The 70,111-nt window shown below is 33.1% G+C and overlaps 1 protein-coding gene and 2 long non-coding RNA genes across 14 annotated transcripts in view; all 3 read left to right on the top strand.

Moving 5' to 3' along the window:
* The first annotated feature begins 15,131 nt into the window (after positions 1-15,131).
* Positions 15,132-19,964, top strand: LOC110008071 (uncharacterized). 8 transcript variants are annotated; one of them, XR_016051305.1, is made up of 3 exons: positions 15,546-16,142; positions 18,646-18,702; positions 19,221-19,964. It is a non-coding gene; the product is annotated as an uncharacterized LOC110008071 (long non-coding RNA). The 8 variants fall into 8 exon arrangements; XR_016051303.1 differs by having other exon boundaries at positions 18,638-18,702; XR_016051302.1 differs by having other exon boundaries at positions 15,553-16,142; positions 19,417-19,964.
* A 10,035-nt stretch (positions 19,965-29,999) lies between these two features.
* Positions 30,000-50,606, top strand: LOC105421392 (uncharacterized). 3 transcript variants are annotated; one of them, XR_016051299.1, is made up of 5 exons: positions 30,000-30,999; positions 34,178-34,274; positions 34,443-34,647; positions 47,712-47,779; positions 50,262-50,606. It is a non-coding gene; the product is annotated as an uncharacterized LOC105421392 (long non-coding RNA). The 3 variants fall into 3 exon arrangements; XR_016051300.1 differs by lacking the exon at positions 50,262-50,606 and having other exon boundaries at positions 34,499-34,647; positions 47,712-48,036; XR_002282542.2 differs by lacking the exon at positions 50,262-50,606 and having other exon boundaries at positions 47,712-48,036.
* A 16,663-nt stretch (positions 50,607-67,269) lies between these two features.
* Positions 67,270-70,111, top strand: part of LOC18443934 (putative polyamine transporter At1g31830) — a 3,128-nt gene continuing 286 nt past the window's right edge. The window contains exons 1-2 of one of the 3 annotated variants that reach the window (XM_088860884.1): positions 67,270-68,958; positions 70,007-70,111. The exon at positions 70,007-70,111 is cut by the window's right edge and continues 286 nt beyond it. In XM_088860884.1, coding sequence (XP_088717010.1) covers positions 67,528-68,940 — 1,413 coding nt within the window. In that variant the 5' untranslated portion in view covers positions 67,270-67,527 and the 3' untranslated portion in view covers positions 68,941-68,958; positions 70,007-70,111. Of the gene's footprint in view, positions 68,959-69,896 lie in introns of all 3 variants that reach the window. The other 2 variants (XM_020673266.2, XM_006854114.4) reach the window with 2 other exon arrangements.

The following is a 70,111-nucleotide window of genomic DNA, read 5'->3' as shown; positions in this document are numbered from 1 at the left end:
CGGTGTTAGGGTCAAACTATTTGGCACTGGGAGGATGTAGTATGACAATATCTTACTCACGGTCCGGTGTTATGGAGCTTCTCCCCGGTGATTTTGTTACTGGAGACATAAGTCCGGCATTTCATGGTCTTGGTCAGGTGTTTTAGATACACGAGTAGGGTGGTTCGACGTTAGTAATCTACAGTCTGGCGTATCATTGTCTAAATAAGTAGTCCAGTGTTGTAGAAATGTAGTCCAACATATGTCATAAGTTTGACAAATAATACCCTGCAGTACGGGGAAAGTATTATTGGGGTCAGTCCAAATGATTTGTTTGCACATTGAAGGTACGGAAAGGGGTAGTTTTGTCAAAAAAGATGTAACTTTTTTAGTTGGGGGGTATTAGTTAAAAAATATGGTTTTTGAGAAAAATAAGTGAGGAAAGTTTATAATGGGGGTAGGGTGCCTAGAAAACATATTTTTGGGGGTTTTCAGCAATTTCCCAAAATATAGATTAGTAACTCACATGGGGGACCCCAAAAACTGATATGAATTGGTAAATCGGCGGTCTGGATCGCCATTTTACTGTGCAAAAAAAAATAGTGAATCAGCAAAAAACTGGTCCGAATCGGTGAATTGACAATCCAAATTGTTGTTTTACAATGCAAAATTTTCAGCTCCTTTCAAAACTCGGTTGTTATCCTTTATATACGCAAAACCGAAATAGGGTGACCAATTATTGAGTCAGAGAGGGCGATTCTGTGACAACCCAACATTTTTTAAATCATTGGTGCAAGTCCATACTTTGATTGGGCTAAATGGACCTTGAACTAGGCAGGGCCCTAACTCGTATTAGGGATAGGACAAGCTGGGCCAGGCCAAACAGAATCAAAATAAAAGAGAAACTAAAGAAAAATGGGGTTGGGCTAGGCTTTCAGGGCGTGATTGTCTTGCCCTTGTGCTACAATTTATTGCCTAGGCCCTAATTTTTTAGGGCCGAGATGATGAGAGCCATGACATTGAACCCATTGCGACCCCGGCTTTCCCTTGTTAAAATCGTATTGGATGTGGTTTCTATAAGGTTGCACTTTAAACAATCCAATTAAGGCATACTTCCAAAATTTATCGTAATATGTAATTTTGGTATACAAATTTTTAAGATTGTCTCAAAATCTATTTTCACATCCCATTATAAAATTTTAAACTTTAAAAATAATTAAAATCAAGTAGATCTATAAGCATATAAATTTTTTGAAAATAGGCGGTCTAGATAATGTGTTGCAAGATGCACTATTTATGGGACTCAAAATCTTTTTTTTTTTCATATTTATATATCTCAATGTCCAGATGATGAATTGAAGGGTTTTTCAATATTAAAACAACATTTTATAATGGATTTTTTACGTGCATCTTTAATTTTACATTTTAAGGTGGCAAACTTTCTATAAACTTTTTTCTTTTGAGTTTTGACCCTAACCTAAATAGCAAAGGAACAAGTTTTATATAAGGTTGCACCGTTAAAATGTAGAAATACATATACACCTAAAAAATCTATCGAAGAAGGTTTTTTTAATATTGAAAAACCTTCTAGTTGATCATTTCGGCATAGAGATGTATGAATGTGACCAAAAAAAAAGATTTGAGCCTCGAAAATAGTGCATCTTATAATACATTATCTAGACCATCCATTGTTATATTTATAAATCTATTTGATTTTAACCATTTTTAAAGCTTAAAATTTTATAATTAAATATAAAAATAAATTTTCAGATAATCCTAATAATTTCTTAGACCGGAATTAGATGAGATGTGCACCTTGTTTAAGGTTGAAACCACACCCAATCGTAAATAAAAAACATGGTTAATTTTTGAGGCCTTGTAACCGTGAAAGGTGGAAGGAATCTTACAGGACGAAGAGTATCTTGGTCCAAGCGTGCAACGTCGATTAATTTTGGTGGGAAGAGGGGCTCAAGGAAAAGATTGGGGCCAGAATAATGTGTCTCCCGATGCAAATTTTACGATAGATGGAGATCAGTGAAATTGTCAGCAAAAAGGTAAACTGCAGCCATCAATCATTTCTGTCTCACGATCCTTCGTGCGGCTTCACCTCTTTTTCTGACACCCGTTTTATGTTTATTGATTTTAGTGCCGCTTACTGTCAATTTCGCCCGCACAAATTAATGAGTGAGGAGGATATCCAAGTCAGGAGTTAGTGAGGCATTTAGGGCTTGCTTTCCACCTGATCTTTTAGATTTTATTACATAATAAATTAATTTAAAAAGTTTTTAGATTTTATTACATAATAAATTAAGGGTTTAAAAGAGTATAATGAGATATAAAAATTGTAGATTTTGTGTCTTTTAATTTTAAAGTTTGATTTAAACTTTATTTTTTTAAGTCCAATAAATTTTAAACGACGTTACTTTTCTAAAAACCACCTTTCCAAATTTCTCTCCCCATATCTTTTTTTCTCTTTTCTATCTCTCCTCACTCTAACTGAAGAGGGATAAATGATTGCATTATGTAGATGAAAAGTTAACGTGATAAGAGATAAGTTTTTGGAGAAACACGAGATAAAAGAGAGTGACAGACATATGACGAGAGAGAAGTAAATAAATTTGGGAATTATAAATGAAGAAATGAAAGATTTGATTGGATTTTACATAGGTGAGAGGTTATCTGAAAAAGAGTAAAGTGTTTGGATAAATACTAGAGGAGAGAGAGTAAGAGACGCATGATTGGATTTATAGAAAGAATATGTCTCTTTCACATTTGTTTATGTTAAAAAATAGGTTTAAAGTCGTTAGGGACTTACAAGATATGTTTTGAATCTTTAAGTTTAAAACCTAAAAATATGGGATATAAAGATCTTTTTCTTTTTCTTGTTTAATGTTTTTTTGGTGTAAGATATATATATATAGCCATATCTCAATAATACTTGTTGTACAATCCTCATAATCAAGGGATTATGATAGTGCATTGTATGTATATATCCATCGTCTTGGGATTCCTATCAATTTTCTCATGCTTAGGAGCAGAAAAACAAGAGAAAAATAACATATGAATGCCTCGTAAAACAAAAGAAAAAGTATACAATATATTTTTGGTACAAGGCGGTCACAATTAATCTTGACTGTTTTATGTGAAATTGAGTGGATATATTTAATTCAATTTATCGAGCTCAAAGTTTAAAAGAAATATTTTTGAACACTAACACACCCAAGCTATTAGATTTTACATTGCATGGTTACAAGTAATTGTGACATCCTTATGCCAAAGATAAATAGTCACACTGTATACCATCCCAAAATAAAAAGGAAAAATATAGACTGAGACCATTTACCTTTAGTACAAAGTGGTCACATTAATCTTGATCATTGCATATGAAATTGGGTAGCTGTAATTATTCTATTGACTAAGCTCGAATTTCAAATACTTTGTAAAACATGAAAGCTATCAACTTTCATATCATATGATTGTAAGTAATCATGATCACCTTGTATCAAATGTAAATAATCTCATTCCCGATAAAAACATGAGCCCCACTGTCCTATCTAAATAAAAAATATGAGTCTTATAAATCTTAAGGGGGAGAGATGTTATTGTTAGAAATTTTATTTAGGGAGTGTGTGTGAATGAGGATGAAAGGGCGGGAGATGGTTTTATAGATTTGCCAAAAAGATATCATATTCTTGTAGGATCATACTGTGCATTTATTCTCTCAAGTAAAATTCAATCTAGGAGTATTTTTATGACTTTAAGTTTTGCTGATGTAACTTCTTTAATTCATAGACTAACCTCAACATTTTTTATTTTTTATTTTTTCAAATTGCACTGTTTATGGGCTTGTAAAAAATAAATTTTCAAGATTAAATAAAGACCGTCAAATTTTTGAAAGGTGAGATCTAAGTCTTAGAAAACTCAAAATCGAAATTTTTATTAAAAAAATCATCTAATGATAGTTAGGTGGCTCTTAAAATTTATTGAATTTTTCTTTCTTCTAGCTGGGGGAGCAAGTGACAGTATGCTTATGCGGGAGCATAGTATACTTCCCCCGATGGATTTTCTAAAGGTCACATGAAGGGAGAGTGATTTAGAATATATATTTAATAAATAGTGCATATAGCATGCTCCAATAGGAGCATACTATACAACAACTCCCCTCGTGCAAAATAGCTACCTATGAAAAACCATTTATTTGAAACTTTAGGATCCATCTAAATATCACTAGATGATTGTTTTTACTTTATTTATTTTTGGAATTTTGAATTCCTGAACATCTAGATCTTTCCCTCCAAAAATCAAACAGCTCAGGTGCAATCTTGTGATGTTATATTATTTAGGCATATAGAGAGTGTGAGTTTCTTTAATTTTTTTAGCACGATCATTGGGTCCTAAAGATTACATTCCCAATTTTAGGATCTAAAAAATATCTATAGGATAAATTTTGTCCGATGAAGTAGATGGACAATACACTCGCGCGGGAGTAGAAAATCTTTCGGCTTTAACAAGGGTGGGGTCTTATATTATTGAAGTAAATTGCACCTCAAAACTATGTTGAAAGATACAATTTTGGTGTCGGAAAGCTCTACGATGGTATAAAAATCCATTGTCAAATCTAATTAAGAAATTTAAATCTTAGAAAATGATAAACGGTCCAGGTAATGTGTTACAAAATACATTATTTTCATGACTTGAAATCTTTTTTTTATTTTTCCATATGCATACATTGCAATGATTAATTTGAAAGATTTTCAATATTCGTGTGGGATTTTTAAGTATGCTCTACTTGAATAGTATAAAGTTGACATCTTACTTAAATTTTTCGTTATATAAACGTATATTTTGCTTCAAAATACAATTAAAAAGTATCAAGTGGGAGGTTATTACGGTGAAAGTTTAAGGTAAAAAGTAAACGACATTATGCGTAGTACTAGTCGCCATCACCCCTAATTCTTACTATTGACGTTCAAAAGGGTTACTGTCTTATTCAAATTTCGAGGGGTAGGAGAGATAGTGACCATCTTGTAAAAACGAAAAAATTTTGTATTTACACAATCCATTTGATGGCTACGAGTGATGGAGACCATCTTGTGCAGAAGAGAGTAGATCTTATGTTGAAAATGGTTACCCTCAGCTGTCTTATTCAAAGTTCGAGGGGTAGGAGAGATAGTGACCATCTTGTAAAAACGAAAAAAAATTGTATTTACGCGATCCGTTTGATGGCCAAGAGTGATTGGGACCGTCTTGTGTGAAAGAGAGTAGATCTTATATTGAAAATGGTTACCCTTAGCTGTCTTATTCAAAAATCGAGGGGTAGGAGAGATAGTGACCATCTTGTAAAAACGAAAAAAATTTGTATTTACGCGATCCGTTTGATGGCCACGAGTGATTGGGACCGTCCTGTGTAAAAGAGAGTAGAACGTATATTGAAAATGGTTACCCTTAGATGTCTTATTCAAAGTTCGAGGGGTAGGAGAGATAGTGACCATCTTGTAAAAAAGAAAAAAAATTGTATTTACACGATCCATTTGATGGCTACGAGTTGTTGGGGCCATCTTGTGTAAAAGAGAGCAGATCTTATATTGAAAATGGTTACCCTTAGATGTCTTATTAAGTTCAAGGGGTTGGAGAGATAGTGACCATCTTGTAAAAACAAAAAAAAATTGTATTTACACGATCTATTTGATAGCTATGAGTGATTGGGACATTGTGTAAAAGTGAGTAGATCTTATATTAAAAATGGTTTTGATAGGGCTGCAGCCCTATCAAAATAAGTAATGCCTCACTTCATAACTCATCAAAAATTGCAATAAAATTGATCATTGGAAACCCTTAAATCGATTATCTCAGCTTAAATATTATGGTTGTATAAAAAAATTAGGATTTCAAATTCTAAAATAGTGTATATTGCAACAAATCATCTAAATCATCCATTTTCCCCTCAAAATAAGAATTCACATATCTGCAAGATCTGTACCATTTTTTTAGTTTTAAATTTTATTGCCGGTGTTAGAAATTAATTTTAGAGCTATCATTAAGATTTCCAATGCCAAAAGAATTTTCCGAATGAGGATTTGAGATGATGCTTTATTTTGTTTTCATAAAGCTTGGGCCATATAGAACTTTATCCTCTTATATTATAGAAGGAAAATTGTTTCAAGCGGGGTGGACCACATTTCTACATATGTGGTCAAGAAAGTGCAAAGCATCCATTTTAAAGACAGATGCAAGTAGATGGTCCATCTAAAAACAATGAAAACTAGGTCCAAATTTTTTATCTTTAGAATTATTATTTTTAATTTTTAAAATTTATTCATCTTTTCATATCCATGATCTCTATACGTGTCCTTAAAAATTAAGTCTTAAAATCCATCTTAAAACTAGATTTATTAAGAGGCCTACATTTCTACATATGTGGGCTTGGCCACAAAGAAACCGGTTCCATTATAGAATACAAAGTTCAAATTTAAGTATTACAATCATTGAAAGAAAAATCAGGCAGTCTAACCGGTAATTGGCTGGTTAGATCGGAACTGTCATTAGCCGATCCCAGTTTCGGCCGATTTTGGTGACCGGTTGGGTATTTTTAAAAATAATTTTAAAAGATATATAAAATCTGCAAAAATAAGGAGTTTTCTTTGTAATGCATTTTTTAATGTTTTCATCATTATCGCAAAGGTTAGAAATTGTTTGGCTTATTTTTACATTGAAATTTTTTATATAGAGTCGAGGCTCTAAACAATCAAATTAGAGCCCACATCAAAAATTTCACTAAAAGAGGTTGTTTTGATGCCCAAATATCCTCAAATTGATCATCTCGACATCAAGATCTATGGACATGAGAAAAAAAATGGATTTCGAGCTTTGGAAATATTGCATCTTGTAATGCATTTTTGATTTGTTAATTTTCAAGATTTTTAAATTTTTATAGATTTGCTCGATGTACACTATTTTTTAGGCTTTAAATTTTATAATTAAAGATAAAGATATATTTTAAGGCTATCACAAAGATTTTCAGTATTGAAATCACATTTCTTGACACTATTTGAAGGTGTGCTTTATTTTGATTGTTTAGAGCCTCGGCTCTCTATACAAACTTTTTTACATTCTCCCATCTTTTTTTGAAAAAAAATAAAAAATACCCCTCAGCACAAATCGATTTTTTATTACTTTTCAACTTCATTTGGATGTGCTTTGTTTAATCACTCTTTAAATATTATTTTCCTATTTTATTAGGTTTTAATGTATTTTTTTATTTTACACTTCTTTGACCGCCCAGGGCTTGCTCGACTAGAATGGTTGAACCGGCTGATTTATTAGTTATGCTAGTTGAACCGCTTCCAAGCCCATGTACAGTTAACCATTCCAATTCGATTTTTCCTACAATGGTTACAATCTAAACCAAAATCAGTACAAGGCTGAAGTCCTGAACAATCAAAGTAAGGTGCACCTTCAAATAGTATAGAAAGATGTTTCAGTACTAGGAATCTTTGTAATGACCTTATAATTTATTGTCATATCTAATTATAAAATTTAAAGCTTTGAAAATAGTGTAGATCACGCAAATCTATGAACACTTGAAAATCTTGAAAATTGACTGTCTGAAAATTCATTACAAGATGCACTATTTTCAACACTTGAAATCCATTTTTTCTCGTATCCACACATTTTGAGGTCGAGATAATCAATTTGAAAATTATTGGATATCGAAACAATCTCTTCTAGTAGTTTTAGAGGTGCACCTTAATTTGAGTGTTTAGGGCCTCGCCCTCATATAAACTTATTGCTTTATGGATTGGATTTTGAGGTTTGGAGGCCCAAGTAAAATTTCCTTTAGGAAAAATTTTGTATAAAGTTGCGAGCTATACTATTAAAATAAGGTGTACCTCAAAAGTGATTTAGAAGAGAGTACCCTTTCAATTCATCATCTCATCCTTAAGATGTGCTGGATATAATGAAAAAAAAGAATCTCGAGTAAAAATAGAGCATCTTGTAACAAGTTATTTGGATCGTATGTTTCAAAATTTTCAAATATTTATAGATCTGCTTAATCCGTATTGTTTTTAAAATTTTAAATTTTATGACTAGAAATAAAAATAGATTTTCAAGCCATCATGAGGGTTTTGCCACACGAACTACACTTCTCAAAGTAAAATTTAAAGATGAGCCTTATTTTTACAATAAGAAGGATGTCTTATACAAGCATCTTCGTTTCCTTTAAAACTTAACTTAGCAACACGGTGGCCATAGACTCATAGCACATTTGATTTATGGGAAAGCTCTATCTAGAAGAGAACTTTCCTTATGGATCACCACTTTCTCATGTTTGTTCAAGGAGGAAGTCGTACCCCTATGGTGCCAAAAGAGGTCATTAATATATTTTCGTGAGAAAGAGCTGTCAGAGAAAGTGCTTACTCTTGTGGTGGACCTTCCAAAGAGCTTTTTATGGAGAAAAAAAGGTGCCGTGGTTCCGAGAGAGAGAAGAAACCTTTTCCCAACTATGCTTACATTACAGAGAGTGGGTGGAAGGTGCGAGTGAATGTGTGATGGAGCATGAAAGGCGCGCTCCCAAAATCTCAAGGAGTGAGAAAGAGTTCTGTTCATGCTTGAGAAAGATCATCAATTCTATTTTTTAGCACAATAGTGTATAAAATTTGCTATAGTGTGTTTGTCAATGTCCCTTTTAGAACTTCAAAGATAGTGCCATGGAGAAAATAATAATAATAATAATAATAATAATAATAATAATAATAATAATAATAATAATAATAATAATAATAATAATAATAATAATAATAATAATAATAATAATAATAATAATAATAATAATAATAATAATAATAATAATAATAATAGTAATAATAGTAATAGTAGTAATAGTAATAATAGTAACAGTAATAATAGTAATAATAATAGTAATAATAGTAATAATAGTAACAATAGTAATAATAGTAATAATAGTAATAGTAATAATAGTAATAGTAAAAATAGTAACAGTAGTAATAATAGTAATAATAGTAATAATAGTAGTAGTAATAATAGTAATAATAGTAATAATAATAATAGTAATAATAATAATAATAATAATAGTAGTAATAATAAACAGGACCAATACATAGACTGGACACTACAACTCCTAATAGGGAAGCCATAAATTTATTATGTCTATTATCACGAAGGCATAATTGTATAGAATTATTCAAGCCTATTCTAGTTAAGGGTTTAACTGTTAATCCTATGTGCAAATATTTGTATTCCTTAGCCCTATGTTTTTGAATCATTTTTTTTGATAACAACTGAAAACTTTCCTGATTATTATCTATTGATATGCTTTGTTCCATTGTTTTTATGCCATAGCTAATTTTAAATTCAAAAGTGCCTTTCTTATAAATATCTATGATAGGAACTCTTGGTATGTTCCAATTGTGTATTTGTTTATTTATATAATCAATTATTCAGTTTCTCTAATTGATCCAACCTCTTTAAAGTACTTACCCTTAATATGAAAACTTAAGGGTTTGATATGAATCCAGGATCCCAAAATATAGCTTTAATTTATAGAATATGTTATAAAGTTATGAATACTTTAAATCCAAATGTCTTACAAATGGATACCAAAGGACACACATTATTTTTCCAAACAAACATGGAAAAATCCAATACTGTCATTCCAAAATCAGTTAATTGGTGCCAAATAGTTCTCCCATAAAACTGGTCTATCCATAATGAAAATCAACAATACAGAACCCCCGTCAATAATGAACCAGATCAAATAATTGAACATCCAGATGGAAATATCGAAATTCAGTTCAGTTCTAATAGAAGAGTCAGGCTAAATTTTTCAGATGATATAATAAGACTTCCTAGGAGAATGCCTGTACTATCTAGACATTCTACCTCATCTTTACAAGATAAACCCTTAATCCAAGGATTAACGAGAACTAACAGCAATATACATATCCATGTATACAAACCTTGTGATCCTAGTCCATCAGAACGTGAACTCACATTCTCAGACCTTGACTTTCAGGTCCTGATACTTCAAAAAAAAAGAAAAAGTTGATATAGAATATTTAAAAAATGACTATATGTCTGAAAGCAATAGAAAACTAAGAGAATGGTACCTTGCAGAATTCTTGCAAGAATTATGGCTGCCTTTCATAAAAGGAACAATAAATTTATAGAAAGAATAAACAAAATATAGGATTCTTTGATTGGTTAAAATCAACCCTCAAAGAAAACGATATCCCCATCCCTAATTTTGAAATAAATACTTTAGAAAACCAATATCAAACTTTCTATACAACAGACGGTGAGGAAATACAAGGCATACATCCTCCTGAAAAAGGTCTTCAGATAAAAGGAATTTTAAAAGATAAACCCGAAACAAATGCCTCTCCATATAAAATAACCATTAATGAGCGTGGCCATAAGATTGAAATGATCCAACATATAATAGAACAAAATAATTACACTGACCTTTGTTAACAATCCATTGGTAAGGAAACAACTAGAATTGAAAATTTAATAGAAAGCCTCAAAAGAAAATACATGAGGAAAAGAAGGCCGTATTATTCAAACCTCCTCCTGAGATTAATGAAACAATGTTCAATTTGAAAGGAATAAAGAGGAAAGAGGAGAATAAAGAATTGGTGGATGAATTAGTAAAAATATTATCCCACTTAAGTATAAAAGACAAAAAGGGTAAAGGAATAGTTGTCGAATTTGAGGCCATGGTACTTCAAGAAGACTTATCATTAAATAACAATGAAATATCTAAAATAGAGGAAGCCTTCAAAGAAGATAATATTAATAGAATAGATTATGGAAGAAAATTGAGACCTACTGCCCAATCTAGAATGTATCATACTAGGCCAACACCTTTTGATATACAATTTGAAGAGGATTTGATTTCTAGTACTGTATCCTACTCGAGTAGGACAATTGTTGATTTGAATATTGATGATATGTCAGACCATCAAATATTTGATACCATGAAGCATATAACCATGTATGCTACTGCCTGCAAGATAGCAGGAAATCATGACCAAGAAGTGGCCAAAGCCATTGTCTGTGGATTTACAGGATGGTTGAGAGGATGGTGGGATTTCCATATGAGTGAATCCTTAAAACAAAAAATTTTAAATGCTATAAGACACTGGACAATAAAAAATGAATTCAATCAAGACATACCCTATAGTGAAAGTGACGCAGTCAGTACACTTATTTGTACAATAACTCTTCATTTTGTGGGGAGTACTTCCTTGTTAGATATTAGGTCAGAAGATCTACTATCTAATTTAAGGTGTTCAACATTATCCCACTACAAATGGTATAAAGACGTATTTTTCTCACGACTTCTGTCACGAGAAGATAGTAGTGCGGACCATTGGAAAGAAAAATTCATAGCAGGATTTCCATACCTATTTGCTGAAAGGGTAAAAAATAGATTAAAAAATAAGAATGGAGGAATATTTCCATATTCTCTTTATACCCTTGGAGAATTATCTACAGAAATCTGCGCAGAAGCTCTTGCTTTGTGTACTAACCTAAAATTAAAAAGGAGAATGACTGGTAAAAAAGAATTAGGTGATTTATGTGAACAATTTGGTTATAATACTATATCCCCATCTGATAAACTTTATAAAAAGAAAAATAAAAACAAGAAATCCAAATTTGGCCAGAGAAAAGATATTAAGGAAAAATTTACAAAAAAATTTGCCCCAAAAACCAAATTCAAAAAAGGAAAGAGAAAAATCCCAGCATGTTATAATTAGGGGAAAGTAAGACATTATAAAAATAATTGTAGAATTAAAAAGAAATCAATGCCTTACAACTTGAAGAAGAGATAAAAACTCATATATATGATATACTTCAGATAGAAGAAGAATCAGATACTTCAACCTCAGAAACTGAGTCCCTTGTTGGAAGAATAGAGGATGAAAATTTAATATTGAGTAGTTCAGACTCGGATGAAGATATGGAAGATTGTTTCTGTAAGTCTGTTACTACACTTACAAATGAAGAAAATTTAATTATAGATCTAATAGATAAAATAGTTGATCCAGAAGCCAAAAGAGAAGCTTTGACACAATAAATACAAATGGCTAAATAAAAAAAGAAGCTAGCCCGTTTGGTTAAAACCCAGGAAGAGTATAGTATGGCTGAAATACTCAAAAGGATTAATAAAAAAGATATTGTTCATAAAGAACCTTCTATTTCCGAATTAAGACAAGAGATAAACGAGGTAAAATATGAAATTCAGCACCTTAAAAATAGAATAAGGATTTTAGAAATGACTACTGATTTTTCTGAAACTAATTCTGATGATGAGTTAGAATTTGATGATCTTTTAAATTCACACAAAAACATTATTCCTCCCATAGTATCTCCAATAATTGATACTCCAGAGTCATCTGACACAGCAAAAAAGCCTATATCTGATAACAATTATCTTAACTTATTAGATAAAGTGATTACTCAAAAATGGTTTACTCTAATTAGAATAATAGTACATAAAGAATACAGTTTTCAATCTTTAGCATTAATAGACTTAGGAGCTGATCTTAATTGTATAAATGAAGGACTGGTTCCTACGAAATACTTTAGTAAAACAACGCAAATACTTAATATGGCAGATGGTAGCAGATTAATAATTAATTATAAATTGTCCAATACTGCAATATGTAATAATGGAAGTTGCTTTGAAACGCCTTTCATAATGGTAAAAGGATTAAGCTAAGCAGTTATACTTGGCACTCCTTTTTTAAATTTATTATATCCCTTGAAAATAGATAGCACAGTAATTGAATCAAATCTAGAAGGACATAAGGTAAAATTTGATTTTATAGATAAACCAAAAGTGAAAGAAATTAATTATATTAAGCAAAAGATAGAAAATAAAGAAAAATTTCTATGCCAACTAAAAGAAGAAGTAAAATATAAAGTAATAGAAGAAAAAATATCTTTACCAGAAAATAAAGAAAGAATTGAGAATATTAGAAGAACAATAGAATAATGATAATAATAACAACAACAACAACAATCCACCCCAAAAACATCTTATCAAAAGATCAACTTTATTCAACTCTCTTCATTCTCTCATCTCCCTATTTTCTCTTTCATTATCTTCATCACATGAATATCTAGGTATTCAAGATAAAAATCTCTTCCTTTTCATTATCTTCATCACATGAATATCTAGGTATTCAAGATAAAAATCTCTTCCTAGATTGTAAGCGCTGGACATTTTAGATAAGCCTAAATTGTATATCCTGAAAAATGAATATCTACGGATTCAAGATAAATATTTCTTCCTAGATTGTAAGCACAAGACATCTTAGATAAGTCTAAAGTGTATATCCTAAAAATCCAATTATGCCTAACTTATCTCTTTAAAACCAACTAAGAGATAGCTTATCCTAACCCCTAACAAAAACATTCACGCCACACTCACCCAATTCCTAAAGAGATAACCTATTTAAAAATAAATAAAAAAATTAAAGTGATTTTTTGAATTTTCATCTGTCAACTTTGGTTAAAAATGGTATTTGACTTCAACTAGTATTTCAAAATCCAAACAATTTTTTATCCAGATTTCCGATCAGGATTGGCAATCAGTTAGGACCTAACCGATTTTGGGATGGTATGGGTTTTGGCTTGATTTCCCCTGAAAACTCGTTATATATTTTATTTCTTTTATTTGTTATGCTTATTTAGTACTTTTTTAGGTCCCCTTTGTATCACAATAGTGTAACCTCTATTTATTTATTTTTTAGAATTTTTTAGATCACCAATTTAAATTGATCTAAGCAAAATTAGATCACGACACGAATCAATGAGTAGACGATTTACTCCACCGGACCGGTCCGGGCTGAAACATTGACTTCAACTTAGAAAAGTACTTGGATTTACTTTTAGTGGTGCTTAATTTTGGCCGGAATAACATTTGCTCAATCAATGCAAACTCACTCCGAACGTGCCAAAGAGGTCCATATGCATTGTATACTGTCGGACAATAAAGGGGAAACTTTCTATTCACGTGGGCTGTCCTTTCTTAATAGATGTCCCAAAAGCCCATTCAATTGAAGAGTGACAAAACTTTATTTGTCGATAATGATATTTTAACGTTATTATGATTTCAAAAGTACTACTTTTATTAAATTTTTTTGGTTTTTTTTTTGTCTTCTTAGTAGTTCAGCAGGAAACATGCTCTTATTCATGGTAAGAATAAAACTCAATACATCGGTACCCCTTTTCTCGATCTATCATTGCCTCTCTTTTTTTTTTTAACTTCATAAGTCAAGATTTGCTTGAGAAATTCCAAGTCTTGTGGGTTATTGTTAATGCCATAGAAATAGACAAGTTCATCCTCTTTAGTTTTTTCAAATGTGAAAATTAAATGCATCAGCAGGAAACAGAGTCTAGAGTTCTATTATCTCCAAGTCCCCAAGTTAACATTCAAACTAAAGAAAATAGATGCCCTAAGTAATCTATGAGAAGAGAAAAAATTGTGTTATCAATAGTTGTGAGTTTGATTATCGACAGTTCAACACGAAAGAAACATAAATAAAATTTACCACATTTTACATATTTATTGTATAAGAAGTCACGTAGGCTATGCAAATGCAACATCCAAAGAGTGAATAGGTTGAGCCAAGGTTTTAAAAAAAACCAATTCGGATCGAAATCGCCCAATCCAAAATCTCCCCACACTAATCTATTGAAAAGTAATAGCACTAGCCCCCGTTATCCTTTTTACAATGCCCCATATGAGACTAATTTACATCGCACTAACTTTCTCCCTCTTAGAACTTGACTGAGAATAAATTCATTATCAACAAGGAATTATCAATATTGATTGTAGCATATTGCACAGCACATTATAAAAAGTTTTGTATTAGTACAATAATGAAAAAAATAAACTTCATGTTTCGTTTAAATTGCCTAATATTACTAAAAAATATATGAAGGTGAAAAAATAAGCCTAAGCCTTTTCTATAATTTATTGAGTGGGTATATCAGTAACTTATTACATAGCCACCCAATGGGGAGCGTTGGTTTTTTTTTTTATTTTTTTATTTCGTTGGCCAATAAAAGAGAAAGAGGAGTGCCGTTGGTTGATATGATACAAAAAAGATTAATTACTGGATAGAAAGGAAAGAGGACATAGTGCTAAGATTTATTGTGTTATCCATGTTCCATATCAGATAGAAAGAAAAGATGATGTTTCAATATTTATGTATTTTTGTACAAAAATAAAAATATATATTACACTACTTCTAATATTTTTGGAAACTCAAAAAACAGTATTTTTAATAATTTTTTATAGAAACAATTTGGGCCACAACTTGCTGATCCTCCTGATTCTTCAATTAGGATTGCCGATCCACCGATCCAAAACGGTTTTTGTAGTGATCGTTCTGAGTCGATCTATTTTTTAAACTGAACACAATGCGAAAGTTGGAATGTGTAAATGTAGGGAGCGCTTACATTCAGCAAAGTGTGTTGTGAATATAGTTTCCCAAAGGTTTCCGCCGTATCCATATTGGGTCCATGCCACCATCCATGCATATGGATCTCTTATCTAAATACAAAATATACATTTGTGCGTATGCTATATTGAAGGTGTGTATGCTATATTGAAGAAGAAAAAAAATGTGTTTCTAAAATATTTGCAAAATAAGGGCACAGTTTTAATTTGTTTTCTTTTCTTTTCCTGCATCACTTACGAATATTTTAAAAGGAAACAAATGAATTTAGAAGGAAAAAAAAAAATACACCGGAAGAGAGGGACAAGTGGCCATTGAGGAACAACACTTAGTCATTCTGTCTCTACAAGTCTCGCTCTCTCTATTTCCCTTAATGGCTATATATGGGAAATGGTTTGGGGAGGTTTAGGCCTTTTATCGGTCTAAAACCTCTTTATCAGTCTTAAGCTTCCTCGTAAGCTGGGTATATGGACATGCCTCTCATATCTGTGAGAGCCATTCAACATCACGTGATAAGATTACAGCACCGTGTTGCCTCTCAACACTTTCTATTTGGATTATTTCTAACTCTTGTTTTACAGCAAGCTTATCTTCCCTCTCTTACAATATACTCATGGAAAACTCAATCTCAACAACTTTCTCTCTCTAGAAAGGAATAGAACAGGGCTTGTAAGTCTCTACAAATTTGGTGATCTATGATTTTATTTATATTTTATATCCAAAATACCATTTGAAGTTGGGGAAAAGCTGCATGAGCACTGAGAAAACTTTAGGGCATTGTTTTAGGTTAGAATGCTTTGTGTTGGGTTTTAATGTGTATATGCTTGCTACAAATTAGCTTGGGGTTGTGTGGATGAGGTTCACAATACTTGCAATCGAATTTGGGTTTTAATTATTTTGTGCCCGACAAAGTTAGTGACCTTAGTACATCATTTTTAGAGTCCTACATAAATTTATAGCAAGCTATTTGTGATTGTTTTTTTTTTTATAGACATAAGAAAGAGTTGTATATCATGTGTTTGTTGATTTTTCTGGTCAAGTTCAAAACAAAATTTGCATGTTATTATAGCTCTATTTACTCTTGAAAACCAAAATGATCCGCAGTATTTAAGCTAACAATTGGTATCAGAGTGAAAGGGTTTTTAACTTGTATAAAAACTAGCTAATCCTGGAGCTCTATTGATTGATTTAGTAAGGATGGATAAGCTCAACGGTTATAATTTCTCACTTTGGAGGAATAAAGTATCTTATTTACTATATACTATAGATTTGTTTTATGTTATTGAGGAAAAAAAATCGTATGACGATAATTATACACATAGGGCATGTTTGCTAACTGGAAGTTTGGGGAGGAAGATGGAACTTCCCCATTTCTATACAACTTCCATGTTTGATATACAGAAGTGATACAATAAAAAAAAGAGTGATTTACGTATGAACCCTAATTTTTTTCTTCTAAAATACTAAATACTTCATTTATAGGTGAAAATTACAGAGAAAGTAGGACAACTTGTATTTTTTTATTTTCAAAATTGCCCCTCAGTCTGACAATCGTCGCACCGAATTTTAATTTTTTTTTTGCTTTTTCCTTAGACCGAGGAGTAATTTTGAAAATAAATAAATAAATATAAGAGTTGACCTACCTTCTTTGTAATTTTTACCTACGAAGCATTTCATATTGGGTGTGGTTTGTATAAGCTCGCAACCTTAAACAATCCAATTAAGGCGCAACTCTGAATTTTATCATAACATGTAATTTTGGTATAAAAATTTCCTAGAATTATCTTAAATCTACTATTATATTTAATTATAAATTTGAAATTCCAAAAATGGTTAAAATCAAGTAGATATATGAACATATGAAATCTTGAAAATTGACGGTCTAGATAATATGTTGCACGGTGCACCATTTATGTGACTCAAAATTTTTGTTTTCATCATATTCATACATCTTGACATGATGAATTAGAAGGTTTTTCAACAATAAAACAACCTTTTCTGATGGATTTCTGAGGTGCATCTGGAATTCTACATTTTAAGGTTGCGACCTAATGGTCTATAAATCTTATCCTAAACCTTTGATATTTGTTTGGAAGCCCACAAGCCTTTGAGATTTGTTTGGAAGCCTTCCTTGTGGGCTGGGTCAAGCTTAATTTCGATGGGAGTGTCAAGGGCTTAATTGTTGGATATGGGTGCATGACGATCTCGTCTACCTCTGGTCCTCTTCATTCTCGTGAGATCAATGAGGCTGAACTTTGGGTTTTGGAAATAAGGAGCATTTCTTGTGTGATGGTCATTGCTCATGCTACGATGCTCTTCTGTGTGTTGATATTTGGATTAGTATAGTTTTTGCTCTGATGGCTAGTACTGAAAAATAATTATAGGTTTTTGTTTGAATAGCTAAAAAACTTTGAAGGGATTTTTTGATCTCTGTAGTGATACTGAAACAGAGCTCTATTTTCTCATTGTGGAATTATATATAGTTAAACATTTAAATTTTCTACAATCATAATTTTTGGAACAATTTTTTTGTCGAATTTCTTTTAACCTAGAACCCACTTGATTTCTTGAGGCATTTTGTGGCGTATCCAGAGCAAGAAACATCTCTAACCTTGTCTCTAGTCCCCACTGGTAATTCTGTATTTTATCTCTCTAATTTAGGATTGCTTTTGTTCGATATTGCTTTGCATTTTTTAACTGTCTTCTATTTATTCTGTTGTCATTAATTCGCTAAGAAAATGGTTTTCTCCCTCTAATCAGGGACCTTGTATTGATAACTGGTTTGAAATGGATCTTCATTTCTCTGTTTTCACTAATTCATGAATTATTGGTAGGCTTGCTTGTTAGGAAAATGGTTTTCTTTCGGATTTAGGATTGATTTTATTGAATACTGGTATTGTTTTTTGAATTGGGACGTCTTTCTATTCTCTGTTTTGGATAATTCATGAATGCTTCTTAGAAAAAGTGTTTCTGTCTCTAATTTAAGAGTGCTTTTTCTGAGTACTTATATGAAAATTTACATGGGTCTTCTTTCTCTTCTCTATTTTGGTTAATTCATGAATATGAGTGGGCTTGCTTAATAGGAAAATGGTTCTCTCTCTCTGATGCATCCCCTATCCCCTAGAGGGGCCAAAGATATTCCATGGTATGACAATTTTATGCAGTTGTGCAGGGGAGAAGAGGATAACTGCAAGTAGTTGTTCATGCCTACTCACTTATTTGTCCAGAGGTAAATACTTTCTATTATGGATTAGAGGTTTAACATGATACTAAGGTCGAAGTGTAAAATTGTTTTTTCTCCCTTTCTATAAATTTTCATCCACATTGTAGAATCCACAATAAACTTGCTTGCATGATCTTTATGATGTTCATTTTTTATGTTTTAAGAGCCTGGGCTTAATTGGTTAGCGCTTGACGATTTGCAATGCTATGTCCTAAGCTCAATTCCTATCAAAGGTAGAGGCCCTCTCCCCACTGTCTCACTCAAAAAAAGAAGAAGTATATAAGTATCATATATAATACGTCGATGGAAATTTGTTTGGGTGCATCTAGGAACTTCAGATATGCAATGATGGATAGACATGGAAAAATAAACCATTTAATTGATATGCACAAAGAGGCAATGAAATGTTGATCATGACCAATAAAAACATTAGGAACTGCGAATTGTCCAGTAACCATTTCCAACACTTAATAGGCGTGATTTGATTAATACTTGACTATGAGCTTGCTTGCTTGCTAGGACAGTGCAAAAGAGCTGCAAGTTTAAGGAGTTTCTTGGTTTTTAAATACAATGGAGTTTATGCCAAAATACTTTGTGCATAAACAAGAATACATGAACACTTGTCCACTCAATATATGGCCTTATTGGTTTATTAAGCATGAGCGACACACAAGGGGCTAACACTCGGTCATCTGTTTTCCCCGCCCCATGGAAGTCTAGGATGAATCTAGCTCATCCACGTCTGATAAGAGATTATCATCTAGGACAAAGAGGCAATGCTCCCGGACTCCGACATCTCAACATTGCAGAACAAGGCAACCAACCCCCATTGAGGCGATGGTTGTAGCTATGACAAAGATGGCCGAGAGCATGAAGGCGTTAGCGAGTGGCAGCACACCAAACAACAATACTTCAGTCGTGGAAGATGCTTCCAAGGCCAGGAAGGATTGCATTACGCTTGTTGAAGCTATGTAGAAAGAAGGGGAAATTGATGATGAAGTTCTCTTGAAGGCAACTATGATCTTTCAGGATGCCATAAAGGCGGAGATAGTATTAAACCTGACAGAGCGAAGGCATCAAAAGGCTTTCTTGGATATTGAGATGCAATGCCTACAATAGATCTTGGATTGTTTATGTATTACTTTTTAGAACTGTTATTTATGTGGTCAATGACCTTTATTTTGTATTTTGGTTATTGTAATTTTCTTTCATGGTATGGATATTTCTCTATGATACTATATGGATGATTTGTTTTGCTTTTATGGTTTTATCATGGTTAATGTCTTTGATAGAATGATACTCTATGGATGATGTTTTTTTCCTTTATGGATGATGTCTTTATTATTGTTTCTCATCTTTTTCATTTTCATAATTGTATTGCTCAAGACATCTCGTGAACCTGTGAAATCTTGTTTTGGATACTCATTTTGGGTTGTGATTGACATTTTCTAGAGACAATTTGAATTTTGAAGGACAATAAAGTTTATCATGTAACATTGCTTAAATTGTTGTACTTGTGTTTTACAATTTGGGGCATGTTCTTCACTTCTCACTATTACCAAATATCTCTCTCTCTTTGGCCCATTGTCCAGCACCTAAAATCCAAGGCTTTTCTATGATGCTTCTCTCTCTCAATCCCTCTCTCTTTAATTTATTGGGAAAAGTGGGAGAATACACGAAAAATACGGCTTTCTATATACACATCATTTATTAGAACTCTTGTGAATATTACCTATGCACATTTGAATACACAGTTATGTTTTAATTGATATTTTATCCAAACAAATATAGAAAAACTAAAAAACTATATATATATATATATAAATTTACTCTATAGGTCTCTCTAGTTAATCAAGCACAATTACCTAGAACTTCTTCAACACTCTAACATCTTATCCATTTCTTTAGATTTAAGTTCAAAAAGCCGCCTGAGTTAATTACTATGTTAGGTGGTTGGATAAATTTCCCTTATTTTAAAGATTTAAAGATTCATAATAAAAGTTTATGGTACTTAAATATTAGATATTTATATTTTAAAATTTTCAAAAGTATTTACATGAAATATTTATTTTGAAATTATAATTATAATACAAGATTTTAAATATTGGAAAATAAAAAATTGACATTACTTATGAAAATTTTATTAACTAAAAAAGAAGTCATTAGCAATTTTTTAAAGTGTAAAAATCTACTCTTAAAATACATTACCATCATTATCATTATCTGAGACTTATCTCAACTATTTAGAGTTGGTTACATAAATCCTATTCCGCTATTCTGCTCTATCAATGACCATACCCTTATTAAGACAATAAGTCCCTATATTTTTTCTCGCTACTTCCATCTATGTCCATTTGGGTCTTCCCTTTGCACTCACAGAGCCCTCCACTTGCACCAAATTGCACCTTCTAATCGATGTTGTATTGGGCATGTGCTGTACATGAACAACCTATTTAAATCTACTTTTCCCCATCTTGTCACCTATTGGAGTCACTCCTAAGTTCAATCGAATGTATTCATTCCGAATTCTATCATTTCTTATTTTGCCACTCATCCATCTCAACATTCTCGTCTCAGCTACACTCATCGTATGGGTATGTTGTTTAATGACCATCTAGCATTCTGTTCCATAAAGAGAAACTGGTCTTACAAATGTCTTATAGGCTCTCCCTTGAGCTTCATTAGTACGTGGCTTTCACATAAAACTATAGTAGCACATCTCAATTTGCCTACTCAACTCTAATTTTATGTGTGATTTCTTCATCAATCTCTTCATTTTATTGGATAACTGACCCAAGATAATGAAAATACTCTCTTTTAGGTATTTTTTGGCTATCAATCTTAGTTATTTCGTCGTTTCTACTCCTATTATTACTAAAATTGCATGTCAGTCTAACTAATTTTGAAACACTTACAATATAAACTCTATAAATTTTCAAGACAATAAGCAATGTTGGGTTCATGTTAGTAAACATATTTTCTTCAAAATACAGAAAAAATAGTAATGAAATATAAGATTATAAGTATATTAACAAACAAGTTTAAGGCGCATAAAAAAAATTATTTAAAATCACAAGATATTAAATCTAGTTCTTTAAATAAAGGAAAATATTTGCATAACACTTTTGCCCAACTAAGGTAAGTTGTAAGTAAATTACATCCACATCGTCCATTGACTTGGACATTGCAGATTTTCCTCAAAAGTCAACTTGGGAACAAGGACACCCAGGACCCGGTTTCCTTCTCTCCACTAAGATCAAAATGAATAGAACGACTTTAGGTAGAGAGAGAGAGAGGGGGAGGGAGACATTGGTCAGTGATTGAAAGAGAAAAGCAAGGAATGGACAAAACACTACTTGTTCAATCCTCACATGTTGCTATCAAATTGGTGAGAGCTTTGATTAAGTTAAAATCGGCCCAACCACCATTAAATCAGTCGACATGGGATCTGATTGACTAGATTTTAAAAATATCAAAAAATAAATAAATAAAAGTTGCCCACTCTATTTGGCTAGTTGAATCAATCAAATCCAGCTACTCAAACTTGCAAAAAATGGCCAAACAATAATGTGACTAAACCCAGTTTTAATTTAGACCAAACCAGTCAAGGCATTGACTGTTGGTTAGATCATCGGTTCAGTCCAGTTTTGATAACTGTGGCTAGATAAAATTGGATGGAACATTAGTGCTAAAAGGGAATGAGATTTTAAATTGCTGCGTAAGGGTAAAGAGACATGAAAGACAAGAAGGAGAAACCATCTCCACCAATAATCGAACCCCTCAAAATCCATTCAACTGAAATAATAGCTAATAGAAACAAAATTCAAACAATATAGGAAAGTGACTTGCTCTTTCATTTTGAAAGGAAAATGTAACAAGATAGGAAAATGTATATTGCATGTAACAAGATATAAAAGTATATATTACACCATTATATTACTATTATATATACAATGAAAGAACCACCACAAGAATTGTATGGGGCACGATTATTTTCTCAAAGAGTTATTTTCTCTCTAAAATTTCTTTAATAGCCTCTCTTTCTACTGGTACGAGTGAAAAAGAAGGTACAACTGCTAATTTGGAACACCTCCCTCCTAAACCTAACCCTCGATTTTACACAAAGAGAAGCTTTTGCTAAACCTAGACCAGAACCATGGTCCATTTGTAGAGCAAACCATAATTCTGATTAAGTGAAAATCTAAGCCTGAAGTAAAAATACATAGAATAATTGAAAGAATATGGTGAATATCGTTGGGAGAATCTGGTAGGGTAGTCTATGTCGTGGAGGTTTATGAATGTGAGGGCAAAGGTGGAAGTGCTAAGTAAAAAGTTCAGAGTTCCTTCTTGCTTTTGATTTTCTTTATTTCCTTTTCAAATCTTTGGCATTTTCTTATTTACACTCTGAGAGAGGAGGAGATAGAGAGAGGGAGGGAGAAAGAGAGAGAGAGAGAGGGTGGCAGGGAGATAGAGAGAGAGAGAGGGATAGATAGGTTGTGGCTGGTCTAGAGAGAGATAGAGAGACACACAGAGAGAGAGAGAGAGAGAGAGAGATTGGTTGGGGCAAGCCCCCTGCCCCAACCAAGAGAGAGAGAGATGTTGGGGCAGGCCCCAACCCCACAAATAGAGAATGAGAGAGAGAGGGAGAGTCAGATAGAGAGAGGTTGAGGCAGGTCCCAACAGAGAGATAGAGGTGCCCTAGCAACGAAAGAGAGAGGTTGGGGCAGGCCCTTGCCCCAACAGAGAGAGAGAGGGGTAGGGGCAGGCCTTTGCCCCAACAAAAAAAGATAGAGAGAGAGAGAGAGTGATGCAGCGATAATTAGGTGGGCATGAGTTTATCTTGTGCTTTATATTGATCAATTGGATTGGTTAGTTTGAGGATTATAAATAGGATAAGGTTAAATCTAGAGGGTTTATCTTTTAAACAATAACCAACATCGGGAGGCTTTGAGTAAAACTTGGGCTAACTATTTTAGAAGAAAATCTTTGGCATGTGAAGTTAAGAGAGAGAAAATAGGGAGGATAAATAAAGTAGGAAAAGTCCATATGTAGAGAGAGGTTTTTTTTGTTTAGTTATTGTTTATCTTCTTTTTCGTCTATTTAGAGGGAAATCTCCTTTCATTATAAATTAGTGAATGAGTTTAATAGAATTTGGTCTCGTGAAGAGATTGTTTTGGGGGTGGATTCCCTTGCAAACCTTTGAGAGATGGTATATTCTCTCAATATTTCTTTTTTTTTAATTATTTTTTTGGTTTTATTTTCTCCTTGCATCAATTGGTATCAGAGCGGGTTCTGATGCTTCAAAAGAGACACCCCTCGACGGATTAAAGTTATTGACTAAAGTAGTTCAAGCCTTAGCAGAAAGAGTAGACAAATTCATGCCCGTAGTTAAGAAAGTAGATGAGCTTGTGCAAAAGTTCGCTCAGCTTCAGGATAGAAGAAATCTGGAGATCAGTGTTGGAACTCAAGGCAACAAAGATGAAAGATGTATGCATCTTGTTCCTAACCAACCTCGGGTGGCGTCGGAATTCAATGGACGAATTCTTCGATTGTTGGAAAGAGAAAGAGAACCTAGAATAAAAATTGATATTCTAGAGTTCCACGTCGATTGCATGCAGACGATTTTTTTGATTGGCTAAGTAAAGTAGAGAAAGTGTTTGAATACAGAGATATTACAGATCACAAAAACTTAAAATTAATAGCCGCAAAATTTTCTGGCCAGGCATTGGTTTGGTGGGATAATTTGCAACAGGATCGTCTTCGACAAGGCAAAGAAACAATTAATTCATGGGAAAAGATGAAGACGAAGATGCGTCGAAAAGTTTTACCAGTAAATTGTGCCCGAACTTTGTACCAAAGGTGTCAAAACCTCAAGCAATGTGAAAAGTCGGTAAGTGACTATACTGAAGAATTCTATATTTTGACAACTAGGGCAATTTTACAAGAGTATGAAGATCGAAAAATAAGTCACTACTTGAAAGAGCTAAATCAAGGCATTCATAATAAATTGGTCTTCAAAGATATCTATAAGATGTCTGATGCCTATACTTTGACCCTCAAAGCAGATGAAATAGTCAATTTGGGCCTTGGGAGAAACAACTCAGTGACAAGAGGCCCTACTTCAATACTGAGGCAACAAGCTTTAACCTTTAGAAGACCACCTATGGGGCGTGGAAACCAAAATTCTCAGAGTTTCCCAACTAGGTCAAACCCTAATATGGGGAGAGGTGGTGTTGGAAGCACCTAAAACACCTCGTGATGATACACAAATTGTGTGTTTCAAGTGGCAACAGCCTGGACATAGAGCATTCAATTGCCCCTCACGTCAACCTCCTATCAAAGTTAACTTGGCAGAAGAAAATTATGAAGTTGAAGTCGATGAAGGATACACCTATGAAGGTCAGGATGATATTGGGACGAGCCACTCTTATGAAGGGACTGAGCCTTTCAAAGGTGAGATTGGGGAGTTGTATGGAGATGAAAGGGATGAAGCCTTAGTTGTCCAACGAACCATGTTATCCACCACACGACTTAGTGAGGAAGAGAAGTGGTTGCGACACAATATTTTTCGAACAACTTGCACATCAGGAGGCAAATTATGTACAATACTAATTGATGGTAGGAGCAGTGAAAATATTATATCTAAAGAGATAGTGGATAAACTTCAATTGAAGGAGCATAAGCACCAATGCCCATATCACATCCAGTAGTTCAAGTAAGGAGGTGAGGTACCAGTTCTTACTCGATGTTTAATCTTTTTTTTCATTGGTGCTAATTATAAAGATGAAGTGTGGTGCGATGTAGTACCTATGGATGCATGTCACATATTACTTGGTAAATCATGACTTTATGATCATGATAAAACTAGACCAAACACTTATTCGTTTATCAATGATAGTATTAATATCACACTCCACCCTATGAAGCAACTTCTTATACCCAAATCCACTAAAGAAGAGGGTTCAAAGTTGCTTAATGTGCAAAAATTAAAAGGGGGCAGCAAGGATATGGATGTGACTTATGTGTTGCTTGCAAAAGAAAATTATACACCGACTGTAATTCTTAGGTCTATTGAACCTCTACTTGAGAAGTATAAAGATTTGATGCCTGAAAAATTACCTGATGGTCTTCCTCCAATGAGAAATATTCAGCATCACATTGACTTGGTACTTGGTTCTAACCTACCAAATTTGGCTCATTATCGAATTAGCCCCATGGAACATGAAGAGTTGCATAGATAAGTTGTTGATTTGCTTAAGAAGGGATTGATTCGATAAAGCATGTCACCATGTGTTGTCCTTGGGAACTAAACTTCAATTTTCTAGCGCTTATCATCCTCAAACAGATGGGCAGACAGAAATAGTGAATAAGAGCCTTAGTAATCTCTTGAGGAGTATTGTTGGTGATAACATATCTCAGTGGGACCTCGGATTGCCCCAGGCCGAGTTTGCTTACAACAGTTTAGTAAATCGGTCTACAGGAAAATCACCATTTGAGATTGTTAATAGGCAGACTCCAAATCATGTGCTGGACCTAGTGCTATTACCCATCCCAAGCAAGATATAAGTGATGATGCCAATGCTTTTACTAAGCATATTCGAGAGTTGTAAGCTCAAATCAAAAAAAAAATTGAGGAAAGTAATGCAAAGTATCAAAAAGCCTCAAATGAGCATAAAAGAGAGAAAATTTTCAAAGAGGGTGACTTAATAATTGTGTATTTGCGAAATGAGAGGTTTCCATTGGGAACTTATAATAAACTCAAGTACATGAAGGTGCCCTTGCCATATTTACAAACAATACAAGAACAATGCATATAAGGTATAATTGCCAAAGGCATTTGATATCTCCCCAATATTTAATGTTGCTAACTTATTTGAGTTTCATGGAGATCGTCTAGAAGTCGAAGAAGAAGTAACTGATATAATGAAGTAATTACCGAGAAAAAAAGATGAGGAAATTGAGCAAGTTTTGAAGATTGAAAGCTTTCAAACTTGAAAGGGTTTTTATTGCCAATATCTAGTCAATTGGAAGGGTATGTCATACTCTGATAGCACATGGATTTCTAAGCAAGAGTTCAAAATGGTGGATCCAGACTTATATCTTATCTATACTGAAGCCAACTCGCCGGAGTCGAGTTCTTTTGAAATGGGGGAATGATGCAGCCATGCCCCAACCGATAGTTTGTGGCTGGGCCAAGAAGGGTCATAGGACCCAAGAGGGAAAGAAAGAGGTAATGATGTAATAAGATGGATTATTAGGGTTATTTTAATTTTTTATTCTTTTGTTAAGAATAGGGAGTGTGCAGGGATAATTAGGTGGGCATGAGTTTATCTTGTATTGGATATTGATAGGTTGGTTAGTTTGATGAATATAAATAAGATAAGGTTAAATCGAGAGGGTTTATCTGTTATTCCTTTGGGAGGCTTTGAGTAAAATGTGGGCAAACTATTTTAGAAGCAAATCTTTCACGGGTGAATTTAAAAGAGAGAAAATATGGAGAAGAGATAATAGGAAAAGTCTGGGTGGAGAGGTTTTTTTCCCTTAATTATTATTTATATTCTTTTTAGCCTATTTAAAGGGAAATATCCATTTATTGTAAATCAGTTGAATAGAATTTGGTCTCATCAAGAGATTGTTTTTGGGGTGGATTCCTTAGAGACATTGGATAGAAGGTATATTCTTTCAACCTTTCTTTTTTTATTGTTATTTTTCTGATTTTATTTTCTCCATGCATCAGATAGGATAGAGGCAAGCCCCCAAGAGAGAGGGGTTGGGGCACATAGCACTAGAGAGAGAAGACAATAAAGACTCACAAAAAGCTTACATTGTAAGAGTGCATAAATCCACCGATATTTACAACAAATCACCGACTAATGCACAAATCGGCCGTTTAATGTTGATTTGTACAGTAAATCGGTCGATTAATACACTATATGAAAATTGCCCAATACATACGCTATGAAATCAGACAAACTCGGGATTGGCTAGTGACCGATTAGTGCACAAATCGGCTTATTAGTGTTGATTTATACAGTAAATCGGTCGATTAATACACTATGAAAATTGCCCAGTACATAATCTATGAAATCGGACAAACTCGGGATTGGCCAATGACCGACTCCGAGTTAGTCGGCGGATTTGTCTTTTTGAATACTGATTCATACCATATGCTTTCTTAGAAATATTGCACGCAATATTTTTTTATATCCTAGTGAAAGAGATAAGAATAGGGTTATGCATTAAAAAGAGAGATACAGGTACGTGGATAGAAGATTAGAAAAATAAAAGATAAAGATGTAAGGTTAGAGAGAGAGAGGATTTATTTCGTAGATGGTTAAAATTAGTTTTAGTGGAAAGATAAATAAAAGACATGTAGATATATATAGAGAGGAATCATTTTCCTAGCTTTTGATAAAGATGTAAGGTTAGAGAGAGAGGATTTATTTTGTAGATGGTTAAAATTAGTTTAAGTGGAAAGATAAAGAAAAGACATGTAGATATATATAGAGAGGAATCATTTTCCTAGATTTTTCCTAACATATCTCTTTTACTGGTAATGATTTATTTTCTCTAAGATGTTCTATTAGGCCTATTTTAGACAAAGCTCCCCCACTAGAAGGAATCATTTCGTAAATATTATATATAAAATATAATTTATCCCGATAAGTATTGATATCTATCTCTTTTAGAAATAAGTTTTAAGTAAAAGAAAAGGTTTCTATACTTCTCCTGCAATTCAAGTTAGATCAAGTGAGCCATTGATTGTTTGATCTAGATCCGACGCCTCAAAGAATTTTATGTTTAGGCTTTTCTACGAATAATTGTATAAATATGAAATTTGGTACGTAGTGTCTTAAGCACACCTAAAAAAATATTAAATTTTTTTTGATAAAATATAAATTTTAATTTTCTTTGAAACTTTCATTGATATTTTAGTTATTTTAGACCCCCAAAATTTAGTGTCCAAATATTTTGTACCAAAAAAAAAAAAAAAGATACAATAGTGTGATATGTGATATTATCCATATCAGCCGTACATTTAAAATGGACGGGAAGTATATAGTTTTATGCAATAGAGAAAGAAAGAAAACTTGTCCGAAAAGTAAAAAAAAAAAAAAAAAAGATATATATATATATATATATATATACTTACTAGCCCTCATTTTTCATCCAAGTCCAAGAAGCAGTCAAATTTTTCCACTTACTGGCCCGCATTTCTCATCCAAGTGCAAGAGGCAGTCAAATTTCTCCCCCTCTTTCATTTTGTTTTGTTTTGTTTATTTTCTTCTTGGCTTCCTCGATCTTTTGTTAGCAGAGCATCTTTCTTTGATCCCACTAATGGGCCTTTCATTCAATTCCCTCGCTTCTCTTTTCTTTCTAGGGTTTTAAAGGGATTCGTCCTACTCTCTCTAAAACCGTCTCTCTCTCTAAACGGTGGTCTCCAGTCCTCTATCCTACGAATCACAATTCTCCCTTCTGAATTTTCTCCCTCTCTCTATTGAGGATCATCTCTCGCTTTATTTTCTAGCCTTTCCTTTCTGTTAAGGCTTCCTTTGTTTTTTCTGGAGGGGATATCAGAGTTCGAGTATTTAGGTTTATTGGGTTTTCCTACTTGCTTTTTTTTTATTTTTTTTCTTTATTTATTTATTTATTTTTTTCTGGGATGGGGTTTCAGAGTTCGAGGGCCTGGTTTTCTGCCCTAGTTTTTATTGCCTCCATAGGGGTTTGTTGATGTTATACAAAGTAGGAAAACTGACAGTATCTCCTCTCTTTCTTTCTATCTCTTTGTGATATATTAATAATTTTGAGCCCCCTTTTCCTTATCTTTTCTCCTGCGCACTCCTAAATCAAATTACTTATGATTTTTTTTATTTTTAATGTATTGTCAATTGATGTTTTTGGAGGTTTTAAAGTTGTTTTTGTGTGTTATCTTTGCACTTTCACAGATCACCGTTTAAAGTTTTGATCGAGAATACAAGTTTCTCAATGTGTATATGGTTAATGTTTGAAGGATTCCCATGAGTTTTAACAAACAAAATAATTGAGTTTCATATGGTGGCCAGTTTCTTGAGTTAGTTGGCTGGGCAATATTAAGCCGTTTATGTGCCATATTTCATGGGATTTTCTTGTATACGGAAGTTTTGAGGTCCTCTTGTGGCATTGGATTAAATAATCTGCTTGGGGTTGTGATCATACTCTTAACATCTTGTGGCATTGGATTAAATAATCTCCTTGGGGCTGTGATCATACTCTTAACAGTTGTTATGGGTTACCTTAATCTGTGGAAAAAAAATGTGGTGCCATATGATTGGATTCACGGAGATTGGAAGGTTTTATAATTTTGTGTTTTAATATTTGAATTTAGGTTTTTATGGGTTTATGATCAGTATGATTGTGATTGATTTAGTTTGGGCTTTGATTTTTTTAGTTGGAATAGATGGTTCTATATTAAAATCTTGGTGATATTTTGACATATTATCAACCAGATTCTACTTGAATTCCATATTTGTCACTGATATATGTGACTTATCTGAGCTAGTTCCAACTTTTGGGTGTGAGTTTTGCATTCCCAGTGCATTTGAATGTGTTTTTAATCATCTTCTGGATTCTTTCATTGTACATGTTCAATATACATTTTGCTGCGTGCATACTATGAATGAAATGCTCCATACATGCTTGTTTAGATGTACACATTATTACTCCTTATGCACTATTTCAATAAAAATTAATCTATATAATGAATTAGTTGTTTTTGGTAGTGTCCATCACAAAGTTATTTGAGATAAACTTATAAGCAGTTTTGGAGATAATTGTATCTTTTTGAAAGTTTGTTTTGCTTTATTCATAGTAATTTGCTAAAAATCACATGTTTTTGGCCAAACATAGCTGAAAATAGCTAGAAATCGCTGAAAGAGTTTAATAAAGTAATATTATACATAAGGCAAGATACATACCATATAGCTAACAAGATAATATTATCCAGCTTGTATTAGTTTTAGATAAGATAGTCGATTCCAGATGAAATTAATTTTCAATCCGAACATGCTTGTACTATATATGATGGATAATGCTTTGCCATATATTTTAGATGGTAATGTGACATTTTGGTTTCTTTCGTGTCATTGTACAACTAAAGCATTTCTACTGCTTATGATTGCCATATTGATTTTTGTTAAGAATCTTTTACCCTTAACTTGTCACATATGTTAATGGTGATTTTGTGTCAATTTTTAAAGGCAGGTTGATCTGTGGTGTGCCTCTATTATTAGAGGGGATTAACAAGAGTCATAATAATGCCTACAAGTAAGTATTTGATGTGGTTGCTTCCTGATTCCTCTTTTCTATGTAGTTTATTCTGCTTTCTTTGAAACATAGATATACGTAGGAAACAATAAAGGCATGAATCATCATCAACATCATCATCATTTGAGCCTTATCCCAACTATTTGAGGTCAGGCTACATGAATCATGTTCTGCCACCAAGCACTGTAACCTCAGTCAAACAAGGATTCATGAAAAGATATGGGAAAGTTTTACGCTGACTGCCCTACCTAACACAACCCTCCTCCTTTATCCGGGCAGCGATGGCAGAGTTACAATAAATGCATAAATGTGCATCATTAAATTGCAAATGATAAGGAAAAAAGAAAAAAGAAAAAGAAAAAATTTAAAACTTTTAGTTGTTAGCCTTGAAAGAAGAGGGCCTCATTGGGTGCACAAAGCACTATGTCTTCAATCAAAGAAGCTGTAGAGCCTTGAAGCATTGGTCAGAGTTTTATTTTCATTTTCTAAATATTTTTATCTAGCCAAAAGGCCATATCCCAAAAGCTGAATTATTTGGTTTCATTTCTTGAGAATCTTGAATAGAACACTAAAAAATTGCCATATTATTAACACTCAAAGCACCCCTTGCAAAACCCCCCCACCTCCCCACAAAAAAAAACAACAGTCTATCAAAAAACAACACAGTATGAAACAACTGTCTAATTTTGTATGATGTGATGTAGGACCAAACAGATTGGCATCTACATATGTATTAGTAAGCATTGGTGGGCTGAGCATTATAAGTTTAAGAGTATGTGGTTGCAAACCAGGGTTACCATTATATAATGATGCTTGGTTTTTGACGGGCAGCTAGGTCGTGGACATGAGAAATAAGTTTAGGGGTTGTAGATGATTTAAGATATAATGCCAAGGTAGATGTCGTGATGGTTTGAGAAAGTTCAAATGTTTAATGGAGAGCAGGTATGGGTTAAGGGTCTAGAGGGGTTTGGATGGTTGTCGAAGGTGTAGCTTATTTTGGTGCTTTATATTAGGGGTTGAAGTTGATGGCTAAGAAGAATGGAAGATGGGATGTGGCCTTGTATGGTGTCTGGTTTGATGATGATGGTGGTGTGTCGTAGATGGATGTGAATTTTTATTGATGAAGTAACAGAAGTGCCTTGGGAGTAATGGTTGGTTTTGATGATGGAGCTTGTGATGAAGAGGGGATGAGCGTAGGTTGAAGAAGGGGATGACCTAAAAGCAACACCCTTTTGCTTGCAAATAGCCTTCCTATAGAACCTGAGCGCTCTTCCAGTTTGGATGCTTGTTGAGCTTCGTGTTCTCGGTTTATCTAGAACTCATTTCTAAAGCAGATGCAGAGTTGGATTTGCCGGGGATAGGAGACTCAAAGAACCACAACTACTAGGGTTAAATTAGAACTTTACAGAATCAATACTCTCATGGACATAGGGGTTTATGGAATCAATAAGGGCTGGGTGGATATATAGAGAGAGAGAGGAACTAGAAGCTTGGAGGATGATAGTGATAGAGAGGGCAAAGAGACAGATCTTTGGGGTAGAGAGGAGATTTTTTTTTTTTTAAATGTTTCTTAAAACAAGGGGTATTTAAGTCCAAAATATTGTTGATGTCCTTTTGAGGGGGTTATTTGTCTGAACAGTTGGAACTTGGGGAGTTTTTGATTGTAAGAAAAGGTTTAGGGGTTTTTTGTAGTATAGATATAAATATAAGTTGGGGGGTCCTATTCCCCCACGGAGATGCACCATGTATATACAAATGTATATTATGTAGTATGATGTGGCATTTGCTATCATTCCTGTGTGGTGCACTGCATTATGCCATGGAGCATGTTGTACCTCGTATTGCATGTACATTCAATGCAACTTCACATGCCATGGAGTATGACTTACATGTTGCACGTGTGCAATGCATCGCAACATAACATGAGTATGGAGTACTTTGCATGGCTCATGCATATCATGCAGCGCTGTATTTCATGGAGCATGCAGTCATGTGCTACATGCTTATACAAATATCATCCCTTTTACGGTCCATCATGTTCATGCTATCTTAACAACCATTAACCCTCTTATGGTCCTCTTATAGGAGTGTTAGGTATCTAGGTTTCCTTATTTGTACTTAGTGTTTTGGTTTCCTATTTGTTTGAATTTCATTTATGTCAGTGGAGTTCTGATCCATCTTGTAGTCCAAGTAAATCAGGATTTAGAAGACTAGCATAAATACATTCAAGGGGCATATGTCCAGACTCCAGACAATGCTTTGAACGATAAAATTTGCCTTCTTGCACACTTAGATAGTATTGATTCCATCTGAATTGTTGATTCCACAAATCACCGTTAGTGCTGATTCTGTGAAACCTTAATTTTGTATGGTGTAGATATTGTATGATTTTTTAGTTTTTTTTGATAAATGTTAACTTTTGTATTGCTATTAGTCGTACAATTTTTTAGTTAGTATCCATATTTGTAGTATTATATTGATTTATAGAAGTGTTGGCCTTTCCTCTATATTTCATTTATCTTCAACCACACATTTCCATCTATTCATGCCAAACCTCAACGAGCCACATCTCTCTGCACTACCCTATTCCAATCAGACCCTAATGCATCATAACCCTAACTTCATTAACCTAGTCGTGTGTCCGATCCAATTCCATCTGTTTCGTCTTCTTAATCACAACTTAATTCAAACTGTAACCCTAATTCTTCTTAAATCTTAATTTTGAAACTCGTCAACCGTAGTCCACTAAACCCTACATGTAGCTAATCCTTTTTCCTTCATCCATGTGTGCCTTGGAAGTCATCCACATTCGAAGGTATTCTTGATTTTAAGAACTTCCAAATTTCATCTTATTCACTTTGGTTCTTAGGATTGAAGGTTAATGGATAATGAGATGCTTATATTTTGGAAAAAAAAAAAAACTATAGGAACAAACACACATTGCCTGCCTTGTTCATGAAACTGTGTGGTTTGCCACACAGACATTTCAAAGAATTATGCCATTAGTTCCAACAATGTAGGAAGGAGAAATCTTCAGGTTCAGAATTTCTGACAGTGCTTTCCATTGCGTAGCTTGGTAATTTTTTATGTTGCTTCCCCTAAAATAATTCGGTAGGGAGGCGTATTTCTCTTTGATTGTTTCTGCTAGTGAATAACTTTCTGTCTCATTTTGTTGTAGGACTTATGTTTGAGAATTATTGTGAAGTTGGAGTATTTTCAAAATTAACAAATGCATATTGTTTGGTGGGAATTGGAGGGTCAGAAAACTTTTACAGGTTGGCTTTTTAGAACCATACAGTAGTCAGATTAAAATGGAGAACTTATGGACCATATTGAGATTCAAACATACCGTATAATATGAAATTCACATACTTACTGCTTTACTTGAGTTTTATGCTGATGGTGGTCATGGAATATGCTAATTGTTGGGCCACCTGTTGCAGCACATTTGAAGTAGAATTAGCCGATGTCATTCCTGTGGTTAAAACATCCATTTCAGGCACAAGAATGATAGGACGGCTTTGTGTGGGGAAGTTAGTCATGTCATATGTCTAAAAAGGTGGCCATGAATTTTTGTTTCACATGTTGGGATATGACAAGTCTTAACAAGAAGGGGGCTTCTCTTGCCACACAACACCACTGATCAAGGTAAGCTTGAGCTATCATTTTTCTTTCTGCTTGTTTTTCTCTTATGTATTATTGAAATCACCTTATATTTTGAATGATACTTTAGGTGAAGTGTGAACCCATGAATTCTTTGAAAACCCTTACTATTTCTGATACTTTGTTGTTTTAATTTCATTTTTCTCAATATATGGTGCTTTTCCCTTTAGAACATATTTAGCTGGTGTTAATATGTGGTCTCTCTCTCTCTCTCTCTCTCTCTCTTACACACACATGCACGCATGCAGAGCGGCATGCAATTTCCGATGCAGCCGTGGTACAATGGCTGCAACAATAGAATTACTTCATCTAAGCTAGGCAATAACGGTAAAACTATTGTCATCATGATAATCATAGTCCTTGATTAGGGTAATCACAAGCCTTGGTCTTCCCTATTGATGCATATAAAAATTAAGAAAAAATTCAAAATTATTATTTTATTAATTAATTTTATTTAGGAATTAGTTAGGATAGAAAGTTTTCAATTTTTAAGATTGACAAAGAGTATTATTTGTTTATTTGATAAGGCTCATGGGTGAGGTCAGTGATGGTTGATGTAACTTAAAATGGGAAAGTTATGCTTTTATGGACTTAGAAGAAGAGATTTGAATAATAATTGAGAGATTTAAGGGATTTAGATTTGGAGGGGAAATAGGAAGATAGACGTGAGAGAGGAAATATGGAGAAAGAGATTTATGTGGAAGTTAGAGAGAGATAAGGGAAAGATGGTGCGTGACTTTTAGAGAGAATTTATTTTTTTGTGGATTATTTATTTATTTATTATTTATTCTAAGTGTATTTAAAAGGGGAGATGTCCCTTCTTTGGAGAAGATAATTTGTGGTTAAGTAAAAAGTTGATTTTGTGGAAAGATCTTTAAGGTGGATTATTTTGCAGACCCTGAAAAAGAGTATATTCTCTCACCTGTTGTTATTATATTTTATTTTAATTATTTTTTCCCTCCATATTCCTTGCATCAGTTGGTATGAGAGTAAAGCTAATCATGTTATGGATGATCGAAAATTTGATCAAAGTCATGTAGGATGTTCAAACCTAATTTTTGTGAAATGAATTAACGGCGACAAAGTTTCGAGAATACTATTATTCGAGAAGAGGGTGATCGCAACCACATCGATCTTGCGCCAGTAGTCCTATGACAAACCCAAAGTGTTGATCCCGATCATAGCGAAGAAATTTACAGGCAAGATCCACGTCTTATGGAGCATATACATGATCTTGGTATTCAGCTTGATTTCTCAAGTTTTACGAGGAACTTAAAAATAAAAAGAAATCACGATTGAGCCCGAGATCTCAGTGTCCTATTTCGAAATAAGCACGAAGTATTTGATGAATCGGTTTATTGAATAAAAAATATCAAATCGGTTTATTGAAGAAAAAGTATCGAGGCATTTGGTGAGACTATATCTCCAATTAATTGAGTGGCCTTTGAAGCATGTAAGCTCGAGGTCGAGCATCTCCCAACCTCAAGAGAATGATGTAGCTAAAAATTAGAAAAAATTCAAAATTATAATTTTATTATTTTTTGAGTTATTTTTATTTAAGAATTGGTTAGGATAGGAAGTTTCCAATTTTTAGGGTTGACAATGGTATTCTTTGTTTACTTGATAAGGCTCATGGGTGAGGGTTAACGCGTGGCTTAAAATGTGAAAGTTCTATTTTCATGGTTTAGGAGATTTAGCTAGAGATCTATGGGGTCTCACATTGGGAGAAGAGATTTGAATAAGAATTGAGAGATTTAAGGGATTTAGATTTGGAAAGAAAATAAAGAGATAGATGTAAGAGAAGTAGGGAGAAAGAGATTTACGTGGAATTCTCATCGTCTAGAAGGGAATCCACCCCAAAAGATCTTTTCACATGATCAACTTTTTACCTAACCACCAATTTTCTTTTCCAAAGAAGGGACATATTTATTTATTTATTTATTTATTCTTTCATCTCTTTCTAAAAATCACATTCCACCTTACCCGTATCTCTCTCTAACTTCCACATAAATATCTTTATTCTTATTCAAATCTCGATATTTATTCTTATTCAAATCTCTTCTCCCTATGTGAGGCCCCATAAATCTCTAACTAAATCTCCTAAGTCCATGAAAATAGAATTTTTTCATTTTAAATCAATTTAATCCTCACCCATGAGCTTTATCAAGTAAACAAGAAATATCCATTGTCAATCATAAAAATCGGAAACTTCTTATCATAACTAATTTCTATATAAAAATAATTAAAAAAATAATAAAATTATAATTTTGAATTTTTTTTTCTAATTTTTATCTGCATTATTCTTCTAAGGTTGGGAGAATCTCGAACTTACATATTTTAGAAGGCCAATCAAATAATTGGTGATGCAGTCCCACCATGCGCCTCGGTACTTTACACAAAATTTACAAACACCAAATACATAAAATTTACACAAGCTCTCTGGCATTAAGACTTGAACTCTGTTCGGGAGTCACAGTCTAGTGCCAAGTTGACTCCCAGCGTCCCAAGCCGACTCTTCGGGTCCTTGAGAAGTTTGTAAACATTAAAAAAAGAAAAGAATATAAAGTAACCCACGAAGGAATCTATTTAAAGGTCCAGTTGAGTCGCTTGTGACATGCATGAGTCCCAAGTCGACTACTGAATTGTCAAGATGGTTTACAGTCATCGATGTGCTTGAACATAACTATTTTCGTGTCAACATACATACAATATGGAAGATGCCAGTAAAGTGACTCTCATCAAAATGGTATAGAATGCATCCAGTTAAGCACCAGTACAGTCTTGAAAACAACTAGAGTATAGCGTAACACGATGCAGCATCTAACCCACTTAAAAAGAAAATTGGAGGACCAAACAAACCTTGGCAATAAGGTCAAAAAATGTAGTCCTTTTTTTTCTGGATAAATTCAAAAGAGAGTCATTTATCATGAAATGAGGGCAAACAAATTCTTTCATTTCTTTGATAGTTAAAATGGCCCCAATCGATGGTGGATTGGATATCTCCGTATCAAGGAAACTAAAACCTGTGCTCTCCTATTATATTTTTGATTGGTAGAACTAAATCTGGGCTCTATTGGGAGAACTTAGTGAAATATAAGAGCTCAAGAATGGTATTATTCAAATGAACAAAGTCAAATGGTTGGACTGGTTTAGCTAACTTGTAAAGGGCCAAAAGTCAGGCTCTTGATTTGAGTGTCCATATTTTTCCTAATACTAGCTTCTCATGACCCTTGTATGATATTGCTAGATAAATTCAACGGCACATTGTTTAGATGCAGGAGTATAACTGTTGCAGATAAAAATTAGAAAAAATTCAAAATTATAATTTTATTATTTTTTGAGTTATTTTTATTTAGGAATTGGTTAGGATATGAAGTTTCCAATTTTTAGGGTTGACAATGGGTATTTCTTGTTTACTTGCTCATGGGCTCATGGGTAAGGTCGGTGAGGGTTAACGTGGCTTGAAATGAGAAAGTTCTACTTTCATGGACTTAAAAGATTTATGGGGCCTCACGTTGGGAGAAGAAGAGATTGAGAGGGAGAAGAAATTTGAATAAGAATTTAGAGATTTAGATTTGGAGAGGGAATAGGAGGGTAGGAGAAAGACATTTATGTGGAAGTTAGAGAGAGAGAGAGAGATAATGGAAAGGTGGTGCTTGACTTAGAGAAAGAGTTTATTTTTTGTGGGATTTTTTCATTTATTTGTTTTTTTCTTTCTTCTAAGTGTATTAAAAAGAGAGATGTCCCTTTTTTGGAGAAGAGAATTGGTGATTGAGTAAAAAGTTGATCTTGTGAAACTATTTTTTGGGGTGAATTCCCTTGCAGACACTGAGATAGGGTATATTTTCTCACCCTTTATTAGTATTTTTATTTTAATTATTTCTTCCATCCATATACCATGCTTCAATTAGTATGAGAGCAAAGTTAATCCTACTATGAATGATCGCCTGGGACAAGTTTTAGAAATTTTACCAAAGTCATGGAGGATGTTCACACTGAATTTTGTGAAATGAATTAACGTTTACAACGATTGGAGAATACAATTATTCGAGAAGAAGGTGATCCCAACCACATCAATCTTGCACCAGTAGTTCTACGATAAACCCAGGGTGCTGATCCCGATCGTAATGAAGAAATTTACAGACACGATCCACGTCTTATGTGTTGGGTTCAGACGGTTTCATGCCGGTGTCTTCCATCTCTCTGACTAGTGCACGAAAGATGTGCACATGATTCACAAACTTAGTACCCTCTGCCATCTTTAACTCATTATATTTTTTCAGAGCCACAGCTGCGTCATGAGAGAGGGATCATCATACTCTCTTTCAAGTCTATCAAAGATTCCACTTGCTGTAGAAATTGACTCATACTCGGAAGCATACGAGTCAGTCATGGCACACAAAAGTATGTTCTTACATCTCCTGTTCCTCCTCTTCCAAGTGGCATACTCATCTTTGATTGCTTGAGATGAGTCGTCACTTGGACGATGAGGATGACCCTCATGGAGGGTCTCGTGCAAGTTTTCCTCATAAAGAACACATTGAATCTTTCTTCTCCAAGATGCATAATTGGTGCCATTGAACCTTTCGGTTTTTAGGATCTCAAAGATGAAGGTACGTGCATCCATATCTTTTATTCTCAAACAAAAATTTAGACTCAATAAAAGAGAAAAGACTCCTAATAACCTTGCTCTGATACCAATAAAAGTGCGACCAATGTGATCTTTTACCAAAAATATATTATTAAATATACCCCTTTTGTTTTAGCAAAAGATCACTTACAACAAAATAACAATTCCTTATGCTTGAGAATATAAAGATGAAGTTGCAAAAATAAAAATGGAGAGTGTCGGAGATTACCTCAATCGGGCTTATTACACCCCACACCGAGTCACCACCATCAGATGGTGCGAGATCGACGATCCTCCTTTAATCTAAATCGGGAAAGTTAGTTTAGGTTAAGCACTTCAATGGAACCCTTATGCTCTCACAAGACCCTTAGGATCAACTCCCAAAATACGGCTCCAATTTAAACTATAATTTCTTTCATATTGTTCTCATTTTGTAATTTGTTTCTTTTTCTTTGACTTAAATTACAGCTCTACCATGGTGCTCCAGTTGGGGGTGGTGGCAGCAGGGTAGGGGTGTGGTAGAGGAGGGCCATTGGTGCTGCCATAGTGTTGGTCGCGGCGGTGGGGTGATGGTGGTTGTGACTGGGTAATGGTGATAGTAGTAGTGATGGAGCGGTGATGGTGGTATGATTTGATGGTGGTGGTGGCTGGGGTTGGCAATGGGGCACGACAATTAGTCCCCTCCCTGAAAAACCTGAGCTCAAGCCATGGGAGCTGGCCTGAGTGGCGGGTCACCGTGGCCCAGGGACTAGAAAAGGCCAGGCTAGGTTTGGGTTAGAAGCCATGGCTTGCCTAGCCCTTTTCTTTAATGTGTCTTTATGCTAAATTCTATGAGGTCCACCCTGACCCGAATTGGGCTAAGGGCTACCGGTTCACCTAGTTAGGGCCTTGGGCCGGGTCTGGCTTGGGCCTTGGACTGTTGGGTTTATGTGGCCTTTAAAGACTTTATGAAAGTTTGTATAAGCATTTTATATAGTGAAACATAAACTCAGTGGGAGTGTGGTCCTCGTGTGGACCATACTAGATAAATGCTATTTGTTGATACTTGGATTAGGCTCAACGTGCTAGGCCAACGGAGTTGGAAAAACCCAAAGTACCTGGGCATAGAGATAAAATCGAGAAGGGTTTAGTGGGTTAGCCCTTGATGAGGTCGTAATATGCTCGGACGAGAGCCAAGGGACTGTGACCCTTGTGTGTGATGAATAGCCTTTAGAGACAGGGTTAAAACCTCATCGTTGTATCATCACACGACATATACATAGATAGCCATATTGAGATAGTGATTTATCATTGAGGGTAGAACGTGTACATGTGCGAGTATGGACCATAAAGTCGTAGTTGCATCATGGTCTGAGGAGCATGGATTTGTCTCTAGGGGAGAACCTAAATCTCCTAGCCGATTGGCCGATTTTGGTGGTCCAATTATGAGTCCCTGCAGTGGACTGTGGGTCATGAGAGCTGCTGAGTTAGTTTGAGCAAACTAGGTGGATCATGGTCCACAGTTGAAGGTGGAGTGCTCCAGTGCATTTTGATAAATTCCTAAACCTAGACAGATCCGATTCCGATCATAATTAATTAATTTTATGTTATATGATTTTTATAATGTTTATTTGATTTTTTTGTGAATATTCTGATATTTTATTTTTGTTATTTGAATTTATAAATTAAGAGAAAGTCATTTCCAATGTTTTAAATAAATTATGAGATTTAAAATTCTAAATTCAAAATAAAATATTTTCTAAAATTATATAGGATCCTCCATAAAATATGGAGGCCCATTAACACATGTGGTATTTGGATGGGGCCACGAGAGGCCACCAAAGGGTGGCACGCCCCACCCATATGGGATTACTCAATTTGCCTATTGTGGTGATGATTATTCCATACAAGTTGATTTTCTCATTTTGGATGAGGCCAACTTGTACAATGAAATCAAATATTTGAAATATTAAGTCTTGTGAATCAAGATTGTTTGATTCAAGAAATAAGGAATGGATATACTAAATTAGAAAGTAAGATATATATATATATATATTTTTTAAAGATTTGTTGGGAATAGATTTAGGAATAGGAAGGTAAGGTTCTAGCACTTTCTTTTGAATCTTGATAGTAGATCAAATGAATTGATGACTCATATTTCTCACCCCACAAGTCTCCTTAAATCGACAGACAATATTTGATTCTCCTACTTGTGGCAAAACCCTCTAAAAAACATATGGATCTCGATCTAGAACCAACTATGCCTGAGTCTTACTCAAGCCCCCTTGGTTTGATCTTTAGAGAGATGAGAGATAGAAATAAAAAAAAGATGGACAGATCTACTACTAGCAAGGTGCTACCCACAAATCAAGAACCAATCCCAAGCTAGGTTGTGCCCTTTAGAACCCACAGGAGAGATAGAAAGAAGATATCTTGGGTGTGCCCCCCTTGGGAATTCAAAGAGAGTATTTTAGGTTGGGGCATGCCTCCCTCTTGAAACTTAGGGACAGAGATGAAGCCCTAGGTTGGGGAGTGGCCCCTGTAGAATTCTTGGAGAGAGATAATTCTTAGTGAGAGAAGAGAATTGGTGTAGAGATTTGGTAAGGGAGGATAGTCTTTTTTATAGATTTTTTATGTCTTCTAGTTTGTCATCTTTAGTGAGATGAAATCTTGACCGTCGATCTAAGGAGACTTGTGGGATGAGTGATGTGAGCCATCTATTCCTTTGATCCACCATCAAGATTCAAAAGAAGGTGTTGAATTTTATCTTCTATTTTTTAAATTTATTCCCATCAAATATTTAAATAAAGAAAACATATCTCTTACTTTTTAATTTAGTATATCAATTTTTTATTTTTTGAATCAAGCAATTTTTAATTCACAAGATTTAATATTTCAAATATTTGATTTCATTCTGCAAGTTGGTCTCATCCAAAATTAGAAAGCCAACTTGCATAGGATAATCATCACCACATTATGCAAGTTTGAATAATCCCTTATGGGTGGGTCATGCCACCCGTTGGTGGCGTCTCGTGGGCCCCACCTAAATACCAAATGTGTTAAATGAACCTCCATATTTTATGGAGGGTCTCATATAATTTTAGAAAATATTTTATTTTGAATTTATAATTTTAAATTTCATAATTTATTTAAAACATTGGAAACTATCTTTCTCTTAATTTATAAATTTAAATGACAAAAAAAATAAAATATCAGAAGATTCACAAAAATCAAATAAATATTATAAAATCATATAACATAAAATTAATTAATTTTGATGGGAATCAGATCCGTTTAGGTCTAGGAATTTATCAATGCACTGGAGTACTCTACCTTCAACTGCAAACCACAATCCACCTAGCTTTTTCAAATTGACCCAGCAGTTCCCATGACCCACAATCCACTTCAGGGGTTCATAATGGACCGCCAAAGTCAGCCAATCGGCTAGGGGACGCAATCCCATTATGTGGATTTCAGGTTCTCCTCTAGAAACAAATCCATGGTCCCCAAACTATGATGTAACTATGACTCTATGGTCAATAGGGGTAATCTCTCGCACATGTACATGTTTTACCTTCAATGGTGGATTACTATTTCAATGCGACTATCTATGTACATGTTGTGTGATGATACAACAATAAGGTTTTAATCATGTATCTAAAGGCTATTCATCACACACAATGGGTCATAGTCCCTCGGCTCTCATTTGGGCATACTCCGACCTCACCCACTAAATCCTTCTCGATTTTATCTTTATGCCCATGTACCTTGGGTTTTTCCAGTTCAACTAGCCTAGCATGTCGAGCCTCGTCCAAGTATCGACAAATAGCATTTGTCTAGTATGGTCCATACGAGGACCACACTCATACTGAGTTTATGTTTCACTATATAAAATGCTCATAAAGCTCTCATAAGGCCACATAAACCCAACATATCCCACTTGGCCTTTGAAGGCCTTCCAATTTCTTTTTTTCACATTCTCATCCCCCCAATTACAATCTATCTCTCAAGCATTTTTCACTTACTCTTATTGCATTAATCATGGATTTCGCCATCAATCTTTTCAAACAAGAGTTATGGAGATAGCGCCTCTTTATTTTTGCTGCTCATATCTCATCCCATACGTGGTTGTGGTCCATCTTTCATATCTTATCGCGAATCATGGACCTATTGTTGTAGAATATCATCACATACCCTCATCGCATGGGATCATATCTTCAGTGGCTTAAAGCAGTTCTTCAATCAAGTTGCTCCCTTTGCTAGCCATACGACTAGCGTCACGAATCCGGGTTCTATGGGTGAGCAATAATATGTTGTTCTAGCAGGCCTATCAAACACAAGCTGGTGCTCCCACAGTCCCATTGGAATATTGAGTTTATCTGGATCGTTTATAATAGGATACCTGTATATTTGAATATCCAAGCTGTTAAAAATAATTGTGGGATTGTTAACCGCTCCGACTCAAACATAAAAATATTATCTCAGCATTCTCATGCTTGTGTCATGAGGTATTATAGCAAGTCTTATGCAACAATAAATAAGTCAATTTCCGTTTGGTTTCAAAATATGCAAAACCTTCCTGAACCACAAAGGTTCAACCACATTAGTTTTCTTGGTAGTATATAAGTTATTTTATCCACACAATATGTGTCAAGGAGACCTAGCAAGATAGTCATCCTATGACATACCCTATGGTTCATGGTCTTTAGGCAATCGAGGATTCTAAACAACTCAAAACTAGGTCACATAATCGGTATTATGAAAACATGAGTCAAGACATGCGGGTATTTAAAAACAGTGCATAGATTAATGACACTTTTTCACATGTACATAAAATACTTTTAAGACCTAATGTTTTTCCTTATATAAAAAACTCTTGACTTGCTATACTTTCACAAACAATAGGTAGAAAAAATAGCATTGTGGTTTAAAACGATATTTTTTTGAATTACTTAGTAGACCTCACAAGACTATGGGGTTTTTTCAAAACCATGTTCATAGACTTAGGTTTTTCACAAATGATCCAATTTCATTTTAAATACATGCTTAGTAATTCATAAGATAGCTTTTCACAAACCATCTTATAATTTTATCGAAAATAAAGCACGACTAAAGAATGGTTGTCAAAACATGACAAAAACATTTCTTTTTGGAAAATATGGAGGACTTTTTCATGAGATCGTCATCACATGCAACACATCACTAAGACCGGGTTCCATCGGAACACTCCCTTCGTGCTTACATATTTGAATGAGCCATACCCATCTCTCATGTTTCATCTCCTTGTTCTTATAAGTACAAGGAGGTATTAAAACATAGGGTATTAAAAAAATTGACTCTTTCAAACTTGTCAGCAGTTATTTCTTAATGTTCATACACTCCATTCATATTCATAAACAAACATCCAAAATATAATCAAAGAAGTATTTAAAACATAAAAAAACTTAATGAATCATCTTTCTCTATATGACCTTACCATGTAATGTCAGACATATTTCATACCTCAAAACCATGTAGTATGGTACTTGGGCTTTTCTAATTCTTTGCTTTTACTTGCCGATGAACTTTTGTGAACTTGGAAGAGAACATAACTGATGACTTGGTCATCATCTTTTACACGTCGATGAAGCATCCACCTCTTCGGCCTTTGGATTCTCCTATACATATATTAAAGAATACTTTTTTTCATCTCATCATTCTAAAGATTACAAATTTAATTCTCCCACTGATCTTTAGAGTTTTTATGCTGCCATCAAGTCTCTCTACATATCCCTTCATTGCGAAAAACCAAGATATTTTTATCGGTATTGTGTTTCTTCTTCTTTCTGTAATTCCTAGATTGAACACTCTTCACATAGAGTGTCATATGATCATATCTTGCCAACCTTCTATTACCTCTTTTTGAAGTTTTACTGTTATAAATCACACTCATGACACATTATAAAACTTTTGAATGAGTCCTAAAACAGAGCTTCCATTATGAGGAGTACAAATATGTGTTTCAACATGGCACATCTTTTAATTTACTGCAGAATAAAAGATGGGTATCCCATGATACAAATACAATATCTTTCAACTCATGAGGAGTTTATCTCTAAAACTTTTTGAGTATTGAAATAAACTAAAAAATACAAAATAGTGCTCAATTCCATCCCTAAATCATACCATTTAGTGGGTTTTCGATTTAATGACATGCACGTCACAATACAGTTTTCACAATAGAAAATCAGGTTGCGCACTTCTCATTAAAATAATTGTTTGTCTCACTCCACAAAGGATTTCTTTCTTAAACCTTTTCTATTGAAAACTAGACTCAAAACTCAAACATAACATTATGGTATGAATCTCAAATAATATTTTTCTTTAGAGAAATAAATAAGTGAGATTCATGTTATAAAATATATCATATTACAGAATTCCAAGATGAACACTATCTAGTAAAATTATTTTTTCTCTCCACCCTCATGGAGTTTTCCTTTCAAACCTATTTTGTTTGAATGTAGACTCAAAATGACAACAAAAATAATTATACATGCCTCATATCACTCTGTTAAGTAGGCTTGATAAATATAAATATTCACATCTCAATGAGAACACACCAAATTGTATAAAATTCAAAATGATCTCTCTCCAATCCAAAGTTTTTATTCCTTATTTCCCATAGACTCAAATAATTTTTTTTAGAAATTAGATTCAAAATGGCAGTCTAGAAACTTGGTGTGAGCCTTAAAAAATTTTGCTAAGAATACAAATAAAATCATGACTTTCAAGTCGTTGAAACAACAACCCTTGTGCACCCTTCAATAAAATGACTATATCTCTCAAACCACAAAGATTTTCTTCATGAAACTATTTTTGTTTGAAAGTAAACTCAATTTGATGAGTTTCCAACAAATTTCAGCTAAAAATAAAATCATATAGTTGGTAGAAAAATTTATGGGCAGTTCCTAGATTTTGTTGGGTCAGAACTGACACCCTTCATTGATGAGTCCAGAACTTTCAATTCCCTCAGGATTTCCCATTGAAATTTTATAGGTAGATCTTACTCTAAAAAACACATAATATCATTGAAGTATGCATCAAAGAATTATATCATTATCTTCTTCATATCACTACTCCAAAACAACATAGAATACTCGACTCTGCATAGTGCCTTTTCCCTGTTTTGAATATGCTAATAATTCTTTCAGAGGTGTATCAATTGACCACAAAAGTCCTTGGCTTTCTTATATCTCATTCTCAACTCACCAACAAATAATGAGATAAAAGAAATAGAGCAGCAAGTAGATCTAGCTCTGATATCAATGAAAGTAGGACTGTGTGATCAAGCACCGTGTATATAAATTAAAAAAATTTCTTAGCTTTATGGGAATAAAAGAGCTCAACACAAAACTAAAATTTAAAGAAGTAAAATTGTCAGAGATTACTTCAACCAGACTTAGTAGACCCCATGCTGAGTCTCTTCCTTCCAACGGGCCTTGTTGGCGTAGGCTAGAGCCATGCGGACCTTAGTGACTCAGGCTGGGCCTTGGCTAGGGTTGGCATGGCCCAATGATGGTCCTAATGGTGATTGTGGTGGCAAGATGGTGGTCGTGGTATGATGTTGGTCGTGGTCATGGTCGTGGTGGTGGCTAAGGTGCAATAATAGTGGTGTTGGTGGCATGTAGTGGTGGTGTTAGTAGCAACTGTGGTGGTGGTAGTGGGAGGTTTCAGTAGTTGTGGATATTGTGAATATCGTGCTGCGGCAATGGTGGGGAGAGACGGAGAGGTGCATTGGATTTTCTTGAGGAAACTACTCTATAATTGGTGTCTTCTAATTTTTCTTTATTTTGCTTGGCAATTTGAAAGCAAATAAAGTTATGGGTGTGGTTTATTTAAGGCTGAGGCCTTAAACAATCAAAGGAAGGCACACCTTCAAATAGTGTTGAAAGATGTTTTAGTATTGAAAATCTTTGTAATGGCTTGAAAATTTATTTTTATCTCTAATTACGAAATTTAAAGCTTAAACAATAGTGTAGATCGAACAGACTATGAACACTTGAAAGTCTTGAAAAGTGACGGTCTAGAAAATGCATTGAAGTCTTTTTTTTTCTTCTGATATACATATATCTTGAGGTTGAGATGATCGATTTGATGATTTTTGGGCATTGAAACAACCTCTTCTTGTGAATTTTGAGTTGTGCCTTAATTTGATTGTTTAGGATCTCAACCTTATATAAACATTTTTTTTTTTTTATAATTTGGTTCATATCCAATTGCAATTGTGTGGGAAATGAAGTCAGTCTTTATATATTATCCATTGGATGTTTCATATTTTTTTTCCTATTTCCTTTTCTTTTTTGTGTTGTGATTATGCACCCATTCTTAGGTGCTTTTTTTTTTTTTGCACTTATTTTTGTTTTTGTTTTGCATTTACAAATGGACTTACAATGAATTCCAGTTAACAGAGGAGTTGATTGCGGATGTCCTTGGTGTTCAGGCAGACCATTGCGGGTAATATTCTAGTGGGTAAGTATTGTGCATTCTCCAACATGGGTGGCCTGGTAAGTTTGAAATGAATGTCTGTTTTGCATCTTCCCTTCCAATATGTGTGGATCTAAAAAGCAAATACCAAAAAGCATGTTTCCATTTTTATTTTTTTCACCAATTTCCCCCTTTTGTGTGTTTCGATATGATTGTATCAAAATAGGAAATGGCACCATTGTATTGTTAGAAACATATGCTGGGCGATTATATCTATAGAAATTAGCAGTTGTTCTTCGTTAGCGCTGGAATAGGTGTGACGGTGTGAGCTACATAATTGGTAACTTGGATGAAACTGACCTTTTGGACTGGTTTCAACCAGAACTGCGTGATTTCATGGTCCAGTCCACTCAGGAATCAGTTAGTAGGATGTTTTGGGTTGAAACGAGTGTTAACAAAATCGAACCGGAACGGTTAATCGGACATGGGGCTGGGAGCGGTTTGAACTGAAACCGGATTAACCGGTCAAACAGATTTTTTTTAAAAAAAATGGATAAAAAACTCCCAATTTTTTTTTTTAAAAAACTAAAAATACTTAGACTAAATGTATAATATCTTATTACATATATTTATTCTACAAAAAAAAAATTGAAACAACTTTTTATAAAGTAATATTCGAATACTATATGGTCATGTGCCTGAAAATAGCTTAGGATATTTTTTTTGAAGATATTTTTGTCTTATAATATAGAAAAAACTTCCCATATTGATAAAAAAATATATATATAATTTTACTAAACAAATTGAAATTTTTTTCTTTTTTAGAAAAATTAATTTCTCAAATGAGGGATGATTTGAAATTATGATCTTTGTATAACTCTCTCTCTCTCTCTCTCTCTCTCTCTCTCTCTCTGTGGAATCGGGCCAGATCAGGATCGATCAATGACCGATCTTGAGTTAGTCGGCCGATTTTTTAAAAAATAGTTGATCTTTTAAAGGCTATTTCCATTTCATTCCAAAAACTTGATAGAGAATGAACAAAATAAATAAATAAAGAAAACGGAGAAGAACAAAGCACATACAAGACAATGCAGTGTTTCATTGAACATAAGGCAACCATAATTTTTACATGCACTTTAGAAAACAAAATATCTCATTTCCATAATTACAAATATAAATACATCAACTTAAAAAAAAAAAAAAAAAAAAAAAGATAACAAAAAAATCGAGCGACAGTATCATGCACTTATAAAAAAGAAGAATCAATTTCATCAAAAAATAATTTTATCAGAGGAAAAATTTTATTAAGTAAAATAGAAAAATACATTCGAACGACATTATCATGCACTTATCAAAAAGAAGAATCAATTTCATCAAAAAATAATTTTAGCAAAGGAATAATTTTATTAAGCAAAATAGAAAAACACTTCCCATATTCATAAAAAAAATGTAATTTTATAAAAAAATCATAATTCTATTAAAAATAATTTATTAAGCAAAATAGAAAAACCCTTCTCAATTTTATCAAAAAACAAAATTTTCTTGAACAAAATATCTTTTTTAGAAAAATTGACTTTTCAAAACCCAAAAAATGAAGCAACACTTCAAGCAAGAAACGACCCTCAATGTTTGGATAATTGAAAAAATGAACATACATGCATTGTAAAAGCTTTGATCATCTTTCAAACGCACCCAATATCATCAAAAAATATTCGTTATTTTTTATTTAATTGAAGAAATTGCGGAAATTCGAGATCTACGAAATTTTCGTTATATGATGCAATAAAAAAATTGACATAAAAAAATTTACTCAATAATAAATAAACATAGTAATTTATTTGAGCTATAAAGCCTCAATTATTGAAATACACAGCTTAATTTGATAAAAAACAACCAATAAAAGGACAAAAAATCCGCTGTTTTGGGTAGAACACATGTTCTTGGAGCAGCAACCATTCGGGTTAAAATAAACCCTTTATTTTTTTGTTTTATGATCAAATTAAAGTTGAATCTAGTAAATACTTCGAATAGCAATTACACCCCTCAACTTTCTTGAGGAATCATTAGGTATTGAGGAGATTATTGAAAGAATGGTGGAAGTTTTAAAAAAACCTAAAAAATCCGCCATTTCAATCCAAGAAACTCGTTTTTTTTAATGTTTAAATCCAAATTTATTATTTGAGATTCATTATTTAGTGATTTAAACCATTAAAACACGAAAAAAAACCAAAATATTGCCGCAAACCGAATAAAAAATGGTGAAATTTGGATTCATAGTTTTCCTTCTACAAATAAGGGTTTGAATTTTAAAATAACGTCGTTGTTTATAAGTTACCCTTATTTACCCTAAAATGCTGTTATAAGGACGAACCGGTCCGGTAAGTTGAAAATCAGCCAATTTTTAGAAAATATTCCCGGTTCGATATCGAACCGGCTGGTTTTTGTACCAATTTTTTAATCAATGCAAAGCTTAACCGTTTAGTGAGAAGCCATTTTAATCAAGTACGTTGGTTTTTTTTTTGAGAAGTGCTAGATTCATTGAGATAATGAAAATACAATACAAGAAAGCAAAAGCAAAAAGAACAAGCACAACCAAAGAAAGTACATGGAGAACAAAGAAGAGAGACAAAAGAAGGGAGAGAATAGAGCCACTGTCCATCAGCAGATCAGCATTTGTATTAAAATCTGAGCAAATACTTTTGTTTCTGAAAACTTAAACTTCCATTTATATATTTCTTCAGTGTCTATTTTGCCTTGATTTGCCGCACTTAGACTATAGCATCTTGGCATACATTTTGGCAGACTTTGGAGGTGTGCCTTACTTTGATTGTTTAGGGTGACATCTTATATAAATTGCACTTTACACCTGTCATGTTGCAGCTTTTTTAGTTAGATTGTATGAAGTTTAAAAGGCAATTGTATCTTTTTCATTATGGAGTTCTTTATATTTATTGATGGAAAAAGTTTAAATAAGGTTGAGGTCCTAAACAATCAAATTAAGGGGCACCTCATAAATTCACTAGAAGATGTTTCGATGCCGAGAAACTTTCAAGTTGATCTTCTCAACCTCGAGATGTATGGATGCAAAAAAAATGGATTTCAAGTACTCGAAATAGTGCATCTTGTAATGCATTTATTTGGATTATCAATTTTGAAGATTTTCAGGTGTCCATAGATCTGCTTGATCGATATTATTTTTGAAGCGTCAAATTTTATATTTAGATATTACAATAAATTTTTTGGCTATTACAAAGATTTGTGTTTTTGAAACATCTTTTGGCACTATTTGAAGGTGTCTTACTTTGATTGTTTTGGACCTCTGCATTATACAAATCGATTGGTTCAACGGTAGTAAACATGTCTCTATTGTTAGTCACATGAATGGTAGCACCAGTATGGACTCACGATTCATTGTCTTTATTGATCATGTTTACTTTAGTGACTATTGCTACAAATTGTTCATCAATGGTTATATTCACTTGGTCTCTAGGCCTTTTAGGCCCTTTTTGGTGTCGACATTCTCTTGAATAGTGTCCCGGTTTTCCACATATATAACGAGAAGTTTTTCTTTTATTTTTGTTGGAACACTTGATTTTTGCTCAACACGGTTTGCCTTAGTATGAAAATTCATAGTTTTATCTTTCTTTTCTCAAAGTCTATTCTCTTCTTCAATTCGAGGAGGTCTTTGAAGTTGAACCAAATCGAGGTCCACTTTTTTATGTTCATTTTCTTTTCATACTCTTTTCTAACATGGGGTAGCTTGTGAATAATAAAGCCTGCTAAAAAAAATTCATCTAATGAAATTTCACAATCTTTAAATTCATTGACTACAAACTGCAACTCGTATATTTGAAAAAGAATTGGCTTGTTTTCAATGAATTTAGAGTCTAGAAAGTTGGAAATAAGAAACCTTGCGTTACCAAATTCTTCAGTGAGGTATTTGACCTCAAGAAGCTTCTATAGCTCTATCACCGTGGCAATTGATGCATACGTGTCATATATCGGGTCCGCCAAAGCATCGAGAAAGTGACCTTTGCAAATGTCGTCATCCTTCATCTATCTTTTGTTTGTTTGAGTTCGCTCCTCAATCGAATCATCTGATGGCGGCGGCGGTGCATGCATAAATTCAGTGACTATGTAAACGACTTTGAGAGTAGTAAATAAGATGATGATGATCTTGAAATTCAACTCGTTGAAGCGCTTGAGTCTAGTAAAATCGTAGTAATTGACTTTCAAGGAAGTCATGGTAATCTCCTTGTTTTCGCCCATGAAATATCGTCTTGAATTGTTGGAAAATGGTTGGATGAAATAGGGGCAGAAGGTAGTACGATTTCAAAAAATCAAAGGCTTGATTCTTTCTTGTTTTTAGCACACGAGAATGATATCTTAAGATGATATTTGCCTTCATTTGATACTGTAATAGATATGCATAAGAAGGGCAACTCGTCCTCGGATACAGCAAAACAAAAATGTCTCTTTTGCTGTTCTAAAGCTTTATGCACCCGAACTTAGAACCCACAAATTAGACACTAGAATCTTGTGATGTTTTAGAGAGAGAAGAAAAAATGAGTAAAGAGAGAGATTAGTCTACTGTTATGCTCCCTAGATTTTCACATAGAAGGGTATGTTGAGAGAGAGTTGCAAAAGCTCTTGTTCCAGTATATCGAGGGCCTTTATTGTCGAGCAACAAGGAGGTTGTACATTACAAGCCTTCATTCATCAATGTCTTGATGACTGTTGGATGTGTTGTTACAAGCTTCCATTTCATCAACGGTTAGATGATTGTTGGATATCCCGTAGGAGCCATACTAAAAAAAAATATCGATTATTATAGAGCTTCAAGGAGGTTGCACATTTGTTGAAGCAAAATTTGAGGCATGTATAGATCTGATAAGGGCATACATGATACAAATAACAAAAACATATTCATGGTGATAAAAATTTACTAGAATATCTCTAAAAATTTCAGAGGCATTTTGGTCATTTATTTTTACAGAAAAAATTAATAATATATATATATATATATATATATATATATATATATATATATATATATATATATATATATATATATATATATATATATATATAATTTTATTTTATTTTATTTTTCAAGTTTGCCATAATTTTATGATGGGATGCCAAACTTTCATCCATAAATGTTTTGTAGAAAAAGTGAAAAATAAAACAGTGTTTGGTGTGACGTTATGGTATGAACAATCATAGCTGTTAAATTCAGATCAAACGGCTAAGAAGTAGGGTTACATGTAAGCTATATGTTAGTTGGGGTTACATAGAAACATTTCCCATACAGAAGATACAAGCCAACATTTCAAGAATCATGGGATCCTAATATTTGCAAGATTTGTGGAGATAAGAAGTTATGAGAGATAAAAACTACACTTACTATACATGGTTTACTCAAGGGCAAGCTTTTTATGCTTCTCCTAAAACATAAAACTTATATACTTCTCCTTATCCAACCATCCATTTTGAATTGAGGGTTAAGATTGTCCCATTCACAATGTCATGTCATTACACTAATTTTATTTTAATGTTTTTTTCTATAAATTATTTTGATACCAAATTTTGGGCATCCAATCCTCTATTAAACTCATACTAGCGAAAATATTAAAAAAAATATTTTCAATGAAATAAAATGACCAAAATACCCCTAAAAGTTTCAAGGGGCGTTTTGGTTATTTTATTTTATCAAAAAAATATTTTTAATAGGTGCGCCCAATGAGAAGATGGCACATACCAAATTTTATATTCATACAATTTTTATTAAAAATAAAATATTTTGAGACATCGGATCAAGATCAAACGATGAGTGACTCTCTTGATCAAAATTGGATGGCTGGATGGTATGAGAAGTATAGATCTCTTAGTAGGAAAAGTATAGAAACCTTTCCCGTTTACTCAAATCGTGTGTTTGGATAAGAATGAATCTTCTAATACAATGAATATTTAGGTACAATACAAAACTAGCATTTGCACAAGATCTAGAGGGCGTACTTGTTAATATTCAAAGGAATAAAAAGCCAACTTGCTCTTGAAGAGTCTCCTTATGCTCTCTACCTTGCCTTACATGCTGCGGTCATCTTTGTTTTATTTGTTGGCTTGAATGTATGTTGTCTAAAAAGTACTACTCATTGCTCTCTTCCCCTCTCTATGGAGCCCCACATATTTATTCTCTCTATGGTTGGCCAAAAATTCAAACCTCTCTCTCTGGACAATATTAAAAATTTTTATTGCTATAAAAAAAAAGAAAGGTTTTTATACTTTCCCTACTGCTTCCCATATCATCCAGCCGTCCAATTTGATCAAGTTAGTCATTTACCGTTTGCTCATAGATCTGATGTCTCAAAGTATTTTATTTTTAGTTTTTTTAACGTAAATTATGTGAATATGAAATTTGGTATGGGCCATCTTCTCATTGGGTCTCACCTATAAAAAATGTTAAAAGTAATTTTTTGATAGAATATAATGACCAAAATACCCTTTAAAACTTTCAGGGGTAGTTTGATCATTTTATTTATTAGGAATATTTTTTTTATAAGTGCGAGTTTAATAGAAGATTGGATGCTCAAAATGTAATATCAAAATATTTTATATAAAAAAAAAATTAAAAATAAAATAGTGTAGAAACGTGATATTGTGATTGTAGCAATCTTAACCCTCCATTTAGAATGTACATTTGGATAAGGGGAAACATATAAATTTTATGTTGTTAGGGAAGTACAAAAAGCATGCCTATCAAAAAAATTACAGAATAACAACAAAGAAATTACATTGTCAGACACCACCAAAGAAGTGAGTGAAGCACCCTTTTTGGCCAAAAAATTGGCTTCCCTATACTATTTTCAATTCTTTTAATCGTTTGCCGGTTTTGAGATCAGCTTCAATGAACCCAAAGCAACAAGACAACCACCTATTGTCAAATTTAAGTGGAGCCACCTACCTTCATTTCATCTTGCGATATGGTTTATACCATTCATACCTAGACGCATGCTGGATATCAAGACGTGCAAGACCCGCTGTAAATTACAAAGGATTTTTTTATTTTTGGAAAAATTTTAGATACTCTCAATTTCAATTTTCCCCACATTTTACCCCCATTATTTTTTGTATTAACCCTAAACCCCAACACTATTTTTGGAAAAAATGGGCCACGTGGTACCTATTTCTCTAAAACATGCACTTTCTCTATCTACCTCCTTCCACCATCTCTCCCATTCTCTCGCTTTACCACCCACTCTCTCACATTCTCCCCTCTTGCCATCCATTCTCTCTCTGCCTACCGTCCCTCCCATTCTCTCTCTACACGAAATGTTACAAGGCTTGAAATACGGTCCGGCACAAATGGTCTCGAACCAAAACAAATTTTGCAGTCTAGCACAAGACCGCAAAAAAATTTCGGCTGGTACAAAATGTGATGGACCGGTAACTTTCTAGAAGTTTTATGGCTAGAAAAATGCGGTCTAGCACATTTTGTGCCAAACCGCTAATTTTCCAATAAGTTGTAGGCTTAAAAAGTACAGTTCGGCACACTTTGTACCAGGGTAAGTTTTTTTGCGGTCCAGCACATTTTGTGCTGGACCGTAAAAACATTTCGATCCGACATACTTTTTGCCAGACCGGTAACTTTCCAGAAGTTTTATGGCTAAAAAAATGTGGTTCGGAAGTTTTATGGCTAAAAAAATGCGGTCCGGAAGTTTTATGGCTAAAAAATACAGTTCAGCACAAAATGTGCTTGACCGTAAGTAGAGAGAGAGAATATGGATGAGAGAGTTGTTTTGGTAGGGTAAGTAGAGAGAGAGAACACTGATGCGAGAGAGTTTGTTTTGGCTTTTGGGTAAGTATAGAGAGAAAAAGTTTGTTTTTGTGGGTAAGTATAGAAAGAGAGTTTGAGATAGAGAATATAAAGTAATAAGTTAAAAAGGGAAGCGAGAGAAAAAAATGGTATTTTGATCAAAAAAATGGTTTGACTATTTGATTAGGGGTTATATACATGAATAAATAGTGTTGGGGTTTGAGGTACAATACAAAAAATATTAGAGATAGGATGCCGTAAAAAGTTGAAAGTGGGGTATTTATAAATTTCGCATTTCTTTTTCACTTTGACTAATTTTGTGTTCATGCACAAAAAAAGTTTATAAGGAGCTAAGGCTCTAAATAATCAAATTGGAGCTTACCTCAAAAATTTCATTACAAGATCTTGTTTTGATCCCCAAATATCCTCAAATTGATCATCTCGACATCAAGATGCATGGACATGAGAAAAAAGTGGATTTCAAATTTTGAAAATAGTGCATATTATAATGCATTCGTCAATTTTCAAGATTATCAAGTTTTCATAGATATGCTCGATCTACACTATTTTTGAAGCTTCAAATTTTATAATTAAAGATGAAAATATATTTTAAAGCTATCACAAATATTTTCAGTAATAAAACTATATTTCTCAACACTATTTGAAGGTAGGCTTTACTTTGATTGTTTAGACCTTCGGCTTTATACAAACCGCCCCTTTTGGAAAAACATGATTAGAAAAAGAAAAGGAGGAGTATAAAATCGGGCCCTTGGCCACATTTTATAGCCTAGGCCCCGTTTTTTCTGGCGTGGCTAACCGGGCCGTGCTGTGCTGACCGCCATCTGACAACCCTGTTTAGTAATGGTTATGATTCACAATGTGTCTCTCTAGAAAACATGCATACTATAAAAAATTTGAAATTTTTGAGTTGTGATTTTACCAATTTTTATAAATCTGTGTCTCTACGAGAAAGCCCCCATAGAGTGAGAGCCACTAGGGATCTCCGCTGCGGTTAATATGGCTCTATTTTTGTAAGCCTTTTTCCATTGAAACCTATTTACATCTACATCTATATTTACATTCTATGAAACTTGGCCGGTTTTGTAGGCCCATCAAGACAAAAATCATATACCTGGAACATTGATAGAGTAGAACATTGATGGATAAAGGACAAAGTCCATGAAAGACCAAAAAGACTTAGATAATTAATAAAGTACAACATTTGAGAGGGACAAAAATAAATGACAAGCAAAAGCCGAGCAAAATTACATGCTAACTACAATAAATAAATAAAGGCCAAAAGTGCCTTATATAATTGTAATAACATATTATATATTTGAACTTAATTTTATTCATCAATAATTTTATAGTCTTTTACTATTTTAATAAAATATTTCACAAAATTTATAAATTATTAAATGGTGCACCATATTGAGAGTTTTTTTAATTGTATAGTGAAATAATGTATTGAACTTAAATAAATTTTATATTAATGTTGTTTCCAAGTTATTTGTTTTAAAAGCTATAAAATTTATATAGAAGGTTAAAATTTTAAAAGTAAATCATTTTTAAGAATAACTCCCTTTTATGACCATAAATTTTAATTTTAATTTCTTTTAAAATCAATTGTATAAACTAATAAAATTATAATTATAAATAAAACTTATAAGAATTGGTCGGAATCGGTGAAGAATCAGTCGTAATCGATGAAGAATCGGTCGGACTCGATGAAGAATCGTCAGAATCTGCGGTTCCACAAAAACATCGACGAGTCTATTATTCTAAATCGACCAAATCCCGATTTCTTATCGGATCCAGGACGGTCAACCAAACCGTCCGATTCCCGATCCGAATCGTCCGATTCCAAATTGTCACCGATTTTTTAAATACTTAAAAAAGAGGATGAAAAGAAAGATAAAGCAAGCTTTTGGTCAAATTATACTATATTTGCTTAATTTACACATACTTTAAGATCTTAAAACTCATAAAAAATATATCCGGTCTTTATTTAACAAGTTAGCTCCATAGTTAGAAATATGTTTGTAAATGATCCAAGAGATTATTAGTTATTAATTCAAAACTTCTTTTCTAATCTATGACTAGAGTTATGAAGATTAACCCTTTTTGTACATTACCAAATTCTCATAGGGAAAATATCTTTATACCTCCTATTTTTAGGTCTCATTTCACAATAGACTTAAAGTTTTAAAAGACATCTTGAGGCATAAAAATTGTAGATTTTATTTCTTCTAACCACCTGAACTAATTTAATCCTGTTTTTTTAGGCCAAACAAGACATGCATTTTCTAAAGAGAAAAAAGTTTATATAGAGCTAAGGCTCTAAACAATCAAATTTGAGCCTACCTCAAAAAGTTCACTAGAAGAAGTTGTTTTGATGCCCAAATATCTTCAAATTGATCATCTCGATATCAAGATACATGGACATGAGAAAAAAATGGATTTCAAGTTTTGGAAATAGTATATTTTGTAACGCATTTTTAGACCATCAATTTTCAAGATTTTCAAGTTTTCATAGATCTGCCAATCTACACTATTTTTGAAGCTTTGTACTTTATAAATAAATATGAAGATATATTTTAAGGCTATCACAAAGATTTCCAGTAGTAAAACCATATTTCTCGATACTATTTGAAGATAGGCTCTGATTTGATTGTTTAGAGCCTAAGCTCTATACAATCCGCACCCTTTTCTAAAAGCCATCCTCCCAAACTTTTAGAGAGAGAGAGAGAGAAGGGATTCATGGAGGTGAGAGGTTATCGAGAGGATAGATGTTATCAAGAAGAGAGAGAAAGAGGTGTTAGAAGAAACACGAGAGGAGAGAGAGTATAAGAGACACAAGAAAAGAGAGAAAAAAAGAAGTTTGGGGTATATAAGTGAAGAAGAGAAATGATTGAGTTTAAAAAGAACATGCATTTTTCATATTTGTTTAGGTTAAAAAATAGATTTAAAGTGACTAGGGGGTTAAAAGAAACTTTGAGTTTATCAAGAAATGAAACATATATTTTTCTTTTTTAATAATGAAAGAAGTACATAGTATCTACTACATTACTCAAGAAATACCTATGTATGTATGGTTTTATGTTTCGACCAAAGAAAAATGAAGATCACAATTCCGGGTAGAAAAATAAAATCTATTAGACCCAAATCTTTAGATGATTCATTTACCATATTTTTTCTCGAAAGCGTAAAAAATAATATGATGGTTCGGTTGCTATTAGTTAAGTCAGTGGAAATTATTGGAAGAGATATAGAAGAAGTTCGAAATTTTATAAAAAAATATCAATATCACTATGAGCTTCTACCACCTATACATTATGAACTTCTTTTGTCTTTAGTTTCTCTATTCACCATTAGGAGGGGAGAGAGGGATTAGGGAATATCTTTCTAGGAAAAGCAAGTCACTTGAGGTTAAAGGAGGAGAGACCCTAGAGGTAGCTCTAGAGAACGGAAGATAGAAGATGTTGAAATGAATAAAAGACAAAAGTTCAGTTTGCAAAAAGCAGGGCATCTTCTTATGTATCAAATAGGAGCAATTCTGTCATTCTTTTCCTCTAAACACCTGCTCAGATATTCTCTCTCTCTCTCTCAAAAACTTTGCTAAGAAATTTGTCATTTTCAATCATAAATTTTGAGAAAAAAGATGTCAAATTTCTCAATGTGGAGTAGAAAATCAAGCTATGAAACCTGAACTATATTGGATAAAAAAAGAGCTCTAATTCTATAAACATGGAGAAGCAAATGGAGTTCTTCAAATATAAATTTAGAGTATAAAAGTCAGCTCTCAATTTGCCCTAATTTGAACTCTTAAAAGAGAACTCTCAAAACCCTAAATTTACAGTAGCGTTACAATTTATCCCAATCTGACCTACAAGCCCTACATTTGGAGGAACAAGTAAGCACTCAGTTTGCCGTAAGAACATATTACGTTCCTAGTTTTAGGGGTCTGCTTTTCCATGTTTCCATCACGCAATACTTACATTTGCTATTGGAGCAACCATTGCAACCTTGGTTCAGAACTTAAGAAAAGTAATCTCACTAATGGAAAGCCTTGCCTAGGAAAGGGTTGTTAGGTACCTAGTTAATTTATACTTTGTGAATTAATATTTTTTTATTTTTTTTATTAAGTGCAGCTCACTAAGATGTACATACACTTTAAATTTTAAGTAATTTGGATTTGTAGAAAAAAAAATGAAAATTAAAATACTACCTGACAACTGTGACCGTGCGATGAGGGTAAACGGAATCACTGTTCATGTTCGCCTATAGGTGTTCGGAAGAGTTTTCCTCTCTCTCTCTCTCTCTCTATATATAAGTTTTCCTCTCTCTCTCTCTCTCTCTCTCTATATATATATATATATATATATATATATATATATATATATATATATATATATATATATATATATATATATATATATATATATATATATATATATATATATACTGATATGTATCCATAATGATGGATATTAATATTAACAAGGATATGTATCCATAATAATGTATATTAATACTAACAAGATATTCGTACGCTAACATTCCCCCTCAAACTCATGATGCTTTGATACAAAGCAGCTTGAGTTTGAACAATAAGTTGCATAAACGAACGAGTTAGATCTTTAAGTCTTCAAGTGCATAGATTGCTTGAACAACAAGTACATAATGACACTTGGAAGAGCCAATAGAACTCGGCGTGGATTTGTGACAAATTCAACAACTCGCGGTCCAGAATAAAAACAAAGGTTGTTTTGCCAAATGTTGTTTTGCAGAGAGCCGAAACAGACTCAGCAGAGAGTCAAAACATGACTCGAAGGTCTTTGGCATTGTTTCCTTGGTCTATGAGTTTATCTTGGTCTATGAGTTTCTCTCAATAAACTGAGAGTGTTGACTAATTCAACTATAGACGAAAATGAGAGCTGAAGTTTTGTGCCAAGGGATGAAGAGGAGAGCTAAAGCTTTTGTACAAAGTGAAAGTCTTTTTTTTTTATGGTAATGCCGACATCAGGGGTCAGTGGGGTGAGGGCCAAGCAGATGAGACCATAAACTCCATGTCCAATGGGAATAAGTGGGGGACTATATTTGGAGACGATTTCAAATCGATTCCCAAATATATTGTACTCCACGAATCTTCCGCCATGAGCGGGAATAACAGGGAAACCATTGAGGGTTGTTGTGTAATTTTCAAGCACCATTGTCCCCATTTCCACCAAATAACCAAACTTTCAGAAAAAAAAAACAATTCTAGAGAGAGAGAGAGAGAGAGAGGAGAGATGATTTATTGGGTGCTGAGATATTAGGATTCAGTACAAAACGAAACAAGGCTTAATGAGAGTTGACGGCAATGAGGCTTTGTTTATAATCGGAGACGAGGTTTATTGAGCTGTTGATGGGGAGTTATCAAGAAAACACATGGCTACGACTCTTGCCCCTAGAGAGAGAGCAAAGATCAAGGAGAGAAAATACGGTGGGCACGAATCCGAGCCAACAACAGAGGCTGAGAGAGAGAAAATCGAGCCAATGACAGAGGCAGAGGATAATGAAATTTCCTGACCTCTGATTTGAGGTTCTCAAATCTAAGGTCGTCGAGCCCAGAGGTTGAAGAGTCGTAGGTTAAAGAATCTATAGCTCTGATACCATATTAGAAACTCTGCAGAGAACTCTCTTTATATTAATTAATTAAAAATATACAAAACCCCATATAAATATATACAACTAATAACAGTTCTGGATAGATATCAACAATTGATAATTACTAACTAATCTTGAGATACTTATTGACACCTAACCTTATCAAGAGATATATATACCCATATACATACATATCCATACCGATATGTATCCATAATGATGAATATCAATACTAATAAAGATATGCATCTATAATGATGTATATCAATGCTCACAAAATATTATTCGCTAACCTTATTCACCCAAAGATTTTAGGGCATATTGGGTAAGTACCTAACAGGACAAGAGTTAATTTAAGTAATGTAAAAGAACACCAGTGTTGAAGAAAAGGTTAAACATGCATCCAACTAAGAGACCACATCATAGTTTTTTATTCAAAGACTTATTTCAGTTCAAAATTACAAATGGTAACATGCCTTAGAACAAGTGCCTCCAGAGTCCATAGTCGATGGCCTCGAAATCACATTGGAAAAAAAAAAAAAAAACCGAAAAACTAAAAGATGTACATAAATATATAAAGTTAAAAATGTTGAAAAAAAATTTAGGAACCTTAAAACACTCTAAAAAGATAAAGAATATGTGGAGTATAATTCTAGGTCTATTTGGCAAGTCACGAGTTGGGGATAAAATCTAACCAAATACCTGCTGGTTTTGGTTTGATTCGAGAGGTTCCAAATTGAACTGTTGATTCTGAATATTGGTGAACTTGACTAATCGACCTTTCTAAGTGTCTTTGCTTTTTATATTTGGTGTTAGCATTCCTCATTCTATTCTATCACTGAACTAAACCAAAATAATAAAAATAAAAATAAATAAGAAAGAATCTACTCGACATTACTCAGATTCTTAATTGTTTCATATCAAAGAAAAGAAAGAATTATGATAAATTGTATTATTTGCTTAATGTATGTACAGATAGCAATAAATTTTCTTTTCTTGAAATTGGTTTGTATTTTTCTCATTTATTAAAAAGACACAATTATCAGGAGAAATAATAAATCATCATGTGATAGTGCCTTTAATTCTTTGGTGGTGTAGGTGTTGATTTCGAGTAATTGGAAGAAAACAGGGAGATATCAGGAATAATTAATTCATTATTATCATGCTGAGCATTTGTTATTAATTTGATATTTTTTATGTATATTGGATTTGAAATTTTGAGCATGCTAATTTCCAGTGGAAAATTTTCACTGAGATTTTTGTTATTTTTCTTGGTCCTTAATAATTTTATGCTGCAGAATCTAAATTGCATAATGTATTGAATGATAAGGCTTGCCATTACTAATATTTCTGTCATGTATTGATAAGACATTTCACAAATATCTTATTAAAAAGACATTATCTAACTAATACTAGCATAGAATCCACACGTTGTGCACGTGATTTGAATTCTTTTAACATAAATTAAATTTTTTTTTAATAAGGGTGTGATTTACTTAAGGTTGTCACCTTAAATAATTAAAGTAAGATGCATCATCAAATTTTATTATGAGATCTTAAGAACCTATTTTTCATCTCTAATTATAAAATTTTAAACTCAAAGAATAGTTCAAATCAAGTAAATTATAAAAACATGAAAAAATTGAAAATGGACGGTCCAAATAATGTGTTGTAAGATGCACTATTTTTGGGACTCGAAATCTTTTCTCTTTTTCATATTCATACATCTCGATGTGGAGATGATCAGCTAAAGGGTTTTCAACTTCAAAATAATATATTATGATGGATTTTTTAGGTGCACCCTAATTTTACATTTTAAGGTTGCAACATTGTATAAAGTTCTTCTTTTTAATAAATTATAGTTTTATATTTTAATTTTAAGTAAAATACTGCTTAGAATAATGCGAGGCTTAATTTATTGTGTTGACAGCTCAATTTGTGTGAGAGTTTAGATATCAACTACAAGTGACTCTAGAGATACATAAGGAAAGGTAATAGTGAAAGAACAACCTATGTAACTTATATTGGGTCATATAAAAGAATAAAAAATTGATTAAGATTCAAAGTTGGCATACAATTAATATTAATATTAAATAAACTACTGCTTACAACAATACAATGTGTCATTTTTGTGATGGCACTATGTTGTGTTACTCACGTAACTTGTATTATTATTTTAAAAAAGTATTAATCTTAAGTAAATTACTACTTCAAGCCGTGCAAATTGTCATTTTTTTGGTGCCACTATGTTGTGCTAGCTACTCAACTTGTGTGAAATTCATTTTAAAGAAGTAAACATGAATGTAGAATTTATTTAAAATGGATATATTGTTTCATTATAGAGTTTAAAGGGATAAGTATATTGGATTGCTTAAAAAATATATATTGGAAAATCTTTATTTATGATCTTGCTAGATTATATTATAGGCTTGCTTTTAATTAATCTTGCAATACTGCCATGTGCACTATGTTTTGTTACCTTAAAAAAATCAATATGAACGCATAATTTATTTAAAACGAATATATTATTTCATTATATATTTGAAGGGGCATGTGCATTACTAATTGACACAAGGGCATAGAAGGAAAAATAGACAATATAATAGTTTTATTTGTAATTAATGTTATGTTTTAATTGCATAGAAGAAGAAAAAATAAGAAGTTTTTATTTATGGTCTTGCTAGACTATAATGTAGATTTATCTGTAATTAATGTCATATTTTTTTACAACCTACAAATGATTTTATATATATATATATATATATATATATATATATATATATATATATATATATATATATATATATATATATATAGGAAAAGTTTATATAGAGTTGAGGCTCTAAACAATCACATTAGAGCCTACCTCAAAAATTTCACTCGATGAGAATGTTTTGATGCCTAAAAATCCTCAAATTGATCATCTCGACATCAAGATGCATGGACATGAGAAAAAAAATTGATTTCAAGTTTTGGAAATAATGTATTTTGTAATGCATTTTTCTACCGTCAATTTTCAAGTTTCATAGATCTGTCGATCTACATCATTTTTGAAGTTTTAAACTTTATAAATAAATATAAAAATAAATTTTAAGGCTATTACAAAGATTTCCAGTGTTGAAACTACGTTTCTTGACACTATCTAAAGGTAGGCTCTAATTTGATTGTTTAAAGCCTAAGTTATATATAAATCGCACCCTATATATATATATATATATATATATGGGATAATTTAAACTTCACAACCGTTCAAATTATAAAGGTTCAAGATAAATAGAGTTATGAAGAGTGGATTTATTAATTTTGTAGTCTATTTTTTTAAAAAAAGTTACTTTTGCCGGGCAATTTTGTAAATATTACTACAGGATAAAAGCTATTTTTGTCATCTCCATAAGGGGCAAAGTTGAAATTTTAACTACATGACAAGAGCATTCTACAAATAAAGTTTCAAGATACCAACTTCTAAAATGTCATTGTATTTTAATGAAAATTTCAAATTTACCCTTACTTAATGATAATGTTATATATTTAAATAATTTTTAAATAAAAAAGTCATGATTATTTTGATAAATACACCCATCACAACCACTCTAACTTGAATCTTTGTATTTTGAGGGTTGCTAACTTTAGACAAACCCTAGATATATATATATATATATATATATATATATATATATATATATATATATATATATATATATATATATATATATATATATATATATATATATATATATATATGTGTGTGTGTGTGTGTGTGTGTGTGTGTGTTATGTTAAGGTGCTCACACTATGAAGTTATTTATCATTGTACTCAACAAATTTTGGATACTTCTATACATTTGTTTTGTACATTGAGCATATTTTTAATAAGGGTATTTTTTGTCATTAAGATGGGTATGACGTCATCCACATGAGGTACACTAGTCGTATTTAATGGTCTATGTGGGTGATGTCACACCCCCATGTAGATGGCATCACACCCGTTCTAAAGACAAAAAATATTGTTATTAAAAAATGCATAATGTACAAAACAAGGTATAGAAGTGTCCGAAATTTGTTGAATACAATGATATATTGATACACTAATAACCTTATACATTTATAATTTATAATTCAAAAACTTTTATAGTAAATTATACATTCATTGTGGTACTATGTTGTACTACCTACTCAAATTGTGTTGAATTTATTTTAGAAAATACCATGCTTTTAATCTTATAATTCAATAAAAAAAATTTCTTCCTTAATAGTAATTCATAGCATTTTTTTTCAAATTATTTTTAATCTGGATATTATACTTATAAAGTAAAAATAGGTAATTAAGGTTTAAAAACTTAACTAACAATTTGATCACCAAAGTGTTCAAGTAAATAAAATGAAAATGTGAGTAATTTTATATATACTTTCTATGAAAGAAGGATATTCTTATATATGATTTAATATTTATGACTTAGATCTAATTTTATATGGTATTGCTTAATAATATTTTTTATTTTATATTAAAATTATAATATTTATTTTATATTTATAATTAGAAAGTGTAATTTATAGTTATAATTAATGTTTTATTTATAGTGACAATTTTAGTCTCATTTATTAATTTTAATAATTTGATGTTTAGACATTATTTTTATAAGAAATTTATAGTTTTTAAAATAAATATTTGAAAATAAAATAAAAAACTATAAATAATAAATTTTTATATAAAATTTATAGCTTTCGAATGAAATGGTGGAAAACAACGTGAATGTAAAATTTATAGCATGAGTACATAATTTTTTTAAATCAAATGTGTTATGTTATTTTAGATTTATGAAATATTTTATCAAAGTGAGAGTATAATTCTCAAGGAAAATATAAAATGAGACCATTACCTTTGGTACTAAGTGAGGCGTTAATCTTGACCATTGGATGTGAATTGGGTGGCTGCAATTATTCCATTAACCAAGCTCAAACTTCGAAACAAATTTTTTCGAGCTTTGTGTCATATCCAAGTTATCAACCTCACATCGGATGGATGTAAGTAATTGTGACCACCTTGTATCAAAGGTAAATGGTCTCATTATTTACAATCCTTAATTATTAATGCCAAATTATAAATTTTAATTTATTTTGGCTATTAAGTAAAATTTTGAATTTCAAAAGTAAAATCCATTTAACGACGAGTCCTAATTTTATTGCATAAAATTTGCAATTGCATGTTGTATTCATAATTTTAATTATTATATAAATTTTGATAATTAATGAATTTGATAATAACAATAGAATGCCAAATTAAAGAAAATAATATATACTGATATATTATTAAAGATAGGGAAGATTGAAAATTATAGTTCATTTATTTCTGTACACGACTCTCCCAAGATAGATGGTGTAAAAGTTTGTTGCTTAAAGTGCACCATGAGAACACACTGTATATTTGATCCATAAAAAAAAACACTTAGCACTAGTATTTTATGTGTACTAAATATAGGGACCTACCTTTAAAATTGTATTTTAACAAGATAAAATTTAAATTTTAAGTTGTTAATAAAAATTTGTGGTGAGGGATCATACGCCAATACATAAGATCAAGTTTATATCGTGTTGTTAGCATTATTGTGATTTGACTTCTTCAGGTATGGCCTCTGTGTGTTATATGCAATAATGAACTTGCGTTGTACGCACGAATTTTAAGCACACAAATCGTGTGAAAACCTAACTTAATGCCCTTTATTCTTCATCCGAGCCAAATCCCGACCCTACGATGTGCCTACCAATCACGAACGTGCTCATGCTTTATATACAAAAGATTCTATTGAGACCATTATAGATTGGGTGCGGTTTTTATAAAGTTGCAACCTAAAACTATTCAATTAAAGCACACTTTCAAATTTTATCATAATATGATATAAAAAATTTATAGGATTATTTGAAAATCTATCTTCGCATTTAATTATAAAAATTGAAACACCAAAAAAAGACTAAAATCAAGTAGATCTATAAATATATGAAAATCTTGAAATGGACGATTTAGATATCGTGTTGTAATATACACTGGACTAAAAACCTTTTCTCTTTTCATATTCATATATCTCCATCAATTAAAAACATTAAAACATTTTGAGGTGCATATGTAATTATACGTTGCAACCTCAGGTAAACTTTTTCCTGATTAATAGGACCAGCCTTAACAAATATTTTATTAGAAAGATATTGTCATCATATTCTTTTAGATGATTGTCTTCACAAATAATTTGTAAAATAGTGAACTCTTTGGGCCTACTGTGGTATGTAGTGATGAGGCAGAAGCTGAAGAGATCGAAGAAAATCGATTTGTTCTTCCAATGGCGGAATTATCTTCTATTGACTATCAGGTGCTGAATGGAGATGTGCCTAAGACAGAAAAACCTAGGAAAGTTTCAATACTACCTCTGGTTTTCCTCATCTATTTTGAAGTGTCTGGAGGCCCATTTGGAGCAGAGGATAGTGTCAAAGCTGGTGGCCCCCTATTAGCCCTTCTTGGTTTCCTGGTATTTCCTCTTATATGGAGCATCCCTGAAGCTCTCATAACAGCTGAAATGGGCACTATGTTCCCTGAAAATGGAGGTTATGTTGTTTGGGTTTCATCAGCCTTGGGACCATTTTGGGGTTTTCATCTAGGGTGGATGAAATGGCTAAGTGGGGTGATGGACAATGCTTTGTACCCAGTTTTGTTCTTAGACTATCTAAAATCAGCTTTTCCAATTCTTGAGGAAGGGTTTCCAAGGATTACAGCTGCACTTCTACTGACCATTGCTCTCACGTACATGAATTACAGGGGCCTGCACATTGTAGGATGGACAGCTGTTTCATTGGGTGTTATATCATTGCTTCCTTTTGTTTTTATGGGGTTTTTGTCCATCCCAAAACTGGAGATTTCTAGATTGTTTGTTGTTGATGTAAAAAATGTGAATTGGAGCTTATACCTGAACACTCTGTTTTGGAATCTGAATTACTGGGACTCGATTAGCACACTGGTTGGCGAGGTAGAGAACCCGAAAAGAACGATACCGAAGGCACTGTTTTATGCGCTGATTTTGATCATATCGTCCAACTTTTTGCCGCTTTTGACTAGTATAGGGGCAGTGAAGCTGGATAGAGAGATGTGGACTGATGGGTATTTTGCTGATTTGGCAAAAATGCTTGGTGGTGTTTGGTTATGGTGGTTGATGGAAGGGGCATCTGCTTTGTCGAATATGGGAATGTTTATTGCTGAGATGAGTAGTGATTCTTTCCAGCTTCTTGGAATGTCTGAGAGGGGAATGTTACCGCAGTTCTTCGCGTCAAGGTCTCGTTATGGAACCCCATTAGTCGCCATCTTATTTTCGGCATCAGGGGCTGTTATGTTATCTTGGTTAAGCTTTGAAGAGATCATAGCAGTGGAGAATTACCTCTATTGTTTTGGGATGATTTTGGAGTATATGGCCTTCATTAGCTTGAAAGTAAGAAATCCATTGGCTGTGAGACCTTTTAAAGTCCCTTTTGGAATTGTTGGTGCCATCTTGATTTGCATTCCTCCTATGGTTTTAATCTTGGTTGTTCTGGCTATTGCTTCCCTCAAGACTATGACTATCAGTTTAGCTGCTGTGCTGTTTGGGTTCATATTGCCTCCATTTATTGGGTTCATAAAGAAGAGACATTTCATAACGTTCTCCACCAGCTCCAACATATCTGATTTTCAAGTCCGTGGCCATGGCTATAATGAATCAGTAATTTGAGAAGGAACTTGTGACTTGGTAAGTAAGCAATCCATAGAACAGCTTATAGTTATGGATTGTATTTTATTAATTTGTTTCTAAGAACAATTACCTTATCCTCATGGGTTTCTTAGTCTGAAAATATATTTACAATGTACTTGTTTTGGTCTGATGACCTTCTCATTTTGTTGCTCTTTTTTTCTTGTTTATGAGGTTCTGAAAATGTTTAGGGAAGGTAAGTCTTCAGTAAAGTTCATATGTTTGCATTTTCATTCAATTTGCACTTTAGCTGAAGTTGAAATATGGATTCCATGGATGATTAGGCTGCCATCCTCATCATAGGCCATGCTCAAAACATGATCACATCGACCTAATTTTGTTCTTGCTAGCCTTTGAGGTGTACTTCATGAATTAATGGCATTTGAAGGTTGTAACTATTCTAGTATTAATAGGTGGGTTATATAAAAACTCCTTGAATCTTTTCCACTCTCTTAGTCACACCTGCAAAACTCTTAGAGAGGAACGTGCAATAGGGGCAAGGGGTTCCTCCCTACTGTTTGAGAACCATCTACAATCTACGATATGCTAAGCTCGGTAAAACCCGGAGAAATTTAATCTTATTAATCAATATTTGGTGATAAGTTCCTTCTAACTTCTAAGCATTTCATACCTTTAAAGTGACAAAAATGCTGCAAAGTTAACCACTTTTTTATTTAATTTTGAAACACTGGTTTGCACATACAATTCATCTAGATCAAAATAAGAAAAAGATGCTCTACTGTCAAAGAAATGTGCTCTCTCGAATCTTTCCCTTAGTACTTTTATACAGCATACTCTTATTACTCTGAACACACAAACATTAAAAGTTTTAATAGAAAATTAAAAACTAACGGTGACAACTATCTTGGATTTTTTTTTTTGTCTGATTTGTGGTATCTGCTTGTTAATTGATTACATTTCGGGTGTCTGTTTAAAAGAGGTCCATCCTCGATGATCCCACATTTGGAGGGAGGCCTTATCTTCTACGGCTAACCTTTACTAAACTTCCAAAGGCCATGTTAAAGCTTAAGCATAACTTTGATGGCAGTTCCTTGATGAAACCTGATCCTACAATTTGTTGGTTGGGCCTAAGAGGAGCTTTGTTGTATCGTTCTAATTTTAACGGATGTCTCTGAAGTGACCGCTCTGTTGT

The sequence above is a fragment of the Amborella trichopoda genome, chromosome 3 (assembly GCF_054954075.1).
Source record: "Amborella trichopoda isolate Santa Cruz 75 chromosome 3, AtrichopodaSantaCruz75HAP2 v2.0, whole genome shotgun sequence".
Classification (NCBI taxonomy): Eukaryota; Viridiplantae; Streptophyta; class Magnoliopsida; order Amborellales; family Amborellaceae; genus Amborella; species Amborella trichopoda.
Note: the sequence above shows the minus strand (reverse complement) of the source record. Positions and strands in the feature narration are given on the sequence as shown.